General features: G+C 38.7%; 8 protein-coding genes and 1 long non-coding RNA gene across 13 annotated transcripts in view; 3 read left to right on the forward strand and 6 right to left on the reverse strand.

Annotated features, from left to right (window-relative positions):
• Positions 1-634, reverse strand: part of LOC100744088 (DDB1- and CUL4-associated factor 8) — a 4,243-nt gene extending 3,609 nt beyond the window's left edge. The window contains exon 1 of the mRNA XM_033320132.1: positions 375-634. The gene's annotated coding sequence lies outside the window, so the exon portion shown is untranslated. The remainder of the gene's footprint in view (positions 1-374) is intronic.
• An 894-nt stretch (positions 635-1,528) lies between these two features.
• LOC100745291 (acylglycerol kinase, mitochondrial) lies at positions 1,529-3,904 on the forward strand. The gene is made up of 8 exons (XM_003488576.4): positions 1,529-2,115; positions 2,197-2,316; positions 2,394-2,784; positions 2,857-2,972; positions 3,067-3,242; positions 3,308-3,454; positions 3,532-3,650; positions 3,722-3,904. The coding sequence occupies exons 1-8, from the start codon at positions 2,006-2,008 to the stop codon at positions 3,833-3,835; spliced, it is 1,293 nt and encodes a 430-aa protein (XP_003488624.1). The 5' UTR covers positions 1,529-2,005; the 3' UTR covers positions 3,836-3,904.
• Positions 3,905-5,961: 2,057 nt separating this feature from the next.
• LOC105680586 lies at positions 5,962-9,521 on the forward strand. The gene is made up of 3 exons (XM_033320137.1): positions 5,962-6,574; positions 6,872-7,058; positions 8,313-9,521. Exon 3 carries the CDS (start codon positions 8,565-8,567, stop codon positions 9,519-9,521), a length of 957 nt encoding a protein of 318 aa, XP_033176028.1. The 5' UTR covers positions 5,962-6,574; positions 6,872-7,058; positions 8,313-8,564.
• Positions 9,522-11,736: 2,215 nt separating this feature from the next.
• LOC100747323 (X-ray repair cross-complementing protein 6) lies at positions 11,737-15,495 on the reverse strand. Of its 2 annotated transcripts, none has more exons than XM_024366818.2 (10): positions 15,358-15,495; positions 14,897-15,052; positions 14,549-14,720; positions 13,296-13,734; positions 13,089-13,185; positions 12,772-13,009; positions 12,524-12,685; positions 12,202-12,432; positions 11,938-12,125; positions 11,737-11,867 (listed from the first exon to the last, which is right to left on the reverse strand). In XM_024366818.2, exons 2-10 carry the CDS (start codon positions 15,038-15,040, stop codon positions 11,757-11,759), a joined length of 1,782 nt encoding a protein of 593 aa, XP_024222586.1. In that variant the 5' UTR covers positions 15,041-15,052; positions 15,358-15,495; the 3' UTR covers positions 11,737-11,756. The 2 variants fall into 2 exon arrangements, with proteins under 2 accessions (XP_024222586.1, XP_033176024.1); XM_033320133.1 differs by lacking the exon at positions 15,358-15,495 and adding an exon at positions 15,233-15,345.
• A 1,956-nt stretch (positions 15,496-17,451) lies between these two features.
• Positions 17,452-30,010, forward strand: LOC100747559 (orexin receptor type 1-like). 3 transcript variants are annotated; one of them, XM_024366819.2, is made up of 11 exons: positions 17,452-18,307; positions 18,642-18,737; positions 18,852-20,648; positions 21,947-22,285; positions 24,031-24,173; positions 24,717-24,889; positions 25,387-25,591; positions 25,778-25,881; positions 26,360-26,483; positions 26,767-26,936; positions 28,396-30,010. In XM_024366819.2, the coding sequence occupies exons 3-11, from the start codon at positions 20,596-20,598 to the stop codon at positions 28,756-28,758; spliced, it is 1,674 nt and encodes a 557-aa protein (XP_024222587.1). In that variant the 5' UTR covers positions 17,452-18,307; positions 18,642-18,737; positions 18,852-20,595; the 3' UTR covers positions 28,759-30,010. The 3 variants fall into 3 exon arrangements, with proteins under 3 accessions (XP_024222587.1, XP_024222588.1, XP_024222589.1); XM_024366820.2 differs by lacking the exons at positions 17,452-18,307; positions 18,642-18,737 and having other exon boundaries at positions 19,366-20,528; XM_024366821.2 differs by lacking the exons at positions 17,452-18,307; positions 18,642-18,737 and having other exon boundaries at positions 19,366-20,225.
• Positions 30,011-30,365: 355 nt separating this feature from the next.
• On the reverse strand, positions 30,366-35,243 carry LOC100747681 (extracellular signal-regulated kinase 2). 2 transcript variants are annotated; one of them, XM_024366817.2, is made up of 12 exons: positions 34,864-35,243; positions 34,157-34,376; positions 33,926-34,056; positions 33,682-33,857; positions 33,477-33,616; positions 33,207-33,399; positions 33,000-33,140; positions 32,745-32,923; positions 32,525-32,659; positions 32,284-32,438; positions 32,147-32,173; positions 31,817-31,951 (listed from the first exon to the last, which is right to left on the reverse strand). In XM_024366817.2, exons 1-11 carry the CDS (start codon positions 34,951-34,953, stop codon positions 32,147-32,149), a joined length of 1,587 nt encoding a protein of 528 aa, XP_024222585.1. In that variant the 5' UTR covers positions 34,954-35,243; the 3' UTR covers positions 31,817-31,951. The 2 variants fall into 2 exon arrangements, with proteins under 2 accessions (XP_003488644.1, XP_024222585.1); XM_003488596.4 differs by lacking the exon at positions 32,147-32,173 and having other exon boundaries at positions 30,366-31,951; positions 34,864-34,953.
• A 51-nt stretch (positions 35,244-35,294) lies between these two features.
• On the reverse strand, positions 35,295-36,997 carry LOC100747804 (death-associated protein 1). The gene is made up of 3 exons (XM_003488597.4): positions 36,809-36,997; positions 36,550-36,649; positions 35,295-36,158 (listed from the first exon to the last, which is right to left on the reverse strand). The coding sequence occupies exons 1-3, from the start codon at positions 36,855-36,857 to the stop codon at positions 35,999-36,001; spliced, it is 309 nt and encodes a 102-aa protein (XP_003488645.1). The 5' UTR covers positions 36,858-36,997; the 3' UTR covers positions 35,295-35,998.
• Positions 36,998-37,155: 158 nt separating this feature from the next.
• On the reverse strand, positions 37,156-38,486 carry LOC100747925 (proteasome subunit beta type-5). Its single transcript, XM_003488598.4, has 5 exons — positions 38,273-38,486; positions 38,003-38,159; positions 37,719-37,931; positions 37,400-37,633; positions 37,156-37,340 (listed from the first exon to the last, which is right to left on the reverse strand). Exons 1-5 carry the CDS (start codon positions 38,414-38,416, stop codon positions 37,240-37,242), a joined length of 849 nt encoding a protein of 282 aa, XP_003488646.1. The 5' UTR covers positions 38,417-38,486; the 3' UTR covers positions 37,156-37,239.
• A 4,822-nt stretch (positions 38,487-43,308) lies between these two features.
• LOC117151510 lies at positions 43,309-45,780 on the reverse strand. The gene is made up of 2 exons (XR_004461502.1): positions 45,625-45,780; positions 43,309-45,204 (listed from the first exon to the last, which is right to left on the reverse strand). It is a non-coding gene; the product is annotated as an uncharacterized LOC117151510 (long non-coding RNA).
• Positions 45,781-61,064: the final 15,284 nt, after the last annotated feature.

Consider the following 61,064-nt stretch of genomic DNA (forward strand, 5'->3'; position numbering starts at 1 on the left):
TTTGTTTCTGGATTAATAATTATTTTTATACAATAGTAGAGTTTCAAGAAGAATTCTAAAAAAATATTGATCTTATTTCTTTATTTAAAATTCTAACCAATAAATAATATTCCGATGATTCTCTTGCTTTTAGTATTGAATAGCATTTAATAACCTTTTATTTTATTGAGATTTTCAATATCTTTAGAGTACATTATCGGTTTTTTATATGAAAATCCAATCTCAATTACTCAAATATATGCAGGTATACTTACAGATCCTTCTTTAACCAATCTTCTTGGAAACGAAGTCTTAAAAAAATATTTCATTCTATGTTTTCCATTTATTTTTATATAAATTTTATCTGATATTTAGCTCTATTACTACAATCATACCTTGTATACTGTCACTTAAGTCTCAAAAAAGAAGATATTTCTTGAGTAAAATAAAATTTCATTAAGAGAATGGATATTTTAGGAATAAATAAATTATATATTCAGATTCCTGAAAATTATCCTATCAATTTTTAGTACTACATACAGGTACAGTGTTGCAAAATATAAACAAAATATTTAAAAAACGTAAAATCAACAGTTTGATCACGTAAAGTTATTATAAATTCCACTGTTTAATGCACCAATAATTATAGATTATTCTGTTATTAAATAAATTTTTAAAAATACGTGATTTTGATCTTTTTAGTAGAACATAAGGATATAGAAAAATATGTACATCTACAAAATGTTAACATAAGCGTAATCTTATAGATTTACTGCGTTTTACAAAATACAGTTAACTATAACCATCGACAAGTGACAGAATCAAAATAATAATTACACTAACCTGTCATCCGTAAAAATATGATATTATTTTTATGCATATGTAAATATACGAATAAAAAATTCGCACATTTACGTGTTATATAAATTTATTGTCCATTCTCTTTTTTCTTGTAAATGAAATTAACTGATAAAATGGCTGATACTTATGAAAGTGTTTTATTGTTACCTTACAGCAGAGCTGTCGAGCTTAAGTTCCGAAGCTTGAACAGTTTCTCGCACTCTGCTTAATACTGCGGGAAACACGTGTGTACATTAACACAAACTTTTTCTCTATTGGTTCCTGTTTAGGAAACGAGATATAAAGAGACAGAATTTATAATATCTCTATTGAACTATTTCTGAAATTGTCCTGTTTTATAACGATGACGCGTAGCGGCTGCAAATCCGCATTTGGACCACGCTTTGGACAAATAAGATTCACCTATGAAAAAGTGATCAACATGATAATAAAAAATAAGTGACGAATTTTATAACGAGGCAATTTTCATGATTTAGGAATCATAGATGGAGCAGCTATTGCACAAAATATTTATATGTATATATGTACTTCTTTATATTTAATAATATAAAATTCAGATATTACATTAAATCAGATTATTATATTATCTTACCGTTTATCAACAATAAAAAATCTATTATTTGGAATTTTATGATTTTAATTAAATTCGCAATATTTGTTAATATTTTATACGTGGAATTTAAAGGGAATTGTGAACTATCCTGAACATGTGAGTATCAAGTTATTCTCCGATCAAAATGTAGTTTGTATATATATAATACTTCTCATAATACTACAGACGGGATACTTGTAATAGTAGTGATAATACATACAGTTCGTAATACCGCATAATTAAAGGACTTAGGAATTAAAAACTTTTCAGAAAAGATCTTCATAAAGTTACAAGCTTCTTAAAGTATGAGAATTCTTTTTGAAACACGTGTTTCATAAATTTTCAGAAAGTGTGTGTACTGTTAAAATTGAGATTATCTTATTACAGATAATAGAAATTAATTTTTTTGTAAAATGAAAAAATGCAGACTTTATTTGTTTTAAATAAATCTTCGTAATGTTTGTGTACTTTTAAAAAAACTTTCAATTATTTATAAATGTTACTTAGCGTACAATGTACAATACATAAAGAATAGATTCATGCAGGTTATGTATAAACAGAAGTGTTTAAGAAATGGCCAAAATATTAAGCTTCTCCCGGACTATACGAAATAATTGGAAAACATCTTTGGTGACATGTGCAGCTGTAACATATGGAATTTCATATGGCAAGAAAGTATACAAGTAAGATACAAAGTTTTAGTCTTATAATTGGTAAATTCATTCTACTGTTGTGATGACATTAAAAAATGGTAATATTTTTAGAGCTAACCAATTAATGAGACAATATTGTGAAAGTGCATCACAATATGGTGATTTTCCACTTCCAACAAATATAAAACCACGCCATGTAACCATTATTTTAAATCCAGCTGCTAAAAAAGGGTTTGCTTATGTTTGATTTATAAATTATGTTTCTACTTATAGTTTAATTATTGATTAACTATTATCCTTATTTGTAGGAAAGCTAAAAAGTTATTTCAAAATTATTGTGAGCCACTTTTGCATTTAGCTGGAATTGCTGTAACTGTAATACGGACAGACTCACAAAATGATGCTCGTAAAATTATAATGAATTTAGATACACCTACTGATGCTATCATAGTTGCTGGAGGAGATGGTACTTTATCTGATGTTTTAACTGGATTAGTAAGAAAATATGATCTCAATTTTAATTCAGTCAAACAGTGTCCCATTGGTATTGTACCATTGGGACAAACAAACAAAATTGCAAAATCTTTGTATCATGAATATGATTATCTATCTGATATAAAACAAGTGATAGAGGCAACAATGGCAATTATACATGAGAAATCAAAAATGATGGATATAATTGAAGTTAAACCTATTGATGTATGTTTCTGTTATATACATAGCAAATTTTTAACTTTTTCAGTAACTAAAACTCTTATTTTATAATTAAAGAATAATCCCGATGAACCTGCAAAACCAGTTTATGCTATGGGAACAGTGGAATGGGGTCTATGGAAAGATGCAAATGCTTCTGCTAGCAAGTATTGGTACTGGGGATTTTTAAGAAAGTACATATATGTTTTTCTTCAATATTTTTGAATTTGCACGATATTCACATTAATGTAAATTTATATTACCTAATATCATGTATTTAATGTGCAGATATGTGACTTATGTATTTAATGGTTATGAAGAAAATTTAAACAAATATTGTAATGCAGTATTAAAATATACACTTCCTTGTGAAGGTTGTTCTCGTTGTAGTCAAAACAATCTAATTTCTAATTTAAATACAAGGTGGTGGCATGTATTTCTACCAAGATATAATGCCTCTAGAGGTATGTTTTGTTATATTCAGTGCACATAATATCCTGAAATAAGCACAGGATACCATATTTTTTAGATAGCATTGATTTTAGTAAAAGAATAAATGAAAAATGTGACGTTCTCCATGAACTACCTATATCAACTTGCGAATTGCATATAGCAACTTCCAATGTAGACAAGTTACAAGTTGAATCATCACCACCATCTTTAAAAGTGAAAATTGGTAATTAAACTAATATCATATGGAATAAAATTAAATATATATAATCAAGATCATGGAAAATTATCTCTATTATGTAGGTCCAAAGGATATCAACTACTTTTCTTTCGTGTTTGGAGGTTGGGAAAAAGAAAAAAATAATAAACCGTTATGTAATCAAATACTGGAAGCCAAAAAAATTGAATTAACTCCACAAAAGGTAAAATTTCATAGTTTGAATATTCCAAATTTTAAAGATTATTTAATTTCTATATGTTGATTCATTTATAGACCGATAAAAATCATACATTATACATTGACAATGAGGAGTATGAACTAAAGGCAGTTGAAATGAAGCTGTTTCCGCAGGCAGTAAAAGTATTTTGTCCTCAACTGAACAGTTAACAAAATATATATATATATATGTAAATAAAATTTAAGATCTGTTTATTTATTTTAAACCGTCATGTCTTACTATATTGAAAAAGAAGTAAATATCAGTAAAAAAAATTAACAACATTTTTTATTATTATATCATAAATATAATTTATGATCGCTTCTAAATGTATACTGTTATCACTTGAACATGACACTTGTGAATATATACTCTATTTTTACCTACTTTGTAACACTTATGTTACGTCATATTTATTTTACAGTATGATATTTATTGTTTTAAGCCCTATTAATTTTTTCTAAGATACTACATTGTAAATAGCAGAAAGCGCTCTGCTATTTGTATCACATTCATCAGATAATATTTTGAATGTACTTTTTTGTTATAAAACATTCCTAATAAAAAGTTTATATGAAATTTAACACAGATAAAATGCAATCTTTCTAACAATTAAAGAAATTCGTGAATATTTTTAAGATTTTGCAGAAGGTATTACCATTATCATCACAACACATATTTGTTTCAAAGTCCTTTCGAGTAATATTAAAGAAATCTAAAAAAGAGAGTGGAGAATTGTTTGGCACTTTACATACTTTCTATGGTTCTGTCCATCGTGATCTGGTGTTTCTTCTAACCAGCATTGTACAAGAAACAAGACTAGTCGACTTTTCTGATAATGATTTCCTGAATTTTCCATATATCTATATATTTATACCTTGGTATTCTTGTTAACCAATCGACATTTTCTTTGTACATATAATATAACGTAATACTATATAACATAATACATTAATAGGTAATGTAATATAACGTAATACTACCAGGTATGTAAATATGAAACCGGAATTTTTGTATAGAAAATACACGTTTATTGTATGAAAATGATTAAAAATATTTTATTCGAAGTATTGCCCATCGCTAGCTATACATTTTTCCCACCTGGCAATTGGTGGATGCCACGCCAAAAAAACTGTCGCTCTTTTGAGGCAAACCAGTCATCGAGCCATTTTCGTAAGAAGTGAAGTGTTGGTCAGAAAGTGCGTGTCCCATCGATGCAAATAAATAGTAATCGGACGGAGCCAAGTCTGGTGAGTAAGCCGCGTGCGAAAGTATTTCCCAATTGAACGCTTCAATCGTTTCCTTGACCGGTTTTGCTGTATGTGATGGTGCATTATCATGAAGCAAAATTACTTTGTGTTGCCTTTTTTGATATTCTGGTCGTTTTTCACGCAAAGCTTGATTTAAATCGATCATTTGTTGTCGGTAGCGCTCAGTATTAACGGTTTCGCCAGGCTTTAACAGCTCATAATAGATCACACCCTTCTGATCCCACCAAACACAGAGCATTGTCTTCCGTCCATAGCGATTTGGTCTTGTAGTCGATGTCGGTGGTTCGCCTGGAGCTACCCATGGATTCTCAAAATATATCCACTTTTCATCGCCAGTCACAATTCGGTGGAGAAATGACTCTTTTGTATCTGGCAAGCAGCATTTCGCAAGTGGTTTTTCGGTTTTCCTGCTGTCTTTCATTCGGTTCATGTGGAACCCATTTTCCCACCTTCTGGATCTTTCCCATGGCTTTCAAACGCATGAAGACGGCTTCTTGTGTCACGTTTAATTGATCAGCGAGTTGTTGTTGCGTTTGAGCGTCATCCTCATCCAACAATGCTTGCAATTCGCTGTCTTGAAACTTTTTCGGTGGTCTTCTACGTTCTTCGTTCCTCGCGTCAAAATTGCCACTTCTGAATTTTTTAAACCACTCAAAAGCGCACTGTGATTTACCAGGAGCATGCTCACCGTAAGCTTCGACAAGCATTCGATGCGATTCTGCAGCAGTTTTCTTCAAATGGTAACATAAAATCAATGCTGTTGTACGAAACTTGTATTGTTCTGAGTCGAAAATGTTTGTGAGATCTACATTATCAGCTAGGGCCATCTATAGGCAAATTCCGGCTTCATACTTACAGGCCTGATATATAATGTAATACTAAATAACATAATACATTATAACGTAATATAACATAACGTAATACTATATAACGTCATATAATATAACGTAATACAATATATCTTAATAGTATATAACGTAATATAATATAATGTAATACATTATAACGTAATATAATATAACATAATGCATTATAACGTAATATAATATAACGTGATATGTTATAAAGCAATATAATAGAACAAGATATAATATAACAAAGAGCAAGAGAGAAATCTACATGGTTGTATATACAAATCTGGATACTCCGGCAGTGAGAATAATGTTTTTATTGACCGAATGATGTTAGTCAATTTATTCAAAATAAATCGCTTCAATCGAGAAGTTAGGATTCGTTGTGCATCGTGTAATGATAGCCCGAAGCCGATTGTTTCTGTATCTTTTTAATTTAATTCGTCGAAGAACGCTTTAGGTGTTGTCAAATGAGTAACACATACCGACGAATTGATAGAACAACTGGATTGTGGTGGTCAATGGATATTATTAATACTTATCATATCTTTTTGTTAAGCCGTAATATAGTTCATGTTTATAGAACGCGAAAACATGGATGGAATTCAGCAATCTCGTAAGTCCGTTCTTTAGTGAAATTATTTATGGTGATAGCTATGTAATCCAAAGTGCGCTCGGAAGAACTATGAGAAGACTATTATAAGCGAGTTTTAAGGGAATATAATCTACTATTGATATGAACGTATCCCGATTTATCCGGGACTTCGCGTTTATTCAAGGATGGCAGGTGTCACAGATGGAATCCGACTAACTAAGCGATAAGATAGCGAAATTCCAAGCGCCTTAGTATGAATGACCACCGGGGTAGCATCCGGTCACTCTACTCGTTCTCAGAAATATATGATAAGTACGACCGAAGCCTTTTCTCACTCCCACGAATAAAAGAATTTAAATACTCCTCCTAAAATCATCCAAGTCAGTCTTGAACAGTCGCGCCTAGAGCTCGGAAGTGTATTATAAAGCAGAAAAAAAAATAAAGTTTCTTTTTCTTTTCTTAAATTTCTTCTTATTTTAGGTTACACAGAAAACGCGTAAAATAGTTGGTTCCGTTCGCCCATGTTAACGATTCTACGAAGAACGTCCGAAAATAAATCGCAAGCATTGAGACCTGCTAGCCGACGACATTGTAACATCAACCACATCTCAATCCACATCAGAGACCAGGCCACATATCGACGGCAAGATAGCGATCAGATGTCTACACATCCTCGGTGCGTATGTCACGTAAAATTAAGACTTAGATTTTAAAGACAAGAAAGTTGGGCCGTAACACAACTGCTATCTTTATTTTCTATCGAACTTTATTGAATAGCACCGTTTACACGATTGATCTGAGAGATGTTGACTGATGATAGGTTTTAGTTCCAGTGCCGAGGTGTTGTATTATTACGGAGGAAAGCTCGGTGTGGGTGTGCCCCTTTGAACTAACAACGCGAATTCGTTGTTCACACTTTTCGTTAGGTTCGAAGATGGTATCCCACTGGGGGTAGCCATCCACATGTTATAATACTATATCACTAAGCTATAATATTTTACCAAATGTCCTACTGGGCAAATTGTAAAATGTAAATAAATAAATAAAAAAAAAAAAACTTTTCGTTAGGAAAAGTGACATTGTTTATGGGAAAAACATTTGTAAGAACGTGTAATAAACCTGTTCCAAGGACCATACATAAACTGATAAAACTTACAGGAATAATAAACTAAAATTTGTTTATGGTGGGTCCTTGAGGTTATTGGCCTCTAATGTGGACTGACGTCACACGTACCCTTCCTAGTCTACTAACCTTCTTGTGATCCAATCGAAAACAAGATCTATCGCCCTCACTTTCCTAGCCAAAATTGTTCTTAACGAATCAGCTCATCTCGTGTCCTTAGACACACCCATAACTAGCTTTCCTCCGCCACAACAAACATTTGTAAGAACGTGTAATAAACCTGTTCCAAGGACCATACATAAACTGATAAAACTTACAGGAATAATAAACTAAAATTTGTTTATGGTGGGTCCTTGAGGTTATTGGCCTCTAATGTGGACTGACGTCACACGTACCCTTCCTAGTCTACTAACCTTCTTGTGATCCAATCGAAAACAAGATCTATCGCCCTCACTTTCCTAGCCAAAATTGTTCTTAACGAATCAGCTCATCTCGTGTCCTTAGACACACCCATAACTAGCTTTCCTCCGCCACAACATCGTCACTAAACTTCACTTATTCTTTATGTTTAGAATAGGCAACATATCTTTAATGGTTTCTACCCTTAGATTAGTCGCGTACTTGATTTATACATACCTATCGGTGTAACTAGGTTCTAAATAAAGTTGTTGGAGTGAATTGTGATTGTGATTATTGAATTCGTAATAAAATTTAATAAAAAAAAAGTTAATAGTTGTGTTACGGCTCAACTTTCTTGTTTTATCATCTAACCATCAAGTTTACGTGACATTTTGGCGATCCTGCCAGGATCCATCAGGTTCAAGTAAACGGAACCACTCATTTTACGATCAACCTTGAAGATTGAGGATCAACGGACCACTGCAACAGGGCAAACACTTTTGACGTTTCGACAAAGGAACATCGCAACGGAACCTTTCCTACGGGCTAAACGATCAAGGTGAGCAAACTCTGGATTCTTTTACCAAATACAGGACGAGAAAAGGCAGCTTCTCTAGCGATTCAAGCACAGATAGCACAAATAGTACAATCAGTATAGTAATGGCAACGCCACGAAAGGATACAATCGAGACTGTTGGCGCCGCTTTAACTAGTAGTGAGATAGACCCAACAATTAGGGCTATATTAGACGCGATGCAGAAACAACACGAAGCTCTTAGTCAACAAATTAGTATACTCACACGACGTATTGACGAAATTCAACGCGCAAACGAAGAAAACAAGAAACTCGTAGCAGAGATCGCACTAGTAGGGGAAAGTTTAGCAAGAATACATATGGAAAATGTATCAGAAACCAGTTCCCTAATAACCTCAGACGAAACAACCCACACCGCTAGAGACCAATTGGCCCTTCGAGGACTTCCTCCAATACCTCAGATACCACCTCAGCTATCCGAAGACAGAGCTTTCACTCAACGTTTTGCACAACCAGAGCTTAAAGCTAAAGACGCACTAAGATGTATCCCACAACTTAACGGCGAAGACGATATAGGAGTAGAAGAATTTATTAAAGAAGTCGGAGAGATGAGGGCAATGTGTAGTGAACAATATTTACTATTGAAAATGATTAAGATTGATAAAATTTCGGGGAAAGCAGCTATGGCAATACGTAATATACGTATCTCAGAATACGCAGATTTATATCAAGCATTACGGCAGAACGTAGCAACTGAAACTTCGATTCGTGAACACCAAGACCAATTACGAAAAATTAGACAAGGATTTAACGAAAGCGTACAAAGCTACATTATTCGCTTTAGGAAACCATTCAGCGAACTACAATATAGTATTGCTAACGAATACCCAGACGAAATAACCAGACGTGCCATGAGCGACATAATTCAAAAAGATTCAGTAACAGATTTTATTCAAGGATTAAAAACAGAAATAGGACTAGTTCTAGTTGCCAATCCGCCGTGCAACGTTATTGAAGCCGAGAAACGCGCCGCCGAAATCGAAAGATATTTTCGTGAACGGAGAACGCGCAAGCAACACTGACTCTGACTCTGAATGCGATGTTCTATTTGAGAATGAACTATGAATCGGATCTAGCGAGAAACCAGAGTACTTAAAGATTTATCCCAACGACAAAAGCTTCTACCAACTGAAGAAAACACAATTTGGAGACTACGAACCTCGAGCATGGCTCAATAAGATAGGGAATATCCTTCAAAAGAATAAAAAGATAGGGTTTGGAGATTGCGACTTCACAGAAACCGAGAAGAATGAAATCAAGAGAATGATTCTGTTCTACAACAGTATCGATAAAAATAAAGAACCAGACCAGGCTACACACCGCGGGCAAGATGGCAACCAGATGTCTTCGGATACTTACTGCGTACCCTCAATAGTCTCAAGTACCTTCCATAAATCTCAGGAATTTCCTAGTCGAGGTCCTTCAAACCGAACAAACATCTGTTTCCGAAGCATTTCTAAAGACCATTGTCTACTACGGCTTGACAAGGGAAAGTTAGTTTTTCTAACGTACGATGCAACTTTCCTCCTACTAACCACTTTCCATCGAGGGCGGCCAAGACCCTTCCTAGTCCACCAACATTCATTTAACCAATTAACAACGAAGCCTATTTCCCTCACTCTCTTAGCCAAAATCGTCACCAACAAATCCGATGGTCCCGTGCACTAGACACACCCATCCTTAGCTTTCCTCCGCCACAGCATCGTCAGCGAACAGCAGTGATTTTCCATCCTCCGTACAGTCAACACCCTTTGACCGTCGTCGAACAGTCAACATCCTTTGACCGGGAATACACCCATAGATCAGTCACTCACTCATCTCGTACATACGCACCAACGTAACTGTCTTCTTTACAAGTTGTTAGAATAAACGGTGATATATAACTTACTATACTGTGTTACGTTCATTTAACCACCTCTGTTATCTTAACCGAAACAGGAGAACAACTATTTCGCGGCGTCGATTAACCGAATCGTAGCGAGAATTTACGCCTCTCGCTGACGCGTTTTCTTAGCGACCGCGTCTCTCCGCGAACGGTCGTAACACGGACATAAAAGCCAATATCAGAAAAGCCAATTAACCTAGACATAATCTGCAGGAGCACACATTTAAACAAGAAGATAAAAACAAGCCCCATTAATCAGACACAAGTTGCGACCTATTGTACAATAATGTTGTACAACCCTTTTCTCCGGTGTCATTCTATTATTGTAAGTGCTAAATTTATAGTAAAGTTCAATAAAAGAAAATTAATAGTTGGATTACGACTCAGCCTTCTTTTCTCTTACAATCCAAGTATCAATTTTACATGACAACTACATGGTTGTAACGTCAATTCACATCAGAGACCAGGCCACACACCGCGGACAGGATGACACCCAGATGTCTTCACATCCTTGGCGCTCAGACTCAAGCATTGCAATACGAGGATTAAATTAATTTCTATTCTTTTAAGCTGACCTGTCTAAATATGAATTTTGTGAGATGTCTTGTATCTCAATTACCTTCCTTGTTCATTATTCTTACATTCGCTGTATTCGTGGAAGGAAATCGTTAACAAATTTTAAAGTACGACGTAGAGGAACATGTTTAATACGTTAAAAATGAAAATTATCGAACGAAATAGAAAACAATATTTGTAAGAATGTGAATAAGTTCATTGTAACTCGCTAATAACTTTGGCAATTCTCAATAAAAAAAAATTACATTGTAAGTAGATTTTTGATAAATATAATCCAAGATACATGTGGGAAGAAGAATGTGCGGTTATTTGCTAAAAGCTTCAGGAGTGCATAGGAATATGAAATCGTTGGGCGAAAACGCAGGGCTTGTTTTTTCAGCGATCGTCTTTTACTTATTGTAACGTCAAATCCTTCACGACAACTAAACTGCCTTTTGTACTCACCTAATTATACTCCTAGCAACAGCTCATAGATGGCGAGCGACACTTAATTGCGGTAGTAAGCATATATGTTAAATTGTTCCATTCTTACGCTTCACGAGCGCGAGTTCCAAGTTAAATGGATAACCCCGTATGGTTGGTGTTTATATATAAACTGGGTATATCAAGCGTTCTTCTGGTTCAAAAGTAAGTTATTTTCCTTGAATAAAAAGATTACTCTATTTTATGTGAAATATATTATGATTTTATTAATTAAAGCAATCTTTGTAGCAGTTGTTTTAATAAAATTTTATAACGAATATAAATATAATTCATAAATAAATTTTCACATTTTCTCTTGAAAGTTTGTAACATTTTATTCAAAATGTTTTTCAATTCTATTTATCAATTCATCTTTTTTACCAGATAATTTTAATCCCAATGTCTCTAACATATGCTTTAATTGTGACACAGTAAAAGTTGCTATCTGTTAAGAAGAAAATAAATGTATTACGAATTGTATTTAAATATTATTTAAACTTGATCCATTAATGTACCTGTCCTGTTCTCAAATATTCTTGAATTTTATTCTCTGAAAAATCACTTGGTTTCATTACTTTGTTACTTTTTTTATGTTTTGTCTCTGGTGGATCATCACTTATATCGTCTGTCTTTTTCATAAATACTTTATCATATTCGTCTAATAAATCATTTACCAGTTTATACATCTTGTCAGTGTTTGGAACTAAGATAAAATTTTAAATTATGTTATAAAATGTTGTACAAATTATAATATGTGTATTCTTAACAATATGACTTACGTGTATCGTCAGGTAGAGGCTCAGGTTTTTCCAAATCCAAAGCTAGGGCTTCTATAATTTGATGTTGATCTTGTACTTCAGGATTTGAAAACAATTTTGGATTATATTCGATACTTAATTTTTTTATAATTTGTTCTAGTAATTCAACTCCATTTGGGACAATTGGAGGTTTGTTTTCATTATCATCAAATATATATTCTGGGAAATATTCACTCATGTTTTGCACATTTTCTAGAATAATTAAAATTAAATGTCAAATGTTTCTCAAGTACTTTTTCTTTTTCCTTCTTATTTAGATATTAAAATATTTTAAGAGACAAACCTTTAAATGGTATTTTATACAAATAAAATCCCCCACTTTTTACATTTGGTATCATAGTATATAGGCTTGTACCAAAATTTTTTCTGATTGTAACAGCACATATTATCATTAAATTTTTGGCTTCACATTTATTGAGTAACGCACCAAATAGTAATTTGTTATCTAGGATGAAGAACGTAAAATAATTTTAGTAGATATTCAAATATATACAAGTTTTTAAGAAATAGAGGATAGATAATTGAAAGTACCTTTACGATAACTTTTGCCTGGTATGACAAAGTATGGTGTTTCAACATGATATAGAGGATGATAAGAAATGTGTTTTATATAAATTATATCAATGCCTATTTCTCGTGTTGTACATAAGCATCTTACTTCTTCTGGTGTAAAATTTATTCTCTCATCACCAAATGTTTGATATTTTTGAATATCTATATCTAAAATAGGTAACGATGCTTGTTGACTTTCTTCATTCTCTACTTCTTCCTATAATACAAACAATAGAACATTGAAAATTATCAAATCATAATCATATATATCAGTAACAAATTATTATAATACATACTATATCATCATTTTCATCCACTATATGATATGTATGTGAACTCAAAGGAATATTGCTTTCTTTACTTATATTTTCTTTTTTCAAATATGATGTTTTGCTGAAAATAAAGTGGATTTTTAAATTTATCGCAACCTTCATTAAAATTTGGATCAATTGAAAGAATGAAACTAGTATAATAACAGAAGTAAATAAAACTTTATTTCTTACACAGAAAGACTGCGAAGGGATACATCTATAACTACATTTTCTCCAAGTCTCAAAGGTAGCTTCGCCATATTTCTAGATGGCAATTTTACTTGTTCCACTATATCTTTCAAAGATATTCTGTTGTAATCATCTGCATCGATTTTTCCAAATTGCATTTCCAAATCTTTATAGAATAAATCATGATTCCAATTTTCACCCAAACCAACAACTAATAACTGAAGATCTATGTCACTATAACTCGTTGCTTGTACTCTTATTCTATGTTTTTCATTATCATCGCATGGAGGATTATCGCAAGACGTAAAAATAATTACTCTTCTCATTGGCATAGTTACGCGGATAGCAGAGAATGCTTGTGCTGCATGCCAAAGTACATCATATAGTGGATAAGCCGTAGAGGAAGCAATATCCCTATAGTACTTCCACTTGTTTCCTTCATCTACGTATAAGATATAACAAAAGATACAAAAAAATGATTTAAAAAATTTGAGCACCAGAATAGTAAAAACTGTATTCTCATCTATTAACTTTTTCTGTAAAAATTTTGCCTCTTTCCTATCTAATACTACGAAAGATATCTTTCCTCTAAACTTAATACATAGCTTTTACCCTCAGTAACAAAAATTGCTTTAAAATTACTTTAGTTTTTTGTTACTTGTAGTAATATGTAATATATATGTTTATTAAACTTTATAACTAAGAATTGAACTTGATTTACAAATACCTATATTTATAGAAGTATCTTATCTACAGACTTTGAATCATTCACTCTTGCTCTCTCCCATTCATATTCTGACTTACTTTGATTAATAATTATCATACTTATTGTACCCTTTCTTGCTCTCTAAAACTCTCTTTGGTCCGCTTATACTCTGTCACTTTCTCTACTTTTTTTTTACAGTTTCTTGAGCCTTTCTACAATACTTTTATTCTGTCTTCAGCTCACTACATCTTCCAACCTTGTTAAGTGTTGTACCCACACACAGATCACACAGTCTCCCTACCTCTTTTTCCCAGTACCTATCCTAATTTTTCAAATTTCCACACCTTGCTTGTGTTATTAACTTTTGACTTCTACCTCCTTTGCTTAGGATATTCTGGCATTCCTATTCTCTGGATGTATTTATACATATTATTGTATTTTGATTGTTCTATTTTTGTATATTGCCTTTGTCATTGCACTTTTACTTTCCTTATAGTAAGTAGAGTAATTTACTTTACTTATAGTAATATATATGCAGAATATTGATTACCTATTTTCATTACTTCTTTCATGCTCTCTATTGAAGGTAGACCTAATTTCTGAAGAGTCAATATATGTTTGGTTTCAGGATCCTTGTCCCATATTTCAGTTCCAAACAAAACTAAACCTATCCAATCTTGTCTGTCCCATACCAATTTTTGCTTGAGAATCTCTTTGTATTGCTGAATTAAAAAAGACATAACAAAATAAATTAATGTTCAAATTGTTATTTGAATATATGAATCATAACTTAATATTAACTATATTGTATAACATTTCTTAAAAACAACATATATTCAAACACTATAATAGAAATTAAAAGTATTAATATAATACATTATTATAAAACATGTAATACCTTAATACATTGTAAAAAATATGGATTATCTGGATCATTTTTAAACATTGAAGGTGTCGCATCAATCACAAAAATTGTACCATCTCTAACACCATAGAGGTCTTCAAGATCATTTTCTATGTCATCATCACTGCACGATTCCATTGTTAATTACTCCTAAAATTATTATTATACGATAACACTCCTAATTACTCCAAAAATCTTCATTGTACGATGCCACTGTTAATTACTCCAAAAATCTTTATTGTACAATGCTATTCTTAATTACTCCAAAAATCTTTATTGTACAATGCCATTCTTAATTACTCTTAAAATCAATGAAAGCAAAGGATACTTTCTTTGTGAGTAATTTAAGCAGTAATTGAAATGTAAAGTATATTTGATTTGAAGTAAATATTTAAGAACTCAAAATTTTTCACACTGATTGTAACATGCAATGAAGAATCTTAGTGAAAATTCACCTTTAACTCTATATTTGCTTCTATCGATACGGGAGATTCCTTCTGAGAATTACCATATTATCGTTTTAGTGTCACATGCAACGTTATCGTTTTAAGATAGTACTGTTTGAATTAAAATCTACAAACAGTCACTGTTAAAATCAAAGTTTTGTATGAAATAAAAAATAAAATATAGAATACGATAAAGTAAGTAAAAGTTCTTTTTTTTCCTCACGGTATAGGAGTTCAAGCAAAAACCAGCCCCTGTGCAAGTCGGATGTTTCTTATACAGGGTGGTTGGTAACTGGTAGTACAAGCGGAAAGGGGGCGATTCTACGCGAAAAAAGAAGTCGAAAATATAGAATAGAAATTTTTCGTTTGAGGCTTTGTTTTCGAGAAAATCGACTTTGAATTTCCGCTCGGTACGCGTGCACTTTATCACGTCTTGTTATAACGGATCTCACTGTAGATCGTTGTCTCGATGGAAAAATTAAAAAAAAAAATTTTTTTTTAATTTTTATTCTATATTTTCGACTTCTTTTTTTGGATAAATCGCGCGTCGATATTCATCGCGAAACATAATTTTTAGTTTTCGAATTTCGCGCGGCTCGGTGCGCTACTGCAAGACGACGCGGAAAATACTGCTATTTCGTATGCTGTTATTTTAATATTTCACGCATTCTTCCAAACAACGTGTATCGCAACCATACAGATTCGTCTTCGAAATTGTTTCTGATTCCGCTTTATAAATTTGAAATTAAAAATTGAGACGCTTCTTGAAAAAGCTTCCTGTTTATCGATCTACGGTATATATAGACCGATATATATATATAATATTTCTTATAATATGATAAAAATATTTTCAAGAAAAGTTGATACGTCTTGAATCGTCTATAAATTACTAAAAATCATCAAAAATACTTATTTTTATAAAAAATCTACTTCACTTTGTCTTTCTTAAATGGCACGATGTATTTTTGATTTCATGACATTGTAGCTGATGTGAAGACGAATTCAACGACCTAAACAACGACCATGACTTTCGGATGGCCATGAGCTCAGAAATCTTGAGTTCATTGATTCATACACGTTTATAGTAACGTTGTCAACATATTGCAATAGTAAAAATTACTGCTCCCTTCACCAGATTTATCTTCATTAGATATTTATGCTCCTTTGTTGACGGCAAAACAGCAAACTCTATAGAAAAGCTTCAAGATAAAATAAAACATGCATGCGGGGAAGTAGAATCATTTTCTTTTACACATCAAACTTTAGTGAACAGAGCGGAACTTTGCGTCGTGAAATTGGAAAGTGCCGTGCAATTCAGACGTTAATTATAAGCACGATATACAGGGTGGTTGGTAACTGGTGGTACAAGCGGAAAGGGGGCGATTCTACGCGAAAAAAGAAGTCGAAAATATAGAATAGAAATTTTTCGTTTGAGGCTTTGTTTTCGAGAAAATCGACTTTGAATTTCCGCTCGGTACGCGTGCACTTTATCACGTCTTGTTATAACGGATCTCACTGTAGATCGTTGTCTCGATGGAAAAATTAAAAAAAAAAATTTTTTTTTAATTTTTATTCTATATTTTCGACTTCTTTTTTTGCGTAGAATCACCCCTTTTCCGCTTGTACCACCAGTTACCAACCACGTTTATAAACGTTTAATTCATAAGAATATAAACGTTTTGGATATTTATCGTCTAAGTTAGACGATAAACTAGAGGCATTTATACTGGACACGATGAAAATTGTCGAGGAATCAAATCGCGTTAACGTATTCGAGATAAATCTCTAACACGAACGATGCAGCTGCCGAAATGCGAATGCAAAGCAATATACATAGATATACATAGTAAAGTTTTATCGAGCAATATTTCCTTTTTATAGAATTGGACTCAGACTGCCAGTGTTTCGTGGGATAATATATTTCGTCACGGATACTTCTGTCAATACGCAAATTCTAATATTCGTTTGCATTTTGTTCTTATTGAGGAAAGGTTTCGTCATATCTGTAATATGGTGCCATTTTCTAAAGGTAATTTTATTTTTCTCATTTCTTTCTTAAACATGCAATGTTAAACTTTAGTCGTTTATTTATTTGCGAGCGTTTTATGTATCAGCTGCAGTCGATCCGTTTGCTTTAATCTATTTTCCCTCGTTCGTGGTGCGTGGCTAAGAATCTTGGCACTCTACGAAATCCATATTTTATTATGTTTTATAGGAGATATTTTGATTATCATCATCGACGTTTGTTTTTTTTTCGAATCTGCACGCTTGCTCTTCCGTACAGATCTTGCTGCAGGCAGCAATATCTAGGACACATGTTCGCTATGAAATCGAAGATTTCGCTGGTAGATACGCAATTCCAATCATTGTCCTAATAACAGGAAAGATTCAGATCTCTATCGACAAGTCAATACTGTCTCGAGCGACATGAATGATTTGTTTACACAAATTTTGATCGTACCCCTTCTTTATGTTCGAGGAAAGAGGGGATCGAATAATTATTTTCATTCATTTTTTCCGCTGTTAGCAGATGACAAGTTAATAGTAACCGACCGATCGATCGATCGAACAGTTCGACCTCCGACAAATATGGTGGCTTCATTGCTCTCTCGCGAATGCGACCGAAATGTCAAATTCTGTATATGCGATTCAATTATTGCTTTGGATCATGGCTATGTCTTTCAACTTGTTATCAAGGATTTATTCATTGAAAGTGCACAAATTATCGGTTTACTGGAAGATCAGGGAATTAATGCTAGCGACTGATTGCGCGTGGAAGCTTATATTGATTATCACTATGTGTCATATGACAGCGAATCCGGTACATTCTCGTGAGAAGTAAAGTTTTGTCGAGATATATGTACACCTATATAACTGGCTATTTGTTTAGGCGAATCGTGTCAGTCAGCTTATTTTCTCTCCGTACTCTTCCGTTTCTATGAAACGCGTGTTTCTGCAGGTAAGCTGAATTCTAGCGAAATCGTTTGAATATTTCAACTCAAAGCAGAAACGCTGTATTCTCTTCGAGCAACTATAACAAACGAGAGTTGCAGACATTTTTAGTCCAATAACATAGCAACACAACCTCGCGACCTTTCTTCATTCTTGTAGTTTTTATCTAGTCCTATAGCATCTCTTTCTTCTCTCGAATAATTAATTACATCAAATTAATAGCGCGCTTCTACTTTGTTGTCACAGGTTATACGCTCTTAACGAGGCGATACTCATCTTCCGTTCATTTTATCTACTTTTGGTGCCTTATATTGATTTTTCTAACGTGCGTATAATTACAGGAAAGCGCCGAGGCAGCGGCATATTTCCAATAGCGGAAAGTTCGTATTGTAGCTATTGCTGGCATTATAAGTGTCGATCTTCCTCTTTTATTTTCGGTAAGTTTTGGCGAACAGACTTGCAGTTCGTGGATTAACACATGTAAATTGCCTTGAAAGAGAGCGGAGCAGTGGGAGTACTTCAGCGAATGATTTCGATTTCCATTCTTACAGATATTCTCAGGAGTGACGATCTATTTCAACATCCTTACTCGAAATGTGCCGCGGATGTCTCTACGATACTCTTATCGCCCGTCAAAGAAGCGAGAGAAGCATAAAATACATGCATGTAGCATAAATGAAATGGTGGTAGAAAAACAAGCATGAAATAGGTAACATAAGAAAGGAACATTAATTTCGTGCGCTAATCTATCTATTGATCTCAAATGACACTAAATGTCAATAGATGCGATCGGTTTGCCGTAACAGAATACACGTGAAATTTGCCTCATCTTTTGTCAGTAAATTCACTGGTTGCTTAACAATGTCGAAACAATCCTCCCATCGATATATTCGACGTGGAGTCAACCATTCGATCGTTCAATAGTTCAATAGTTCGTATCCTTCTTCCATGGAGGTTAGGGATCAGTGGCTAAAGATGAAAAGTGTATCAGATGCAAATTTTAAACGATTTGTGACAATTTGTAACCTGTTGAGGGCCATCGTATCATTTTAATAAATTAATTCTGTCATTTACAAGAATAAAAAACGGCTGAGTTTTATAAATTCTATAGCAGATAGATAAAAATAATATCTCTTTTTATTACCGCATAGATCAAATAAAAAAGATGTTCTAGGTTAGCATCGTCGTTCTTAAAAATACCTTTTGGCTTTAACTTGACAATAATTTTATCATAACTATCTCTTTTTAAACAGAGTTTAAGAGATAAATTTATTCGTTCGAGGTGAAATTCTGTACAACTCGGTCAAAGGAAGACCAACTCGTTCATCGCGACAGCAAGTTAAATTTTCCATTCGATTGATAGAACACGATAAATGACAATTTGGAAGTTGACTGGAAATGAGTAAAAAATGGATAGAAAAAAATTCAACGATACTTTTTGCAGTATGGGATAAAGTCTCTACCGAAACCCTATATTTGTCTCGAAACGAACGTACTCGAATAAAATGGTATGTAAAAAAAGTTAGAAAAAGAATAATTGTTCGAGGAACGGAAGTAACGGAGGAAGAAACTTTTGCAACGCTTTTTAACAGCCTTCCTCGATGGACGATAACGTCACCACACGATAACGACGAAACTCGTCTGTCAAGTGTTATGGATTGAGGGATCAAGTCGGATCGACATTTTTTCAGATCCCATAGGTGGAGAATAACAAGGTACACAGGAAGCAGAGGATACGAAGAGGATGAGAGAAGATGAACGTAACGCAGGCGCGTTTAAAGGAACTCGTGCGCGAGTGGTGTTCACGTCTGTAACGCTTTCAAGAACTCCGGCGGGAGCTGCGATTCTTCCTTTCAGTTTACCGTGGTCCCGCTTCCGAAACTTATGTCGTGTATTATTCTCGCCGGGTAGAAGGTAGTTCGATCGTAAGTTTCGATTGTGCGCTTCGTCGAAAATAGATACGGAACGATAAAACCGACGTATAAACGAGTTAAGAGTTAACCGAGGAAGGAATTCGGAACATAAGGGTTAAGAATAGTGGAGATAAAAAGTTTACGGCCCGCTAATGGTTGTGGTTTAATCTTCTCGCCTATTGATTATAATGGATGGTAAAAACAATTGATAGAATTCGCGGAATATCGTTGATTAGAAAATGTTAAAAAGGATAGTCTATCTGATACGTATAAGCAAGTGACTCTGCAAAGCTGCATTTACTTACATTTGAAAAAGTAAATATTTAAAGCGAACATGGTGGAATTTTGTAAAGTATACGTGTAATTTAAACAGATACACTCAATGTCTCGCTCAATGCAAACCTTTTGCCGGTTTAAGTGGACGTCTCGTAACGTGTAAGAATTATTCATACGTATACTTCTTTCGGTAAATACTCGCGCCATGGCTATTTGTACAAACGACGAGATTTATAAATATCCGAATGCAGTTATTTAACTTGTTTTATTTCGGGAAAATTTAGTGCAATTTTCAATCTTTAGCACGCTTCGTGTCGCGTTTTGTATATAGATTAGTCGATACGGGTTTTATCACATGCACAAAAATACCACCCTCGATCATCGCATCCCGCTTTTCATTTGCATATATAACATTCAGAAATATTTATAAAATACAGCCATTCTGTATCGCGATTACTTCCCTGAAATTTATTTACCCTTATCCTCACGTCGTCGTTAGTTGAATTACGAATACGAAATTGCTCGTATATCTCAGACGCGTATAGGTATATATTACACACGATATATTTATAGAAAAACGTGCGATCACTATACAGGGCAATCCTGTTAATGACAGTTTGATTCCTACGAAAAAAAGGAAGACTCAATGGAAACGAGAAAACAAAGAGCTACATTTCACGCACTTATTCTCAACTTGGAATTCATCCTACGATCAAATTATTCGGCTATGTATAGTCCATTCTCTCGAATCTAGACTTCGCGAGGAGAATAAATTGACCAGAAGCTATTTGATAATTGAGAACGTTGACAGCCTCGTTGTATTTTCACAGTTAGATAGATAACGAAATTGATGTTAACAATCCTCTCATACCATTATGTGATTGATCGACAGGTATACTTTTGAGAAAATGGCAAAGATAATGATACGTTGGTTCGTGCCGCGTTCACTCGCGCACCCTGTTTCCTCGTCGTAAATTGACAGCATAAACGTACTTAAATTAACTTTCTAAATATCCGCGAAATCTCGCATGCGTCTCCCGCGATTGTTCTACATGCGACAGACGGATCGATCCTTTTCGACTTGCCGCGAAATATATCCACAACGTAGAAGTTTCGATTCTAAATTCGTCAAAATACACAAGTATTTTGCATTGCTCTGACGAAGCAAGAATCGATGGATCGAATAAGCGATCAAACGGAATAACGAAATAACAGAAACGAGGGCAGGGGATGAGCTATAGTCGCAGGCGGTTCTCGTACAACAAATTTCCTCGTTAATTATTTGTGTAACAGATACAGTTCCCCTTGTAATCGCGTAATTCAGATTACGCGATCTAGCCGTAACACGAACATATGCCGAGTTGAAACAGATCCTCAAATTATAATTACACGATTGATCGTGACAGTTTTCTCTGTCCGAGGTAAATGGTTGTTGATATTCTCTATGCCCATTGAAGCCAGAAATCACTTTCGCTCGCGTTCCATTGCACGCACAAGATCATACGTGAGAGCTTGATATTGGATTATAAAAACGAGGAAATCATGTCGACGAATGTATACAACGACTCAAGGATATCTTCACCAGAGTTTAATAGCTCGTACAATGGGACGATGGTGTCTTCGAACGAAAGCTTCGGAATGGACATCACCGGGGATATACTTTGGTACTTTTACGACAAGTTTCACAGTGAAACTAATTACTTGTTGATCATCCTCTATATTCCTGTGATGGCACTCGCAATAACGGCCAACGTTCTCGTGATTGCGGTCGTTTTCAAATACCACTACATGCGTAGGTACGTATATATGGTTTTTTATTCGTAAAAGATTTGTTTGCTTTACATTCGATCAGAAACATTTATTTAATCGTTTATTTCCTTGTTAGCTTGGTTCAACATTAATTGTTTATGTACAGACATTGCAAACAGTATATTTAGAACAAATTCAAACTGGATACAAATTAAGCGCCGTGCAATTCAAAACCCCTTTGAGAAAAGTGTGTGTTACAGTGAGTAACTCCGAAGTAATTTAAACTTTGCCAGGATCATTGTGAAACGCTATCGAAGTCGAATGAAGGAAGATTTAACTAAATTAAGCAACGACGACTCGATCGAAATAGCCTGAAATAATAGACTGTTGATTAGAGAGGTTGCTACCTCGTCACCTTGTCGATCTACAATTAGGATATTGCTTTCGAGACAACAGGGTCAACTTTGATCGAGTTAATTATAATTTCGGCCGAGGCTCGTTATAGGGTCAAGCAAATTAGTCTTTAAACACAAAGGTAGATGCAACGTGCTGTTATTTTTTGTAATCTTTCGACAGCTATGGAATTACCTCTAAAAGTAAGAGAAGTTCCCAGAAGAAACGTTAGATCGTCATTCTCTATTATTTAATATAAACACATCTTCTTGACCCAGTTCCTCTGAAAGGAACAAGACGCGAACGTCTTCAAGAGGGAAGCTAAGTCTACATTGACATCCAATTGTTCGCAGAGACGTGTCTCAACCAATAGCTATCTGTCTTTCTGCGGATTTTTCACGAAAGACAGGTAGCGATTAGCTGCGACGTCTTTATACGTCTGTGCACAATTGTGTACAATTAATTAAATAATACACAGATTATTCATAAACTACAGATGTATGATCGAAGATGCAGATCGGACACGTAATGAATACCAATAGCGTGTAGATGCGTCGTGAGAATGTAAACAGGTAATATGCATGCATCGCGTTGACAAACAATTGAATGTAAATTGAATTCTCTAATAGATATATGTCAACTCCGATATGAAAGGGTTACGTGTTACGGGAGGTTGCGGTTTGCGAACGATGAATTAATAAAATATTTCGCTGGACACGGGGTTTTGGCAAGTATATCGAATCGAGAGTTCGTCTGCATCGCGTTAATAGTCGCGATAGCCGGTAGAATGTACCTTGAACATTCTTGAGCGCGTAGACGAAGAAACACGTAGGCATGTGTGCTCACTTCCGACAGCGGCCAAGCGTCGTGCAAATAAGCGATCGGTTCGCACTCACGATGCGTGAACGAACGTCATGGATATCTCGGTTTATTTGTGAAATAAAAATTATTGCTCTCTCTCTTCGTTATCAAAAGCAGGGATTAGGTTGCCGGTGAACGTGGATACGAATTTTGATATTAACCAATAATGCTTACGTCTTTCAAGGATAACAATAAGCGAAGGGTACACGTTACTAGAAACTCTCCAGGTGGTCGGACGTTCGGTATGCGAGCAGTTACGTTGAGAATTATTTATTTTTTGCTCGAGATTCGTCATAGATCGCGATGACGAGTAGACGAAGAATGGCGGTAAGCCAGTGTTCCGTAGAATTCGAAAAGCTTATTGTGTTTACGGAAAACTCGAAAGTTAATGAAAGTGATTCGTACGTTTCATTGAACCATCGAGTTTTATAATGGTCTTAAGATTGACAATGTCAATTTCGCTTATATGGCGTTCAACCAATGATGGATTTTAGATGGACAAGATTTAACATTCAGAATATTTTTTCTTTATTTTCAGCGTGACTAATTATTTCGTGGTCAACTTGTCAGTGGCGGACCTTTTGGTGACTACTATTTGCATGCCTGTGGCTGTCAGTCAAGCAATCTCTATAGTATGGATCCACGGCGAAATAATGTGCAAACTTTCCTCTTACCTTCAGGGTAATTTCAACGATCTGTCTATACTACAATCGCGTTTTGCTTTACATATTTTAATTCGAATCTCGCTATCGTTACTCGCTTAAATCAACGAAATGTTTTTCCACGAACATCATATGGTGTGATATTTTTGGAGATATACTTTGTTCCAACTTGTTTTCTCGCACTAATGCAAGATTGCACAAAAAGGTGCAAACCAAGCCTGAAAAGATACTATAGCCACAAATTGTCGCGATAGAACGCATCTTCCTAAGCATACTTCGTCCTACACTGGTTCATACGTAAAAGATTTTATGGTTTGTGCGCGTGTTAGTGCAATGCATACGTATATTCACATTTGCTGAGGTCCAATGTTTTCTCGAGCGATATGCCACCCCTTGGTGGATACAGTTTTAATTTCTCTCTCTATCCATCGCGACCTTCTCGCCCACGTTCAACCGAGATTCTGTCCGACCGAACAAAGACTAAGTGTCTTATTAGAAGCGACCGAGTCTATTGCGGTCGCCGATGGTGATTGAAAACGATGATGACGACTCTATCTCGTAGGTGTTGCAGTCGCTGCTTCGGTTTTTACCATCAGCGCGATGAGCATCGACAGATACTTGGCGATAAGGAGTCCTATGGCATTTCGACGAGTGTTTAATCGAAGAAGCACGGTTCTCGTAATCGTGGCTCTTTGGTTGGTCGCTCTAATCATCTTTGCTCCTGTTCTCAGAGCGGTTAGTATTACATCTAACAATAATCTAATATCCGATAAGAATTACTCGTAAATATTCCAACGATAAAAGATGCTCGGAAAATTTTGTATTTATTTGTTAAAGCTGTGAATATTAATTTTTACTATGGTTATTGAAATTAAGTGAACTAATAACTGCTCTCAGGTATTTCTATTGCCAATGTTTGTCATCTCTTGTTATTCTATGAACAAATTATATTTTACGATCTTACTTCGAAAGAACGATTTTTCGATCGAATCCAACAGCCGTTCATTTTCTTCTTTGAACACAGTTGTTTCTGATTACTACCTTTGCAGAGATTATTTCCAAGAATCGACTAAGAATAAGCTACGCTTTGCGTATTAAAAAAGGTTCTGGGTAAAAAACTGAAAGAAGTTCTTCCGAAGCAAAAGGAGCTTCGGTGTGAATAAATCTTATCCAGAAGATTTCCGTTTCCAAAAACAGTTTAACAGATGAATGGCGCCCGATCTTCTTTCCAGATGACCCTCCACAGTCCGAGTATGGAACTTAGTAACATATCTTTCCACGGATCCTGGACAATGACGAGGAATTTTTCACAGAATACCTCTCGTGTCTCTCATCTACCACCTGTTTTCTACATTTGTTCCGAAGATTTTAAGCCTCTGGGCATTCAGGCGCCTCTTTTCGGTGCTGTGTGCTTTGTGCTGGTTTATGCGATTCCAGGTAAGACCACATGATTAATAACGAACTTAGCCTGAACATACATTTCCATCCCATTCCCCTTTCCACTTAGAAAGGGAAAGACAAAATGGTCTTATTATCGCTCTGAAAAGGCAGCAATCACTTTGCCCACGCTTACTTTCTTCAACCTTTATGGTTTTCCTTTGTTTGGTTGTTTTTATTCCTCAGGTTTCGTCGTAATATTATCTTACTCCATGATGGGTCGAACACTGTGCGCCCGAAAACCACCTTTCGACTGTGATAGCGTGGAAGGAAGCGCCAGTTCGCAACAGGTTAGTTCGAAAATCACGTAGGCGATAATACCTAATTTTATGACCATGAATTTGTCGTTTAGGAGCAAATCATCTAACAACACACAGAAGCGGCATTATAGCAAGGCTGACACAGACTTTGCACGCACTTAATTCGATTATATCCGGTCGATCGATAATATGGCACTCTCGTATCTAACTTTGCTTCGTTAAAAAGCCCATTCGTTGGTAATGTAATATAGAGATAACCAGAATTCGACGAAATTTTCGACTCGAGATTATAATATTCCATTATAGTTAGTTTTATCACTGTGCATATGATTTTCACGCATCTAAATTTCTCATTCTGACGCTATAAAATTTCATTTCCACTTTGTTTGGTCTGTCGAAACGGTTGTCTGTCCGCCTTTGTACTCTTCTCGTCGATGATTAGATGATGAATCGATGTTGATCTAAATCTAGCCGCGTTTACGACCGTACAACTGCATTCTGTTCGCAGAGTTTCAGGCTGGTACGTGAGAGAAGGCGAATTGCTTGGATATTGCTTCTTTTGGCGGTGTTCTTTGCTCTGTGTTGGTTACCATATAACGTCTTAATGCTACTGATAGATCTGGGCGCAGTTGGTGAGTGATCGTTCATTGATGAAAGCGCAGCAATCGTCATACACCTTTAAATTGAATAGTCTAGCATTACCGAAACGTATAAAACGTCCACGAGCTTGTCAATAATACGACACTATCACTCGTGTCTCTTTTAACGATGGGAGAAATAATAGATAACAGTCGATCGTTGCTAACTTTAACGAGCTTCCAGCTTTCTATCGAATTACTCATTACTTTCTCACTCATTCCCAATAACCGCCAAACTTTGACGACATGTATCTAAAGCCTCGAAATTGTTCCATAGGGGGAAAGACAACGAGAGATGCTCTTTCCTATTGCCTGTTTCTGGGACACGCGAATAGCGCATTGAATCCTGTCGTATACTGTGTTATGACTCGTAATTTTCGGCGGAGTATATCGGAGATTCTTTGCTGTGGAACCCATGGGTTCACTCGTCGGAAACTCCGTCACAGGGTAAGTATCAGTAGTGTTCGCCTTTGTGTCGAATATCTACGGGTTTAACAATTTAAAGAAGCCCTTTTGATATCGTCGACACGGAAGTGGCAAGAGAATTTTTCCAATATACCAAAGCGATTCTCTTTGCCTGCTTTATCCTTTCCTTTGCCTTATCCCTTACACGATCGTAAATCAACTTTGTTCTTTCAAGAGAAAAATTCATTCAACCATATTGATCATTTTAAGTTTAAAGGACGCCACTTACAGGAGGATACATAATTCGATATTATTTGTAACAATCTATAACGCGGACCTATGGTTGATAGTCCGGGGAAATTAAAAATCAAAATCAGTTTCGAGTGTGTTTTTTCTTATGTTGTATTCTTAGCCTTTTGCCGTACAGTTGCAGCAATAAAAACGCGTGCGGATTTGATACTGAATCGTCAGAAAATTTATTCGCAGATTGACGATCCCAAAAGTCCTTTGATATTTTATGACACAGGCTACAATTATAATTCGTCGCACGACGTGAGCGTAAAAAGATTCGCAATAGGATACAGCGAACCTATTACCGTTGTCGTAGTAGTCTTTGAAAGATAAATGGAATTCTCTTTTTTCTCTATCTGCGATTGGAATTTATAAATACAAAGCAACGTGAGTAGCAATTTTCGAAGACGCGTGGGACCGTGATTATCCCAATTTCACCAAACTCCAATATGAATTCTTTACGTAAGCCCGCGGGATTATAGTTGACGCGTGACATATCCTACATAAGCATTTATCCACGCTATTTATGAGAATCGAATTGGCCGGCTTCCATGCAAGGAACGCTAGTGAAGTCGTATTCTTTATTAAGAAAACAAACATCAATCCGATATACATAGTTCGATATCGGAAACTCTGACTAAATCGCACAATATTATTGTTTTCTATATAGTTATTGCAGAGATGAATATTTCACTAATAATATATCTGTTTTAAAAAACACTAAATAATACTACATAATACGAAATTAGATTTCGATTTTATTCGTGTTTGCTATATCGGATTACTGTCGTAGGTTCGCAGAGAGTTTGATACTAACTCTGCAGGCAACCGCGTAATGTCCATAACAGAGTTATTTGAGTGAATTTTCTAACTTTCTATTATACAGGATACAAGCTCATAAACGCAATATTTCGCCAACAATATCTCGTTGCATAACACATATCTTTGATATTATTCCTGTTTATTATCAGAATTCTCGAATTTTATTTCTATGGTTGATCCAAGAAAAGACGTTTAATATTTTTCGATATAAATATCATCTCATTTTATCCATGACAAATCCCTCAGAATCTCTGTGCTGGTATCATAGAATATCGATGAAAAAGTTCGCGACGCGCAAACAAAAGGATAGTCTAAAGGTGGAAGCAATAATAACTGTAAGAGATGTTTGACGTCCTATACCTCCAGTGGTTCTGACGTCCTGTTTCAGAGTGCTCAAGGAACCGCCGTGATCGATGACATGTGTGCAGGGTGTAGTGCTAGTAGCACGATAAGACGCGGATTGCTTCGCAAGCGGAGAATGTTACCTGGATGCAGATGTGGGCTACCGATTAACGGCCATCACGCAGTTTTGGCCCTTCGACGAACGGCCACAACTAGCAGCGGATACGACAGCTACCTTAGCAGACACAGTCCTCATCGACGTTGTTACATGTTACGGAGTCTTCGGGGAAGGCCGCAAATGGGGATGGAACAAGTCCAGGTAAACAAAACTCAAGAGACCTGCTACAAGAAGAACGAAGCCAATCAACCTCAGATAAATATATTCATCACCACGGACGAACAACGTTGAACATAGAAATAAATGATTTCATTTTAAGGACCGATTAGTATTGATTAATTTCTTATAGACGTGTAGAATTTCGGTGTCGTTACGTAAAAATATTTGATGTGCATACATGAAGATGGACAGAAGAGATGCGGTGTCAATTACGATATCTTTCTATAGAATATTCCCTGATCGATTTAGTGATTTTCGGACTCGAGTTCATTGTACCTTTCGTTAACGACCAATATTTATATTGTTAATACGAAGTAAGATAAAGCGGTCAATGATCTTTAATATCTTTTCACGGGGTGATAAGATTAAAGGCTTAGGGCACAAAAGTGACTTAAGGTTTGATTTCCTAAAACGAAAACTTTTCTACCACGATCTGCATTCCATCTACCGAGCATTGCGACAAATAATAAACGAGAAAAGAGTACATACGGTAGTTAACGGGGAACCAAGCAAAAGGGTAAGTTCGTTAATTGAGACTGAGTGGAGGAGACAAATAGGGCTGGGCTGTCGAGGGAAAATGTTGAAACAGTGACAAGTAATCGTATTTTCCGCGTAATTTATTGCTTGTCGTTCACACTCGTTCAACTTTGACTGAAACAATCTTCTGTAGGAAGGATGGTAAAAAGGTTATGCATAACAGGGCCGCAACTATAACGAGAGTGAATGAACATAAACGGTTTGCAAATATTTGTGTACGTTGAGCAAACACGTTCGTTATATGGGCTGACGTTGACGTTATTATCCGGCTCAATTAAATTCGAGTTGAATTGACCTCTTTAAAAATAGGCACGAAAATATGACACTGTTTAAAGATGAATGCCAATGGCTCGCGAGATATCTATAAGAATTTTTGGAATTTTTTCCGATAAGAAATCTCGAAATTGAACGAATTGTATTTCGGTTAGGTTAGATTGTTTATTGATCTAGGTTAGATTCTATTGGGGCATCAAATTCTGGGTAACCTTCTGTAATTTATTCCGATTTAATATGTGTATTCCACAGATGTAATTTCGACGCATTTCGTTCAAACATTTCGAGGGATTAAATAAGGGATGACATAAATAGTCGAGACAAGGAATTTCTCTCCTACTCACGGAAATTCTCGAAGTGTTGGACGTGAGGTTTGATCGAATAAAGATAGGGATGTTGATGTGATAAAGGGTGCGTGTATGTACGTATATGTTGATGCTTACGGTATGAATATCCGCCCACGTTTTGTAATAAATCATGTATAGTATACTTGAAAACAATATTTTGAAATTTCTTGTACAAATATTTATTTTCTCCTAAGGCCTAGCGCGACAAACGACGATACAAGTAACGAAAGAAAGACATAGTCAATTTTTGTCATACATTTGTCATGAACAGATTCGATTCATGTCCTGGTAAATCTGGGATAAAGAAGGGGAAATAACATTTCTATTAGTAATACCTTCGTCGTTCGAAAGAGGAAACAACGTGACACCGGCAACGAGAACCAGAATTGCTTCGCGAGATGAAAAATGAAAATACGAAGTCGTCTCGTACTTCGACGCAAAAGAACGCTCTGATTGAGACACGAGGCAATCTTTTCGCGATGCTTTTGATCAGAATACCGGTAGAAAAGCGAACGAGTCACATTGCTTTAATAAAAATTTATTCCACGACAGGTAATACATACGAATTGGACATTATCACATAGCCGCATAAAAGTATCACAAAAAAGTATATTACAAAGGAATAAACGTTGGACGCGAAGAAGAAAGGATAGTATGCTCACCTTTCGCAGGGGGCAAGTGCTGATATCATGAAAAATGATATCACTACACCATTTTGGCCCCAACAATTGGCTTTATGTACTACGTACTTATATATTTGTTCAATAATAAATTCTTGATTATTCTTTAAATTCCAACTCGAGAATCATAAAATCTCTAGAGGGTGACTGTACTCACTCCTTTTATTATTAAATGCAATTTTACGTTGAATTAATATTTCGAATTGAATAAATTGGATACGTTCATCCGATTTTTTATCTTAGAACTATAAAATGATCATATATCGCAAGATTCTTCTTACCTAAGAACTTAAAGTATCGTTTGCCTCAAGATGATTATTTCTTTGCTATTTATGATTGCATTTATGATGGCTTCGTTTGTATCGAGGCTCCGGCAGTTTGTTCTCGTAAGAACTCAAATTATCCATTGTGAGATAGGTTGTTTTACTTTTATGTTTTCATTAGCTTCTCGTAAAAATTTACGTAGGAACGTTAATTTGCCTATACAGGGATTGTAGCTTCTGAAAAGAAGAACGCTTCAGTACCAACTTTCATTTTCAATTTCTTGCGTTTAACTCTTTTCTTTGATATTTATTTTATTCGTTATTTCGTGAAAAAATTCACAAGTCTTTGATATGATTCCAAGAATGGATAAATTTTACTTCGATTTAGCTAGATCGAAAAAAATATTCAAAAAAACTATTTACGAGGGGGGGGGGAGATTATACAAAAATATCTGCTATAAATATTGGCGAATTGCGAGTGTTCTTTTTTTCGGAAGCTGCTACCGGCAATATTTTACCATCTTATAGTCCCATTTCGTAGATCTTTGTACATAGATGCGGTTATTATACCGTGACTTTGGCTATAATTATCTAAAAAAGGCGAGTTCTTCTTCTTTTCATTATTCGTACTTCCATCGGCGACATGTTTCAACTGTGTCCCTACGACGTGGCACCCATTCGGAGCCGCGTTCCTCGATCGATTGTTACCACTCGTAAGATAATTAGTAGACTGATGCAGTTTCTCGATATTGTTAGCGTTACTTCGAAGGATCCGATAATCCGTATTGGTTTTTGTTCGACAGGGGCGCGACGGGGATTGCTCTTCCACTCGTAATGGTACCGTTTGATTCAGATAGTTTCGGATAGCTAGATTCTTCACGGTGGGATAACACGAATTGTACAAAGATTCGGAGCTACTGGCATTCTTGTTATTACTGCTGCTGGATCTAAGGTAATAAGAAGTCGCGTTATCGGGCGTTCTCGCGAAGTATTTCGTCTGAAGCGTCTTAAGATTGTCGTGATCGAACGTAGTCTTCTGCCGATCTTCTTCCCGCCAATTCGCATCTGACGTGGGTCGGCTCGTCGTACGAATCTGTTTGCAATTTCTTCGCAGTTTGTCACGGTTACCAGTTACTATTTGATTTGGTCTTCTTCCAGGTGCACACTGAAATTGTCGAATTTGCATCGACACAAATTAGATTTGTGAAATTATACTGTAAAATTCCTACGGAGAAAACGTCGCTGTATAAATAAATTGCGTGTGAGAAGAGTCGTTCGATTCAGTCTTGAATGGAAAAAAGAGCTACGTCATTTCTGTGCAAGAAGCATGAGTTGTGACACGTATAAGTGATTACAGTACCTAAATGAATCCCACGCGACACGTAGCCTGTAACGACAGAATCGTCGGTTTACTTTTTAGCGAGAAACGCGAGGCGTTATAGAGGACAAGGAGGTCGAAAGTAATAGTTAAAGAAATAGTTCAGTTTATTTTCTTACCACCATTGGTTGGTCCGATTGTATAGAACGCTGAGATTTGGATAATTGTCGGTGTTGTTGATTGAGATATAAGCAACTTTTGGTCGTGCTTGGAGTCAAGTTATTCAAACTACCATTTACAAAATTGTGTGTGTATTGGGTTGCTACGCTTTTAGCTGGCGGATATTAAAGCGAAAAGAGAATTAGATTTATTAGCACATCCACGACACTGGCTTATTAAAACCACGATGTTTATTCTTACCAGTTGGTCGAACATTCTTTGTGTTTTGCGTCTGCGACTCGACAGACACACATATCGATCTCGTTTTCGTAATTCTTTCACCACTATCAATTTGCGAATGCCGTGTTGCCTTTCTACTTGGTAGTTGCGTACGCACTGAGTACAACATACAATAAGTTTATCTCACTTATTTTCGTTAATGTATCTTATTTCTTATAAAATAAACTATCAATTTTATTACCTTCTAAATAGGAAGGTTCGTACGTGTCGCTCCTACCTCTCTCCTTACGTAAATCTTGATACGAGTGTGTAAGATTTTTACGAACAGTCGCGTCACCTTGACCAATGACTGGGTTACTACTACTACTAACTGTTTCCTTCCTGATGTGCTCCGATAATCGTCTGATTCTGGACTTAGACCTGTTCTCAGTTAATTAACGTGTCAATTTTAGGCTATAATAACAATCGTTTGCCACATCAAAATTTATCAACCCACATATTCTTATGTTTGCGATGTTTTTCATCCATCATCGAATAAAGCTTATTCCTGTATTCGTCGACAGAGAGCTGTACATCGTCTCTAAGTAGCGGTACCACGTTCGAGCCTCTTTCTGGTTCGTTGCTTCTTCTATGAAAACTGTACAAAAAACAACATCCGTAACGAAAGATTCGTTTCTTATCTTTTGTTAAAAAATCAATGTACTCGGCCACATAAGGGTGCTCCAAAGCCTCCACGGCTGTCAGTCTGTGATTTGGATTGAAGACTATCAGATTGCTAATGAGATCCAATGCCTTTTCCGGCACCTCTGGTAGTAAATCCTTCAATGAACGTCTTGGTGCATTTGGTGTCTTCTCTAACAAATTAGTACCGTATCCGGCGCTGACCGAAACCAGATCTAAAGAAGTCACCAAGACAAATCGGTCATTCCCTTTCTTCCAATTCTGACCTTGCGAAGGTGTCGAAGAGGATTACCTTCCCTGGTAGGTGGCGGGAGAGTGGCCATTATTCTCTCCACCTGATTTATCGTCGATGAACCAGGAAACAATGGTTTTCCAAGAAGCATTTCGCCAAGAATACATCCCAACGACCACATATCGATACCCTTCGTGTACCTATATTACGTCGACAGCCAGCGAATTTATGTGAACGTATATATTTGTACGAAGCAATAAAATACCTTTTTGAAGCAACGAGTATCTCCGGTGCCCGGTACCAGCGAGTTGCCACGTAATCTGTAAGCGTTGGATCACTGGCGGTTTCACCATCTCCTTCCCCTATTTGAGTGACCGATCGTGCCAATCCAAAATCAGCGATTTTGCAGTGACAGTGAGCATTTAGTAGAACGTTTGATGGCTGGAACAAATATAAACGTGGCAGTCATTCCGATGGGAAGGAGAATCAATTCGCGTAGACCATCTCACCTTCAAGTCTCTGTGTATCACGTTCCCCGAATGAATGTATTTGATCGCCTTAAACAGCTGATACATGATGAACACCTTGTGGAGGTCCTTCAGGATCTTGCCCTTCTTAATCACGTTGTGGAGATCGGTTTCTGGGGAAACGGGCCGAAACGGGTTTCAGGCCAAAAGTCTGAGAATCGCCGCGGCACGTGACCTTCGTTCGAATTCTTCTTCGGACCGGGTAAAACTCACCCATGTACTCGAACACGAGATAAATGTCCCGATCGTTGTTCGCCTTGTGAAGACCGATCAGTCGTATGATGTTGTCGTGATTGGCGAACGATAGTAGGAACATTATCTCACGGAATGTGCGCTGCGCATCCGTCTGGTTTCTGAAGGCGTCGAAGATCTTCTTCACCGCTACCGTTTCCTTGTTTTTCTTGTCTATCGCCTTCCATACGATGCCGTAAGCCTATCGAGGAATTCGTCAAAAAATGTTTGATTGTATATATTTTTATCTTTCGATACATTTTATTACGATTTGTTTTGAAATAGCATGCACGATAGTTATTCTTAGATTCGATATTCGTTTTTATGATAACGATTATTAACGGGGCACGAGTATCGATTACTTCTGATTATACTTTTCCACGATGGACGTACCACGACAACTGCTATTTAATAATTGTACATACGTGCGTATATACGCTACAATATGTGCATCAGTTTTTTTTTAATAAAAAAAATTTGTTCTTTTTATCGCATAAAAAGTATCACGTTTTACATTATCTCTTATGGACTTTTTAGAAAATTGCTTTTTTTTTATGCAATTGAAAAATATTTAAAGAATAACGTTAGAATAAGAAAAAAAGTACAGAATATCTGATGTACTGTAACAGTTTTAAATTCTTGAGAAATAAACAATTTGTGAAAATAACAAAATGAACGAAAAAAATTACCCCCTTGCCGAGACGTCGAACGATGTCATAATGTTTGCTGACGTGTGCATCGATCTCCAAAACCTTCTCGCTGGTATTTTTTGACGACATTGCGACTAAAGGTGGACACGATAAAACTTCACAAACTGATATGTCGATCCGAAGGATTGAGGATGTACGAAAATTTTCAGACGGAAACGGCGTTCAAGGACCGTAACGAATTCACATCTTTACACATCAGGAAGGAAGCTCTACTTGAACAGTTTTTTCATTCGAGCTTTGACACATCAATGTGGCTATGTTTGTAGAATTCATGCCAGTTACTATGACGACAATATTCAATGCTACTCATGGTTACCAACGACATCGCGTGACTACTTGCCCGATGCACGTATACGGCCGTAAAGCCAAGAGGAAAAGAAAATAATTCAAATGTTTAATTTAATTTTTACGTTTCAAAACGTATATTTTTTTTCTTCAAGTCTCATACAAACTGTGGCCAATGTTGTGGGTCTTGTTTGACATTTATATGCTTCAAAGTTACAATAAGTAGAATAGTTCTTTTTCACAGTGAAAAACTAAATAATATGTACATATGTAGGTACAATTAATTAACGAAATTTTTATAATGCTTATGATAGATCGAAAATGAAAATGCACAAATTTAAAAATAAAAATGCATAATTGTTTGAAGTATTACACAATCTGAACTACAAACTGGTCCCGAAAACGGTTACAAATAGTTTATCATGTAACTTGAGATAAGAGCGTGCTATCGTGTAACAATCTAATCTAAGAATTGCGTTTCAATAAGTGTTATTTCAGAAAACGAAGTAAATCATCTGCCTAAATGCCGATACAGGAATCTTGCGGCGTCATATTAAAGATAAATTCTTTTCTTCTTAATAACAGTAATAAACTCTCGTACTTTGTTTCATATTGCATGAAACCAAAGGTTCTTGGGTTAAGGACTATATGCTTAGGAGATTTTAAGCGCATAAAGTCCTAATAGCCCAAAGAAACTTTTAAGTACACACATATATAGATATTTATCATTTATATTTTTTCTTTTTTTTTTTGTTTTAATTTAATGGATAAGTATGTAGGCTAATGCTCCTCTTGATAGCCACCAGTTGGTATACAATATGCGCATCGTTCATTTCCTTGGCTGATGGATAATAATTGGACGTGAAGAATGAGCTGGCCGTGCATCATGAGTTGGAACAGGCTTTTCATGGAAGAGTTGCACAGCTTCTGGAGGAAAATCTGCATTTCCTTTTGCAGGAACTCCACTGATCATGAGAGTTTTTGGTGGACTAAAACACAATCAATATATATATATTTTATTAATCATATAATTACTAAATTGTTATTATAACAGATAATATTATATTTTTAGTTGTTTTTACTTCAATACAGAAACAATTCCCCCTTTTATATATATTCATATTGTTCGTATCATATTATCTTAATGCGTAATACGGATGATGACGCAAGTAAGCAGATATTGCACATCAGGCGTATATTGTTGACTATAGACAATGGTTGTTTCAGAGGTCAATCGTGTTTTTATCGGTACAGTTTATTTACCAAATGATCAAATGGATGACAACCGTATTTATGTACTACTTTTCATTTATTCACATTATTGAAATATGAAATTATTGTTAGCGTAGATTTAAAGATAAAGATATTTAATTTGCTTACCTACTCGATGTTTTACTTTCGTCCACGTCTTTAATTGGTTTTATTTCCCGATCTTCTTTCGGTGTTTTATGCTGGGTGATCCTCATTCCGCCTGCTTTTACTGAAACAAAGATATAAAACGTAAATTTTGATTAAGAGAGAGTTAAAAGAGCAGATGGCCTTGAAATATCCAGACAGGTGCATATAACGTCATTTGGCTTAGTTGTGTAAACATGTTAACCTTCTCCATTTCAAGAGAAATTGCGATTTATTTCGTTACCTGCAGGAGGATGTCCACCCTTGAGTTTATACTCTTTTGGACTTGACATTTATGCGACTTTAATTAAAACACTAAAATATAACTAAAGCACTTATTTTTCTTTCTATGGAATAACACGTCTTGTGGCACTACGACACCAATCACACTGATTCGATGGCGGTTGGCGCTGTAATATGTGGGAGATAGCAGTGGGGATGTAGCTTCAAGACACGTCCTTTTCGTCTTATCTTTTATTCTTGTTTTGAATGTTGTTCGTAATTTCTTTGCAATATTGGAAAATGACATTCGTAACGATTAAATTACATGTTTACGACGAATAAATATCTATTAAAGTGTAGAATCACGAGTAAAATAGATACAAAAATTTTGTATCTCAAAGTAAATTTTATTAAAGAAAACATTTCACAGAATACAATAAGCTATAAATGCTATTAATTAAGTCCTCCTTGTTTCTGATCTTGGTACATGTAGTGAAGGTCTTTACAATCTTCATCAGAAATATGCACCCAACCAGTTGGCTTCATGTGATACACTGTAAAAGATTCACATTGTAACATATCGTCAAATTTTTCTTTCTTTACGATTACATACCTCTTACTATACCACCAGAGTAAGCATCTCTATGAGTGGCATGGTAAATTGATCTTCTGCCAAGTTCATAAGCCTCTTCGTCGGTCAAGTCCCAGCGATAGCCAGAATCTAGTGCACCAAATGCATAAATAGAACCTGATCCTACACTGAAAACCTTTCCTGGTGTACGAGCACCTTCTGAATCAACATAGTACAAGCTAGGTCCTCTTTTGTCCCATCCAGCAAGCATCATACCTGACATCATTGATAAATATTTTGTTAATTTCATTAAACAAATCTATTGTGGATGTTATTGACCTTGAAGGAGATAAAAGCCCACCTATACTTAATCCCATTCCTTTGTAATTATATATCATATTTGATAGAAGTTTGCTAGCAGCAGCAATGGAAATACGTTCTCTATTCCGTAATTCATATGTACGACATTGTTTTGCTAGGACTCTATCCCAATAAACACAATCCGCAGCACCACCAGCTAAAGTTCCAAGGAGATAATCGTTGATTTCAACGATCTTCTTCATGGTGGATGAACCTATAGAAAAAGAAGATATAATATTTTTTTTTTGACAATATAACATTCAATACATATGCATTTTGTTTTACCAATAAATTGGCCTCCTGTTGCTCGTGAGTCAACAGCAAGAACAATTCCACCTCTATACTGAAAACCCAATGTAGTAGTTCCATGATCAAATTTAATCTTCAAATGTTTCCCTGCTTCGTCGGTTCCTTCTGCAAGTTGTGCCAATTTTTCTGCTGGCTATTCATATCAAGAAAGAGATTTTAGAAACGGTGAAATTACATGATGTAGCAAATTTAAATTGTAGAATGGTTATGTAGGAAACCAACAGCGGATTTGAATAATTTACTTACATTTATATATGGCGGTACTGCTAGTTGTACATTGTTGATAAAATTTCCACTATATTTCTCAACTTGTCGCGAATAGTTATCTTCTTCGCGCGAGACATTAAAGTCAACAAACGAATTCAGACCGCAAACTTCAGCAAGCGCCATTTTTACAACAGGCTCTAATGTCGAATGCTTGTCATCTTGTTAATACAACTGTTCAATGATAGAGAGCGCATTTGGTGTTTTGGCGCCATATTCTTACGCGGTATTACCGCGTAAATTTTAACCGCGCAACAGTGTCGTTCTTTCGTGCTCGTTGTGTTTTAGTATCAAAATAAGTGTTTTCTTCTCAACATTTAATAATATATGCCTAGAAGAATACTTAAATAGTGATAAAACAAAAGTACAATATCAATTTTACAGAAAATGTAAGTAAAAGTATAAAAGCAGTTCTTGATGAAATATCATTAACCTGTAACGACCAGATAGTCAATGGTATGAACCAATTCGTAAGTTATAGTCCATATTTGATTTGTTTATTTAGAATTGTATGGAAAAAGATTATATACATAAAGCTCTAGTATATGATACCACAGATACTTGTCTATGATAACATGTACTCCTATCATTCATGCTACCATACTGAATCGATAATAATAATAATAATATAGTGAAACGTAACTAGTAAGACATGGTAACTTAGACGTGGTAAGGGGTTAGGTCAACTGATCCCAAGGTGTGGAATACTAAAAAGCATTGAATGTCTATTCTGCACCTTGTCTGTGGTATTATAACATGCTATAACTATTAAAAAATAAAATAATTATTATAGAAAATTTGATAAAAACGGGGAAATATCTACATCTGTATTATTTCTTATTTTTTTATGATGGGCTAGTGAAGTAAAAAATATATACGATTGAAAATTTTCATATATATGTATATTTGTATTTTTAGCATATCCACGTACTTATCGACTATTGCCAATACAGTAAAATTCATTGCTATATATTCTTTCAGACAATCCCGATTGGTGGCGCTAGGAGTATATGAACGTGCGACGCAGAGGGTCGTTAATTTGAATCCATTTTCCTAAATAAATGAAAGAAATATTGGAATCCGAGTAAGTCGAACTGAATCAATTTAATAATAATGTTGTATATTTTATTAACGCAGATACGTGTACCATGAATACTATAAACTACACTTCTGTTTGCGCATAACTATCAACGTTCTAAGGCTATTCTATAAACGTTATATTTATTTCTCTTGTATTTCTTTCGTACTCATGGAGAGACTCCTATAATGCAGGACTGATTTATTGCTACGAAACGATTATCTGTATCAATAACGATAACGAGTTTCCCGAAAAAAAGGAACCTTCGAACTTTTCGTTGAAGTAAAACACGGTCCGAGCGGCGACTTGACATATCGTTCCACGTGGAGGCGTACTCCACGGTCCATGTATCGCGTGATTTATAACATTAAGATAATCAAAAGCGAGGGCACGTCACACTTCGATACCATGGAGTACAAAATATGTTGGTGTTTCGGTAAAACGTTGTTAAATATCGCGTATTATTTTGCTCGTGGGGTCAGCGATATGACGTAGTCGTGATGAAGACAGGGTCACGTGTAAGGGGGTAAGGCACTTTACCGTGTTCACTGATTGGTCTGTGTCGTGATCGCACCACCCATGTAGTCGACGTATTACTATGTGTTACAATACGAAATATGATAATATGTTATTGCATATTTTCCTTGCGATTCTTTGTGTTAAAGCAGTCGATGTTTGCCTGCCACGGAACACCGATAACGATAACATTCTTCTACTCTTTTCTAGCTATATTATCGTCGTTCTGGTCCCTTTCCAAACGCTCGTTTGATGCATCAGAGAGTAAAGGCGTATCAATTCCATCCTTCTCTCTCTTACAGGTTGATTCGATCTTCCAGTAGATCTTTCTACTTCCCAAGTATGAATCGTAAGGCTGCGCTGGCTCAGTGTAATCGTTCTAATGTTGCATTAAACACAATTGCCTGTTATAGTTCTTCTTTTCATTTTCTTCGTTTATATTGTGGGTTATCGCAATAGTAAAAACATGGTATCTGAACTTGAACCGATGATAAGGGACGATAATGATCTTGCATTATACACGAGACACCATCGAATTCTAATCAGATCTTTGTGCTGCAATACATGTATAATTCAGATCAGTCAGCAGGGATTTTACGAATCAACTATACGAATAAGTTTTTAGTATTTTTACTTCTGTCACTGGATAGACGAGGATTTCCTTCGATCTTCAATTTTACACGGACCAGTCTCGTTTGACGATCTTCCGTGGGTAAAGGACAACCGAGATCGGATCATTCGTTCACGGAATACTTTACGAGGTTTACGATAGTTTCGCGTATACTAATTGATACGATTATCGTACGAAAACTTTCCGACAACGTCGAATCTTTTTTCGTACTCTTTTTCGTATATTTGCTTGGCTTAGTTCTCTAAATTTTAATGTTATGACCATATAGGGACGATTTAAACCATACAGATATGGAACGCGTGGAATGATATATTCAATGCCACATTTCTTCGAACACATATATAATCGTGCTAAAATAAGGAAAAAATTTTTCAAAAAATTCGATGTGCCAAAGGGTCAAGTAACTTTATAGATACCGTGGAATTTTCAATGACGACGCGACAGTTCGGTTTACCACAGGATAAAACAGCTCGATAACGCGCGAACGCATTTGATGTTCGAATAGAAGCCGCTCGTTTTATCGGGTTTTGAGGGTCGACGGGGTCGATGGTGCGACGCTAGATTCGATAAAAGTTAAAACTGTTCTCGCATTCTATCGCTTCCTCTGCTTGATCACTCGAGTCCTTCATTTTTCGTGGCACTTCCTCGCCAAACTTCGTACATCGTGATGTATATTCTACGGTTCAGTGTTATCGGGATACGACTCGATCTATCTCAAAGTTCATGTTGCGACTTCATTCTTATTCCAAAAAAATTACTAACGCGAGACATACGTAAAGGGATGACGATAATAATGACGGAAGCACGTCGATTATATCGAGGAAAATAAACAAAATAAACGATCTTGTTGATTCACTAATACACATTGTGTCATGGACAAAACATGTTTTCTCTGCTACTATGAATTATTGCGTAGAAATTCTTCTGCTTTTTTCTATCTCACGATAAATGTCCCTCCTCTGTTCTTGAGCGATGCTCCTTCTTCTACGGTTCTACTGATTTCGTTGGATCGCATTAACTCGATGGTTTTATTAACATACGATATGCCTGGTTATAGTTTAAAAGTTCACGACTTGGAGTTGATTCGGTTTCCTCCTAAAAAACCGCCAATTTATCTAAATCTGCACCGATATAAGTATCGTTGTCGTGTAATATCGCCGACTCGTGACCGACTGATGATTCACGATGATCAGCGGTCGAAAAGATGCTGCCTGCTTCGTGTCATTGTCGGAGTTCAACGTTCAATTCGTGCAAGACGCGAGCTTTGTCTCTGAAGCGTGTTCACGCGCGCGGAAAAGTCAGAGAGACGACGCTTCTTATCAAGAATCGGTTGAACTGGCCTACGAAAAAATCAGAAGGTCCTTGGAACCTACACGCGCAGCATACTACGCGTCTCCACTTTTTTATGGTGGTAATCGAAGCGCCAGTTCTTACAAAAAGCTATAGTTAACGACGATATCTTTGCAACGGGTTAATCTTTTTAACAGGAGCTATCGCGAGGTTAATTTCAAAAACGCTTTGATTGTTTCAAGTGACTGCATTAATGTCTCGAGTAACCGTTGTTCTTTAGCTGTTGTCGCCTTGTTATATAATCATTTACTTTTGAAAAATTCACTCGCAGTTACACCATAATTAAAATGAAACCCTTTGTCTTATTATATTTCTAGTAGCTATTTAATGGATCGTTAGTTATCCATTGTGATACAATGATCCACGGTATAAAAGAATTGAAGTTAAAATTAAAGTCGAAATTAAACTTTGTTCCAAATATAATGTGCCTTTGTTACATCATAACTATAATCTGTACCACGAGCGTCGCACGATATTGTAAGAATACGAGAAATTAATACGAGTACTAACTATAGATTTTCAATATACAGGCTGGTTGGTAACTGGTGGTACAAGCGGAAAGGGGGTGATTGTACGCGAAAAAAGAAGTCGAAAATATACAATAAACATTTTTCGTTCGAGGCTTTGTTTTCGAGAAAATCGACTTTGAATTTCCGCTCGATACGGTGCACTTTATCACGTCTCGTTATAACGGATCTCACTGTAGATCGTTGTCTCGATGGAAAAATGAAAAAAAAAATTAAAAAAAAAATTTTTATTCTATATTTTCGGTTTCTTTCTTCGCATAGAATCACCCCCTTTCCGCTCGTACCTCTAGTTACCAATCACCCTGTATATCTCAAGAAATAAATCAAAGAAATCCAATGGACGACGTCATTTCCGCGAAACTATTCACTGACATCCATTTTCTCGATTCTACTATGATTTGCATTGATCGAAATCGTAGCCAGCTTTCGATTGTTTATTCGTTATACATCTCGATCATAATCCGGAGGTTGTAATTACGAAAATTGCATCAGCAACGGTGAATGCGAGGCGATCCCTCTAGGCCATGTTCGATAACATGTTTGTCCGATAATTCTGGCGGCACGGCACGAGACTGGATGAGACGTTCGTTTCGGTGATACTCCAGCTTCTCACCAGTTTTGTACTTTGTACATACGAACGGCCAACATAATTTTATATTACTCGGTATACGCACTTATTCCGCTCGAGTGACGATTTGACTCGGTAATGATCGCGCGCCGGTAATTACGCAACGGGGGTAGAACTCGGCACGATCGCGATCGTTGAGTAAGAGACGAGGTGAAGGTGAGCAGTTAGCGGCGAGAGTGTAAGTAGCGCCCGCCACGGAGCGAACTGCAGCTGATCGTTGGCTACCGTGGACCAACGACCGCGGTTGCATCGTGATCTTCCATCCTTCTTCCTTTCTTTCGTTTTTTATTTTTTTATGCTAAAACGAAACACGCGTGAATAACTCTTACCTATGCGAAAGTACTTACCTATATCGATGTCCACGTAGAACGATACTTTTACATTAGTGGAACACAGAGTTTAAGTAATTGAACGTTTTATATGAAACGATAGTTTGTCAAGCGAGGTCGTAGTATGTTTCCAGTATCATTCATAGAAATTATATAAATATGTCATTTCGTTAAGTATATAAAAAAAAATTGCTTCTCGGGAATAGAAGATAATTTAAAATATCGAAGGAAGAGCTAAATTTTTTGTAAACTACGAATATCGAACGATGGTACACGTGTCTGTGAATGGGAAGCTGATGCAATAGCGATTCGAAATTGTATCTCTCAATGTTTGTCTTTGCGTGTGCTCCCTGTACGAGTTACTCTGCCAGTTCTACATAAGCAAAATTTACGGCGAATGCAATGACGATCATTAGGTACCTCCATTTGTCGATGGCAGCTACATCAGGGAATACCTGGAGGTCCGTGTCGAAATCTCGGTTACTGCTGACTCGTCACACCGGACTCGTATACAAGCGTGCCCACTCGGTGGAACGTGTAGGCACGAGTGGGCCTGATAAAAGTAGGTGTGCGAGTATGCACGTAGGGGGTTTTACGAGGAACCGACGAGAACCTACTTTTGTACAGGAGCCGCGAGCGGGTAAATTGAGACGGGAGAGGGGTGTTTCTTGGAATTCGTACAGTCATCAGATAAAGTATTCCTTCGTCGTTCTAAATCTTCCATGGCCCTCCCCTCCTCCATTCATGGATTGTTACCTTCATTTCGTCGTTTCAGCGATTTAATTCGATTCGATTTCAGTTTGTTCGAACTTGAAGTTTATCGACGAGAAGCGGTCGCGTGATTTCCATTCCAAATGTTCCAGTATTTGCCATGTCTTTTTTGTCCAAGTAACCCTTCTATCTAATCGTTGATAGGCTCCAGCCATCCGCGTGTGGAAGCTGAGAAGAATAATATCGAGTGGAGGATGAAATTCATTATTTCAACTGGTCCGGCTATCGGTCGACCGGGAAAAGGGTTATCAAAGCTATTATAGGGCTATCGGTACATTTTTCGTTCGCTTTCCTATCATGTATCGCATGTTGTCGTACCTTCGACGAAACTAGCCACGAAATTCGTATGCGTCTGATTGTAAATCTTACGCCTCTTCCATTGATCGACAAGGACGCGCATAGATCACGGAAACACCGAAACGCGCAAAAACTGTTTCTCTCGAGCTGTTTGAGCGCGACGCTTGAAAATTCCGATCGATGGCGAGTAATTAGATGGTGAGATTTCATCATCACGCGCCTCTGAGAAATCGAGCACGCGTCATTGACGTCGATTCTTGATAATCCATGAAATAACTTGGATCGCGTACCACGATGAAAACAGAGAATCTAAGCGAGACACATTGGGTTCTGGTCGACGGAATGAAAAAGCGGAGAGTAGAAAAGGGAGAGAGAGAGAGAGAAAGAGAGAGAGAGAGCGAAGAAAAGAGGATGCGTGTGCAACGTTCAAAGTGGAAAACAACAATGACAACGGAGACCCCCTGCGATGCGCATCGCGATACAATTGCGTCATTAGCCTAGTAATAACGCGACCCTAGCAATCATGTCACTCGAGGTTATGGCTCGTTTCTTTTTTCTTAACCTTACTTGTGCCTCTTCTTCGCCGCTCCGCTTGTGATAACAGAAGCTACGCGATATCTTCCTGCTTCGTTGGCTCGTGAAATCTCGCGGCGAAACAACAGGAACGATTTTACCCGACCTTCGCCTTTGCACTCTTTTTTCGTAGTTTTTCTATGTTCCTGGCGTGTGTGCCACGTGATGACCATAAGCTCGTGGATTTTTCTGACCGTGTCTTGTACGAGTTAGACTGTATCATGTAAAGATTAGCATAATAGTTGCAAATACTAACTAATTCCTGCGTCGGAATGATTCGATTGGTTGTGACGTCTCGATTAGTCCTGACATTGAGGCGCAGTGACGTTATTTAGAGAAACAAAAATTGCAAAAGGTCAAACAGTCGATAACATATTAGACACAGACGTAGTTGGAAAAATTTGCATTCCGGTGCAGAATGCTGATGATCGCAGCATCACTGCTCTCGAGATAATATATATAATATATCACGAATAAATTAAATAAATAAATAAATATATATATATCCATTGGAAAGAAAATCTGAAAGTAAACGAAACAACTTTCGATCCTCTTTCACTACGAATCGACAAATCGTTGCCAGAACGAAAGAATATAATTAGCAGATTTAATCTCCTATATGATGCTAGCTTACCCTTTGACCTCCGGAATAATTCCACTGACCAGAGCATACATCGTGTGTTTGAACTCAGCATTCGACATATTCCGTAACTACATTTGCTAATAGACTAATCGTTAATCATTCTACTGAAAGTTTATGAAAAATTCTTAAAGATTCGTCCGTTTCTTATTCCGCAAACGCTATGTACTCAGATGTAAAGAGAGAAGATGTGTAGCATCTGCCTAGCGAATTTTACGTAGATAACCTGCTAGAGATACTCCGAGAGGAGGACTATTCTTAGTTTAAGGACACACGGATATGAAGCGAATCACAACAGACCTTTTACCCGTCTGGATCATTATGTTCATCCGCGAATCGTAACGTAGGATTCTTCGCTCCTCGCATCACAGTCTGCCAAGTTAGCTTTTCCTCGGTTACAGGTTGAAAAATTCGTTCTTTTACCTCGGTAGATTCTACTTAATTCGTCTTAAGAGAACAGAGAGGGCGGAGGTCTCTCGCGAGACTCATCGCGTCCGAGTGTCTCTGTTCTTTTATTATCGACGCAAGGAAGTAAGCAATGAAACGGATGCACCAGGAACACATCGGTCACTCGGTCACTCGTAGTGCACGCGGCTGTGTACGCTAATATTAGCGTGGCAACATGGTAACCGCGCATCGTGCTTATTCCTGGCCGAGCAGCCAGCTGCTTGGCTAGCCAGAGTCAAGGTCACGGCATTACTAGCTACTTGTCGTCAGAGCCACAACGCGGATATCGCGCGTGGACCACGTATAGTGCTAGCCAGCGGCGTCGTGCCCTTTTCCGGCCCCTAGAATCGGAAGCGCGACGGAGTCTCGTGGATCGAAGTCTACGACTCGACTTCAGCAACTTCGAAACCTCACGATTGACCGAGTTTTCTCCCTTGTCAACGCGGTTTTCAGCAGAATCACACAGGAACAGATAAAAATAAGTCAAAACGAAATTACTGTTCGGTCTTGTGGCCATCTGTTATCGTTTGGTCAATTTATATCGAGCGACGTGTCCTCGTGCTCGCTTTGTCATGTGTTCGCTAACATTCAACATAGAAACGATTCGTTACCATTTTCTAGGTTGCCTCTCGAAAAACATCGAGATAAGAACGCGGTGAATAAATCTGGTTAACGTCCGACTCAATTCTATTAGATCGTCTGGCGAGTTCAGAATGTGTTTCGCGTATTAATGTTTACTAAAACTTCGTTACCGCCTTCTCTATTTAGATACTCACGCGTCTCTTCTTAAGGAATACGGCTGTTGGTATCTTTGGCATCCTAATTTACTTGTCATGATCGCGTCACATACAAGCGAATAAAGTTAGCAGACGAGAGTGAGAAAAGAATAAGAGCAGGAAGTAAAACGAAAAGCGTAAGTGCGGGACGTCGCTGGTGGTTGTTCAGTCAAGGGTGAGAGGGCGCAGTTACCAATGGTGACGGGTGTACCGACCTTGACCTTCGTTTTGAAGCAGCATGCACGAGCGTAGTACTGTCGCCCGAAGCGAATCGCATGTGTGAGAACGTCTCGTTGCGCGAGCCAGCCCACTTTGGTCGCGCGGTTGTATGTGGAGCGCGGTAAAAGTGACAAGACGTTAAACGACCCGGTCGATCTACGTTACGTGCCCCGTTACGGAGTACGGAGCTCCCGCGATCGCTCTCTATATACTTCATTTATCCTAAGCGCAGCTCGTAACCTAAGGCCAAGGTAGTGGGTTACTTTCACCGATGTTATGTCAATTCCTGGCAGCGACGGCGTTTTCTTCGTTGACATTACGAAATACCCCCTCTTCCCCGACTTCATGACGGATCTCCTACAGTTCCGCCGCCTCTGCCATTACCTGGCCGCTCGGCCAGATTTCAAACTACGATAATTTCGAGTTTAATTTCATTCTATTTAAAATACACGAATACCAACGTGTCAATGAGATATTTAGAATTTGATCTAACTTCGATCTAGATGTCCTTCCTGCGAATTTTATGTATTTCTGTTCATAGCGCTATTTATTCGACGATTTATTCGATTTAAAAATAGTGCGCGTAATTTTTAAACGGTGAAAGTTTGCGGGCCGATAATACTTTCTGCACATGCGATAGCGAAAATATTCGAAAAGTTTCGCTAGCTAGCGTTTGCTTCCACGGCCGAAATATACCAAACATTCCGGTCGTATTTTTATGTACTCGATGCAATTGAGTGCGAACGATTTCTTAATTCCACCAGTCTACGATGGAACAGAGTTCAGTTCGAACGGAGTTGTTGCCTAATCTTAAAATCATCGTCTTAGGTCGTAACGAGTAATTTGTCTTCTTTTTCTGCGGCTAGAGCAGATTACACGGCGAGGTTTTTTTTAATGATAATTCAAATATCGTGCGCTACAGTAATTGGTTCTTATCTGCAGAACGGCAAAACGCAGATTGAAATTACCATTTTAAAAACTAATTGAAGCTTCTCGGCTTCGTTAAAACGTTGAAATTGGAAAAAGAGCGAGAGAAGTAACGAAGGACTGGATATCTTGAACGTTGTCCTCGCGCTATGCAACGTTTTAATTTATATCGTATTAAACGTTGCTTTCACCGCACTATAAAAGTGCTAATCGATGAAAAATAATCATTTTTTCCACTGAATTTCGTCGATCCCAACAACGATCGTATTTCATAGCGGCGCTTTTGGAGTAAACGCGAAGATCGAACGGCATTTTGCAGAAGCACAATCTTTTTAATTATCTTTTAACGATACGCCGCGCCATGTAATTTACGTATCAGGTGAAACGTTTGTTGGAAACGCGGCGTCCCGTAATTCGCGTTAATTGCTATGTTTCTCCGCCGGGTTATGCGCGGAATTTTCTTTCCTGTTCCTAGCTACGTCAAAATGAAAACGATTCGCGGACACATCATCCTGCGCTTCGAATATCAATTTCTGTTAATGAAGTCGTAACATTGCGATATGTTTCGCCGCGAAATGGCTGTTGAACATACAAACTCATCCGGTTCCCCCGGTTAGGCCTAGCGTATTTTAGATCTGGAAAAAGAGGGGAAAGGAAGAGTTCCAGTTTCACGATCGGTGTATCCAAGCAGGCGTAAAAATATAGGCTAAGTGCGCGCGCTCATGAACGCGTATGTATACACGTAGCTATGAAGGAACGAGAGTGAATGAGCGTAAGCGAAGCGCTCCTTTGGCCTCGTAATGAAAGTGAAATCGAGGGCGCCAGAGTGCTTGCTCGGCTCTTCGCTTCACCGCTGTGTGTGTATGTGTGTGTGTGTGTGTGTGTGCCCCACCAGGCACCGCGCACCGACAACGAGAGTTACTTTGGATAGCGACGGAATAGTCGATACGGGGCAACGTTACGAACAAAAAAAAAAAAAAAAATAAGAAGAAAGAAAAAATCGCACACAAGTGAACTTTTCCACAACTCGGCGTACTGGATCGCTGCCATCGAAAATTCCTCCAGTGGAAATAAACAATACGAGCGTATGACGATAAAGATTCGGCAGCGGCCGAGGATTATCGATCGAAAACGAGCGGAGAGAGACAGAAGAGAGCAGAATCGGAGTCGAAGGAAACGTTTTATCACCGAAACCTGTCGATTCCGAAGGATTCGGGATTTACGAGTAAACAGTCACAACGAAAGAGAGAGAGAGAGAGAAAGAGAGACAGAGGGAGAGAAAGAGAGGGCGAGAGAGGGGGGGTGGAGAAGGGGAAAAAATTTGAGAAGGGCTGAATCGTGGCGAGGAAGAGCGGAGGGTACACAAGGTGTCGGCTATCCGTACTGTTGGCGCAAACTTTCACTTTTTTCGTCTCTTCACCCCTCCCTTGCTGTGCTTTGTAAAAAGCGCCATGGCCGGTACCACGTCGTCATTGGTTCATTTTCGTTGAATCTCTTCGTTCATTGGGTTTCCCTTCCATGCACGACTCTCTTTCTTTTTCTCTGCTTTACCTCCACCTCCCCACGCTTCTGTCTCTCTCCTTCTCCTTCTTTTCCCCCCTCGTTGATCCTCTTCTTTCCCTTTCACTCTCCAAGAATCCTCTCTCTTTCTCTGCTCCTCTCGAACTCGCTATCCTCCGTCCCTCGCTCCGACGATATCTCGTCGATCCCCTCCAGCAACCCTCGACACTTCTGGGCACGGCAGGAGTCCTTATGTAACTGACACCATTCCGCTAGAGTAACCGGGACAAAATGCTTCTGATATGGCCCGGTAGGTAGAAAAACAACAGAAACGTTGAAAAACCGAGTCGCGAAATCGAACGGCGCTACTCGAGGGGATCTCCGTTAATCGAAAATAATTAGTATTCCAGAAGAAGAAAGTCGGTACATGGCGAGAATATGGTCTGCCAGAAGAGAATCGGATAGATGTTCGTCAAGGGTGGTTACGACAACAACGCAACTCTTTCGACCAACCGCTTCTCTTTCGACGAAGGATATTATTCGTCGAGCGACTCGTTTAGGCACAGGTTTGCCAAATTGTCGCGACTAGGTAGAGATGTGGATCGGTTCGTCCCGCGAATCTGGAGCGGATTCGACGGTCGTCCGTTCTATTGTAGTCGCCCGTAAGAATTCCGCTTTTGCAATCTTCCCAGGCTCGATTCTAGTTGCGCGCCAATCGACGCTTCAGAAGCGACGCCCGACAAAAGTTCGCGAAACAATGAACGACGTTGCAAATCCGCCGGAGATCCTTGCGAAATGACTCCAGATATTTCTATAATCATATTCCATTGGAACACCGTGAGACGATATTCGTTTCCCTCGATTATAATAATTATCGCCTGCGTTCTACCCCCGCGAAAAGTTCGTCGAGCGGACAAATTAACGAATCAATAAGAAAGAAAAGACGCGCAAATCGCTGGCAAATAATCGGAGAAAGGAAAATTATCGGCTCATTTGAGTATAAAGCGCAATATTAAATTGTTGATTATCATCGTGTATTATCGTTCGAACGGCTTCGATGCGCTTCATCCTGTTATCAACAATTTCTACGTCGCTTAAAAATATGTAAGCGCGCACCTACTTGAATCGGTTTGTCTTGCACGTTCTGCACCGATTCCATTGTGTACGATAATGCACGATGAATATTTACACGGAAAAGGTTAATCGTATTGCTATTAATTGTGCATTGCTTGCAAATCTCGATCGTTCGTCTGAATTAAAGCAGCATCGATTTCGCTATCGCCGTTCGCTGATATATATTCTATAATTAGACCGTTTTTCCTGCGGAACGCGCGTACGCTTTTTGAGTCGGTGAACGAACCGCACGCGCCTCAATTATCGTCTTAGATAAATCGTCTGATTATTAATCGTCGTATGCCTCGTTGAATCAACGTTTGTCGCGAAAACCGTCCGGTCTACGCCTCTATCCCCCGTTGGCCGATCTTTTCTAATCGGTCGATATCGAAAATGTGATATATTTTACACATAATAGAGCAAGTGTGACGATGACGATGACGACGCTACAAACGACAGCTTAGCAAAGCGGTGGGGACGAAGTGAAAGTGAGTTGAGTATTGTTTAGGAAGCCTCGACGCTGCAGTGATTCTCAGCTTGACGAGGTATTACTCCTACCATGTCTCTCGAACGCTCTACGTCGACAAACGTTCAGAAAAAGCGTCGAAAACTATTAAGTGCGAGAATCTCCGGTTCCTCGATCCTTTGTCTCAACGCTTTCCCGCTGCCTAATTTCCTAGCTTTCATTGTATTCACTCTGTAACGCGTAACGTTATTTCTCGGATCGAAATGCCAGTTGTCACTCAAGGGATAGAAAAGAAGTTTTTTTTATAGAAATTAATCTAAACTTTTCTCGAAAATCTCATTCAACGATGGATATCGATTATCCGTAGGTACGATTTCGCAGTAGCTTGTTTTCCAAACACGGGAATCGAAGATGCAAATTGTACGTGGCTGCTAGTTGGACAGATTGGAATGAATAATCGGAAAGAAAAGAGAATTTGCATACGCCTCGCCGCGACGATCGCGGTGCATCGGTAATTTCTGAGGAGCGAGAGATACACGCGCATGGTACTGGCATTTGAATGGTTGTTCGGTCGGCTGATGCCGGTATTACCGGTATCTAAGCCGCCAATGAGTCGCTTACATAACTTACGATGCACTCCCAGGTTCACAATGAGATTTGCTTTTGGCGATACAACTTTCCTTTCGATGGATCAGTTCGCACGACAACGCGTGCTTCTACGTCGCTCGAAGCGCTTTTAGAACGCGCGCGTTTCTTCGCCTCGCCTCGCCGCTCGCCATTAGACTTAACCATTAAACTCCACCTTCGATCGTGGAATGTTCGTGGAATGTTCATGGATAAATGAAAATAGAAACCTCGATGATGCCTCTTTAACGTTTAACGAGCAAATCGCTTTGAGCTCTGGCGATCCGATCGTTTTAGCTTCGACCGATAGGAAAGAAAGCAACGAGAAGGCGAACCGAACACCGTTTAGATGCCTATACTTTCTTATAGTCGTGGGATTTCCTTCGAGCGTAACTCGCTCGTGACCTTCACCGGGGTCCATTGTCATTAATTATGCAACAGAGCTCGCGTGACATCAGAAGCGATACAGCGGGGATTTCTGTTAATTTTCCTCAAGAAATTCCACGAAGCATATTCCCATTCTGGAATATCGCGCTGTCTCTACGCTACGATGTTTTCCTTCGTATGTTTATTCGTGACCCGCGAGCATATTGCAATTTCATGACGCACTGACGACCGGTTTCGATCAATTTACGTAAAAACAGAGAAAGAAAAGAAGAGACGGACAAAAAATTAGATGTATGGAAGTATATTTATATATATATATATATATTTAATGTACATAAGACTCTCGGAGGTTTCCATTCGAAATACTTGGCCGATGTGCATTGCGCAATCGGCAAACGTCGCGATGCATCTTTTCCAAATTTGCATAAATGTGAATAATTGCGCATAGACCAGAGGTTAATGAACTCGCGCGTTCGTGTTCGGATGCCATCTAAATTATGGCTCGAGTCATTATTCTCGATTCATAATTTATCATTCGGACGCCTTCATTCATAAAAACGAAAAGGGAACGGCATTCGTCTCTCCATACGAGTCGAATTAATAAACGAACTGTTGCATGTTTGGTATACTCGGTATATTCGGTATAGTCGGTATATGATGATAGTAGAAAAGAAGTCGCGGGTGTATAGAACGAGAGGAAGGAAACGGAGGATTTCAGGCCGTGATGTTTTATTCATGCATCGCCGACACGTGCGAGGCAAAGGAGCCGGAATACATCCGATAGCCTGTAATATCATCCAAGGGGATGATGTCAGTTCGATATCGAACACCGAAAGTACTTGATTTCGGAGTTACATCGGCCGACCATACGTGGACCGAGCCGGCCGATATCTCGTTTCTTGTAGGCATATAGTGCAGGGATCGAGTGCCTCGCGTGTTCTTCCGGCGGGTTCAACGACCGGGCTTGGCTAGCTAGGAATTTGGTGCAGGTGAGGCCCAATGAGGAACGCCTCTCTCTGTCGGCGGGGCCTGCAGGGGGATCATGTCTGCTTGTTTGCTTGTCTTGCTGTATGCTCTTGCAGGCCAACGACCCGTCACACGCCACCGTAGCGGACCTTCTACTAAAATAGTTGCTGCTTCCATCATTTTCACGCTACAACGTCACACGTTCGATTCACGAACTGCGAAGATACGAGAATTTTCATCGCCTGTCGCAACGTTAACTTAGACACGCTGCCTGATTTACTTCTGGCTGTCTCTACTTGAATCTCCTATGAGGTGATCGTGGTTGTAAAAAAATACTCACGTGAGTTTTGAATATTCAAACGTTAAGCTGCATATATGCATAATCGCCGTTGTTTTTACGCCTTGTTTTAATTATCGCAGAACATGTAATCACTCACACGCCAAGAATTTGTAAGACAAGTTTGTAAAACGGATCTTGACGAGACTCTTGTCCCTTATTCCATAAATCCTTTGTTTGAGCACTGTCCAAACATGCGCTGGAACCGGTGCTCCGTTCCGGAGCGTGTAGGTAAGGTCGACGGCCCGATTTCGGTTCAAGCCGCGCATCGAAATCGTCTTCTAAAAAGGTCCGTCTTCTACTGCCCGGATTTCCAGGAAACTAGGAGGGTGCGCGCGTTCCGTTGCTTCGCCGTAATAACAGGGCAAGGGGGAACAGATCTCTAATCAGCGATAGAAATGCCTGGCAGCCAGCTAGTTTTCGTACATCGATCGCGAATTTGGAAGCGAGCCAATTTGCCCGAGCATAAATAAACGCGACCGTACGTCGGTAAACATTCGTATACCTGTACGTTCATTTTTACTCGTGTGCAGAATGTCACAGGTATAACAATTTTCTATCAGCGAATCTGCAACGATCGCGTTACTGTATTCTAGAGATCCTTTTCAAGACCAAGGATATTTTTTTACCAACAAACTCACATCGAAGAAACAGGATAGTAGCGACATAGGACGAGCGAGAATTTCTTCCGGAGCTCTGATGACCGGCTCGTAAGATCGCGCAAAAGCTGACGTTTTCTTTCGTCGTAGTCACGTTTTTGCACATGTGCGTCCCCGATCGTCGTCTATAGTCGTTTGTTTGCGTGAAATAGATAGAGACGAACGGTTCGAGCTCGGACTGTTGTTATTTTTTACGATGCTTCGATCCATGTTTACATATAGATTCGTTCATGAACATTTTTCTATATCTTTCCGTTATATTTCCATGCTTGCTGGCATGGATCCTAGAGTTTTGGCTCCGATTATTCGTAGTAGTATACAATCGATCTATAGATAACGTCTATCAATCATGTACTTACATCGTCGTTAAAAATGGACATTGCTCGTACGACAACGATCGATCCTGAGATATCGATGGAAGAGTCACGTTGAGATTTTATACAAGAAGTAGTAAGGTTAAATTATGTAAGTGCGTATGCGTAACGATGATAATCGATCGATAGATACTGTGTTGCATCGTCGTTACCGTGGATGGATTTCCTCCGAGACAATTAAATGTCAATCTCGATATCGATGGCCGTCTCCTCATCGAGATTCTGCGTTGAGCGGGAATCTCCAACAGGAGCTATTTTTACTCGGTTTCCTGACCTACGATAACGACCGTGAGCGTTTACGCTCGTGCGAAAAAGAGGAAACAAAGCTGGAGCGCTTCGCGTTGGACGTTGGTTTCTTTCTCGGCTAAATATACTTGGTTCCGTGAATCTAAAGAGACCGGCGTTCGTGCTTATTACGCGTTTACGCCGATTCTCGCGACTGCTTCCTACGGTTCCGCTTCCTAGTTCATACGTCCGACGCGCGTTAAAAATTCTCATGCGTCGTTACGACGATTACCGTATCGTAAAATTTCGTATCAGATATCCTCCGCCTAGAAAAACGGATTTTATCTGTTTAATTACACGAGAAACATACAGCGCGCGTGATTTACAATGCATCGCGATATTTTCTCTTTTGCACTCAGCCAGGAACTCACTTATTCGTAATCGTTGCCAAAACGCGGGGCACTTCCCAAAGAGTCGGTGTCGTAATAAACAAGTCAGAGAGCATCGATACTCATAAGGTTGTTTGCAACAGGAAACGGTCGCTGTAGAAGCGAGACGAGGCTTTGTTTTAGCCGTAGGACGCAACCGTAAGCCCGTAGGTCAGTAACATCGATTGCGAAAAACCGTTTGCTCGCCCAACTGCCTCGCCGACTGACTGACTGACTGACTGACTGACTAACTGGCTGGCTGATTAGCCGTGGCTGACTGGCCTGTCTGTTTGGCGTAGGCCGTACATACAGAGCGGCGTGAGCCAAGCAAGGTCAGGGTTTCGCGAAACAGCTGTTAGGCCTAACCCAACCCACATACGACCGCGAAATGTTACGTAGTACTCGCTCGCAAATATCTCTCCCTTGTTCCCGGTCGGTCCTTTATGTCCGGCGGCCAATGTTGCCGGTTTACGTCACTCTCGGATCGCGAGTATAACCGTTCGCGAAATCCTTTCGCCGAGCTAGTGCCGCTCGAACCAGCCTCGTATTACGATTTACGGTCATCCTCACTTTCGTTTTTACTTGGCACAGATAGCGTACGAATTGCTCTTACGACTCATATGCCGTTTTCCCCCTCAGACTATTCGTCCTTCCGAACGTGGTAGACGGAATACTCGTACAAAAATAACAGGTCGATTTATTTATGCGTCGACACAGCGATCTTCTTTCTCACGCGATATCACCGATTCGAATCTGGAATCGAATGAAAGCCTGTTGTCCCCGATGGAATCGCGCCACGACGCGAGATCTTTTCGTATAGGTCGCGTGCGATCTTTCCTCCTACAAGATTGCAATACGCGCCGGCCTTGGTGACTCGAGGGAGAAAAAGCGCGCGTGATCGTGACCTTTGGCGCGAGCTGTTACCATTCGAACGTAAACGCACGCATGCACGCGCGTGCGTGCACACGGGTGCGCGCGTTGCGTGTCACGGAGTAAATTCCATTGCGTAACGGCTATCGTTACGTAGCGGACAACGCGTTGCATGGAAGTTGTGTTGTCCGGCGAACGAACAGCATCCTATGTAACGTCCTTTGGCGATCGTCGAAAGATCGTCGATTTCGTCACGGGACATCAAACGAGTCACGGGGAAAGATCACGCTCGATGGACGACGTTCTACTGACACGGATTCACCGAATTAATTCAGAAACGATCGTATTACGTTGAATTTTGAATGCTGATTTAGTCGTGGTTCGTTCGATCTGTGATCGTTCGTAGAGAAAACGGGATATCTAGGATAACGCGGATGTACGGTTGTACTGCATGGTTACTCTCGAAGAGATGTTACGTTTATAGCGAAATTCGTGCTGGATAGCGTCGATGGTAAAAATTGGCGTGACTCGTAGAATCATCTTTATATTCAGCGACAGTATTTTAAATTTATCGTCGGATGCAAGCATTAGCAAGAGGAATGGTAAAAAACGAAAAGCTTTAAATGTTCGATGAATAAACATAAGTAAAGGGGACTTACATCCAGAGGATGAGCAGGTTACGGTATTTACCTTCTTCGATTGTCTTCCGTTTCACACTCAAACGTTATACGACATTCACGTAAGACGACCCGAGAAGGTTTTCTTTGAAACGAAGAAGAGGAACGTTTCTTGTTTTCTTCCTACCGACTTGCACGGAATACATTTCACTCGTTAATTCTATTTTACAGTCGGTCTTTATATGTATTGCGTCTAGACGATGAACATCGAGATAGAAATATGTATATGGCTTTTGTGAAAATTTCTGAAGCGAGAGCGTCCTAGTGTTTTTCGAATTGCGCTATTCGGATGTCTGAGGCAGCGTGAATAATCGGGGCCGTCTCTGAATTGCAGATATCACCTTGGGCAGCATCGTTCGAATACTCGATGCTCGCTTCACTTCCGATGAAATAATCTTTCCATGCCTCAAAATATTCTGAATGACTAGGATGTTTTCGAAGGAGAATCCGCCACGTTTTCGTATCAACGCTTGCGTATTCCAAAGAGCAAAGAGAGAGAGAGAGAGAGAGAGAGAGAGAGAGAGAGAGAATTTGATCGAACGTAACGATCGAATCACGAGACTCGAATTACGGTCGTCGATCTCGCGATTAGACTCGCAACTTTTCCGGATGCGAATGTTAATGTTCGTGTTTCTAACGAGGGCGCAAAAAGGCGTTGATATCTCTTAAATCGCGGTCGAGCTTTGTCGTTGGTGGAAAGGGAAAAATGCGTAGGAAATCGAGGCGTGGTACGCACAATCGTGTGGTAAATTCTCACGCCGAATGACCGCCTCGTAGCGTGTACATACATGTACCAGATACGTGCGAAGGAGCACGGTGTAGGCGGTATTAGGTGTGGAACGGAGGCGAGAAGAAGGTCTCGCGTTAGATCGTTGTTCGAAAGTAAAATCCAATGTTTTTCAGCAATAGAGTGTCACTCGTTTCGTTTCCGACGATTCTGCGAACGACCAAGTTTCGCTACCTGGATACGATCGTTTGAACATAGAAATTTCTTAATGCCGTTCGTTACGTCTAAGTTAAGAGCTGATTTGATAGCGAACACGTAGTGGACATAGCAGAACTGGCAAGGGAAGCGTTTAATCTAGTCGAACCACAGGCTACTATATTTCTTCTTACCATGAAGGTAAGGTTGTTTCTCGGCACAGTTCCGACGATGGTAGCTATAATGCTATCGCTGGTGTTGCAACATCGACTAGCGGTCCGGTATCGTCCAATAGGGCGAGTTTATTTATGATCGAAAAGAAGTCACGAATGAGGTTAGCGTTCGGACCATGTTACAGACGTGCAAACGATATCAATGTCAGATGCATCGAACAATTAAGTCGTGTTATCATTTACGAATATAGAGGCAACATGTCTTCACCAGACAGTGATCTTCTACTCACCGTGCAAACATATACAATGGTGGTAGTCGTAGTAACTACGACGCGTCTAATTGGTTTATTTGTCAGTCTCGCAGCTGGTAGCAGGCTTTGTGTACTTTGTTGTTATTTTTTCGTCCGACTCGAAAAATCGCTAGTAAAGATAGAGCTCGGGTAGCGTGGTTGCGACACCAAGTAACGGTCCAGCTTCGTCCAAACTAGCTACAACAGAGAGAAAGGTGTAACGGAGATAGGATTAACCGAGAACGGCTAGTAGAATGACATCCAACTCGCTGTAACTCGCTAGCCAACGTTTTGTGGCTACATGCAGCGCGGGTTTCTTGTTTTCTAAGTACTCGCGAACGCCGCGTTACGTTTGTTTTACCAGATAAGCGTTCTCGTAGACGCTCGTATAGTTCGTCGCCGGTGGCTTGTACCGAATCGATCGGACGATCGTGTTCTGCTCGATTAGATTTTCATGAGTAATAGTAAAGAGAGACAGACAGACAGAGACACAAACCGCTTCTGTAGGACGATCACGAAATCCAAATAGAACGACATAGAGAAAACGCGCACGTCTTTTCTATTCTGCGTTCCGCACTCGTCGTCATCGTCGTTGTCGTCTAAGCGGCCGGCCTTGATCCTTGGCGCTGGAGTCGCCCGGAGCCGGCCGAGCTCGCTGCTACTCGCTACTTTCACTAAGTACTCTATCCTGCCTTGTCCTGTCCTGTCCTATCCCGACTGCGCTCGTACGTACCTCGTGCATTATGCTCGCTTAGCTAGATCGAGCTTAGGACGGGTTCTCAACTGGTTTCCTCTTATTCTTTCTTACCTCTCAACTACGCGTCACCGTTATCTCGTTAGATCCCACTAGATAACCAGGTGACATTTGCCTTTCTTTTTCTTTTTTTTTAAGCGCACTTAGTCTTTTCATCTTTCTTGCGTTTGCTCTTCTACTACTCGTGTCATATCGCTAGATACGGACTTTTATGCGTGTTCATATTTCAACGCGTAGCTAAAGAAAAAAAAACGGGGCCAAACTATATAAACATTGTAACATATACTTTCTGTTAGATATTTTATATATCTTCGAGGATGAAAATCCACGTGAATCCATTCATACGACGAACAGTAAGTGTATAATCGATGGAGAGAAATTGTATGTTGTGAATATCGATGGACTACGAACACCTTATGATATTTGTCGTTCCTTAAATTGGGAATCCATCACGATACTAATTTCTTAAACGATTCGAGCGTTTCGTCTGGTAATTTGTAACGCGTCCCATACCATCGTAGAAGTGAAATAGGGCACGTGTCGGCGAGCAGGGGAATAGCTCCCGCCGTGGTCGGACGTTTCGCGAGATGCCCGGCTACGAGCGCCGAAGCGTCGACGAGGAAATTTCGCGGGAAAAACACGACGTTTCAATGCATTTCGAGATAATCCGGGCTGATTAATTGCGTCTGCCGACCCGATCGTAGATGTACGGGCGCCCGCAGAGTTGAGCACCGCTTGTACGTTTCTAGGTTACACGCGCAGCGAGCCGAGTTTCACTTTTTCAGCGTTCGACGCCACGCTCCGCGACCATCGGGAGGTTGATCGACTCGTCTAGCGTCGACGATCGTCTCAGCGCACGCACGCGAGTGTTACCGATTGCTTTGAAACGTATTCCTGTAATACGAGGGATCGTTCTCGAGATTTTGACTCTTCCTCGTCGATACCTTTCAATTATCTCTCCCTTTGTTCGTAATTTCCAGGGAGCTAAGTATCAGTCAGCTCACGAATCCTTCCCGAATTATTTTCAACCTCGAATTTCGCTCGTCTTCTCTTCTAATCTAGATTTATCGGTAGGTTGTCGTAATATCCTGGTTACAGTTTACGATCTTCTTTGTTGCAGATATTTTCCCGATCGCAGAGCGTGATCGACGTTATGATTTAACTTTATGGCTCGATTCAGCTTAGCTGTTGATCGTTCGATTCGACGCGCTTCTCGTATAGATGATAATTTATTCTAATTTTTTAACGACGATTTCCAGTTTCTTTGACCCAACGATCTACATCGACTAACGCTTGTTTTTCTCCTTCCTCTTCGTCTCCTCTCTTTCCTCGTTCCTCCGCGACGCGACTTTTCGATTCTTCGTGGATGTTCACGATGTCTACTAAACACACGCATAGCGAATGTTTGGTGAAACTCGCCGGTGCGACACGAGGTTGGAATACGGGAAGAGGCGGGACTTTCGTTTTTGAAAGAGCTCGGGTTCGCGTGGCAAACGCGCGCGGCCTCGAACGCGTCGCTCTTTTAAATACTTAGGCTACAGCCTAATTTTTGCGCCCTCGACTTTGTCGAATCCTGTCGTGACTAGTCGCACTAACGATGCTATAAAGTGACAACCGCGAAGAAACATGGCCGCGCGATTGATGATCGTTAGATGCATGATCATTCTTGTCCCATGTGCATTCCATCGTTCCGTGAAATTTATAATCGTGAGCATACTCGATGTTTCTTGCTCATAAATCATCATTGTAATTGCTGCCGAGTTAAGCAACTCGTATAAGTGTAACTTGCCAATGTAAGCTGTATTTTGTGGGGTCGCGAGAAGCATTCGATCACATTCGATATTCAAATCTCAGTAAACATTCATGATTCTTCCTGAAAACTTAATTCCGTGTTGAAAATACGTCTTGAAAAATAAATCCCTCGACCTCGAAGCTGAAGAATGCTTATCCCTTTCGAATATACACGGCCGGAGAGTTCTATCTGGAGTTCCCTACGGCGCAGGGCATCGGCTACGTTCAGACCACCTGTTGCTCCCGCCCAACAATCCCACGGAAAGCGTCGCGAGTCACGTCGTCGATGTGTGCTCCTAGCGGTTCTCTTATAGTCGAGCCCTTTCTCCATTCAGATCGTCGACACGTGTATCTGACCGTGCGAGAGTTCCCTTGGCTGTGCGCGATTCGTCGACAATTTCTGGCTCGCCTGTGCCTCCGTAATGGGCCTCCGATGGCATCCGATGGCCCTCGAAATTTTGAACTTTCTCCGCGAGGACGACATTCGCGTCGCGGACGCCTATAGGCGG

The sequence above is a fragment of the Bombus impatiens genome, unplaced genomic scaffold, assembly GCF_000188095.3.
Source record: "Bombus impatiens unplaced genomic scaffold, BIMP_2.2 scf_0248, whole genome shotgun sequence".
In the NCBI taxonomy this organism is placed as follows: domain Eukaryota; kingdom Metazoa; phylum Arthropoda; class Insecta; order Hymenoptera; family Apidae; genus Bombus; species Bombus impatiens.

What these genes read in the sequence shown, in the direction of transcription:
- LOC105680586 (XM_033320137.1), top strand. Translation starts at nt 8,565, where the DNA reads ATGGCAACGCCACGAAAGGATACAATCGAGACTGTTGGCGCCGCTTTA.
- LOC100747804 (XM_003488597.4), bottom strand. Translation starts at nt 36,857, where the DNA reads ATGTCAAGTCCAAAAGAGTATAAACTCAAGGGTGGACATCCTCCTGCA. An exon ending in GGGTGGACATCCTCCTGCAG is followed by an intron (nt 36,650 to 36,808) that starts GTAACGAAATAA and finishes TCTTTGTTTCAG; the next exon opens with TAAAAGCAGGCGGAATGAGG. An exon ending in GAAAGTAAAACATCGAGTAG is followed by an intron (nt 36,159 to 36,549) that starts GTAAGCAAATTA and finishes ATTGTGTTTTAG; the next exon opens with TCCACCAAAAACTCTCATGA.
- LOC100747925 (XM_003488598.4), bottom strand. Translation starts at nt 38,416, where the DNA reads ATGGCGCTTGCTGAAGTTTGCGGTCTGAATTCGTTTGTTGACTTTAAT. An exon ending in CAGTACCGCCATATATAAAT is followed by an intron (nt 38,160 to 38,272) that starts GTAAGTAAATTA and finishes TGATATGAATAG; the next exon opens with CCAGCAGAAAAATTGGCACA. An exon ending in CTCTGGTGGTATAGTAAGAG is followed by an intron (nt 37,341 to 37,399) that starts GTATGTAATCGT and finishes AATCTTTTACAG; the next exon opens with TGTATCACATGAAGCCAACT.
- LOC100745291 (XM_003488576.4), top strand. Translation starts at nt 2,006, where the DNA reads ATGGCCAAAATATTAAGCTTCTCCCGGACTATACGAAATAATTGGAAA. An exon ending in AATCCAGCTGCTAAAAAAGG is followed by an intron (nt 2,317 to 2,393) that starts GTTTGCTTATGT and finishes CCTTATTTGTAG; the next exon opens with GAAAGCTAAAAAGTTATTTC. An exon ending in TTGAAGTTAAACCTATTGAT is followed by an intron (nt 2,785 to 2,856) that starts GTATGTTTCTGT and finishes TTATAATTAAAG; the next exon opens with AATAATCCCGATGAACCTGC.
- LOC100747323 (XM_024366818.2), bottom strand. Translation starts at nt 15,040, where the DNA reads ATGGAATCGTGCAGTGATGATGACATAGAAAATGATCTTGAAGACCTC. An exon ending in TGGATGAAAATGATGATATA is followed by an intron (nt 13,010 to 13,088) that starts GTATGTATTATA and finishes TTTGTATTATAG; the next exon opens with GAAGAAGTAGAGAATGAAGA. An exon ending in GTATAAAATACCATTTAAAG is followed by an intron (nt 12,433 to 12,523) that starts GTTTGTCTCTTA and finishes TAATTATTCTAG; the next exon opens with AAAATGTGCAAAACATGAGT.
- LOC100747559 (XM_024366819.2), top strand. Translation starts at nt 20,596, where the DNA reads ATGTCTCGCTCAATGCAAACCTTTTGCCGGTTTAAGTGGACGTCTCGT. An exon ending in TTGCTCCTGTTCTCAGAGCG is followed by an intron (nt 24,890 to 25,386) that starts GTTAGTATTACA and finishes TCTTCTTTCCAG; the next exon opens with ATGACCCTCCACAGTCCGAG. An exon ending in GTCGGAAACTCCGTCACAGG is followed by an intron (nt 26,937 to 28,395) that starts GTAAGTATCAGT and finishes GTCCTGTTTCAG; the next exon opens with AGTGCTCAAGGAACCGCCGT.
- LOC100747681 (XM_003488596.4), bottom strand. Translation starts at nt 34,953, where the DNA reads ATGTCGTCAAAAAATACCAGCGAGAAGGTTTTGGAGATCGATGCACAC. An exon ending in TTCGACGTCTCGGCAAGGGG is followed by an intron (nt 34,377 to 34,863) that starts GTAATTTTTTTC and finishes ATTCCTCGATAG; the next exon opens with GCTTACGGCATCGTATGGAA. An exon ending in CATCGCAAACATAAGAATAT is followed by an intron (nt 32,924 to 32,999) that starts GTGGGTTGATAA and finishes AACTGAGAACAG; the next exon opens with GTCTAAGTCCAGAATCAGAC.